The sequence below is a fragment of the Panicum virgatum genome, chromosome 3K (assembly GCF_016808335.1).
Source record: "Panicum virgatum strain AP13 chromosome 3K, P.virgatum_v5, whole genome shotgun sequence".
Classification (NCBI taxonomy): domain Eukaryota; kingdom Viridiplantae; phylum Streptophyta; class Magnoliopsida; order Poales; family Poaceae; genus Panicum; species Panicum virgatum.
The window spans coordinates 38,661,009-38,733,097 of record NC_053138.1 but is presented as its reverse complement, the minus strand read 5'-3'; the positions used below and the strand labels follow the sequence as shown (position 1 = coordinate 38,733,097).

Below are 72,089 nucleotides of genomic sequence, written 5' to 3'. Positions count from 1 at the left end.
CACTTGAATCATGGCGATGCTTACTCTTGTTGTCCTTCTTTCTCTTGTCCGGCTTGGGGCAATCGGGAGAGATGTGACCTATTTCTCCACAATTGTAGCATGTTTTGTTCTTGACATGTTCCCTTGGCCGGAACATTCTTCTTTTAGGGTCAAAGTTGTACCCCTTCTTGTTGATCTTGTCACTCAAGCGTGTGAACTTTCTCATCATGAGAGCAAGTTCTCCATCATCTTAATCATCGGATGAGCTTTCATGATGATCTTCTTCTTCATTGCTTGAGCTTGATTCTTGCTTAATCATCTTGAGCTTGCGGGGCTTGTTGGCCTTGGTTTTGAGAGAGATTGATTTGCTTGTAGTTGGCTCTTCGGACATACCAAGAATACCATTTCATGAGCGCGAATTTCGCCCACAAGCTCTCCCACTTCCATCGTATCAAGATTCTCCTTTTGAAGCATTGCATTGATGATATTGTACTTGGGCTTCGGAAGGAGCATGAGTATCTTGCGGTTGATGGAGCCATTGTCAATTTTAGATATTTCAAGTGCATTAATGTTCTTGACAATGACATTCAAGCGAGAATACATATCATTACAATTTTCATGAGCTAGCATTTTAAAAGAATCATACTTAGCTATAAACAAGTGATATTTTTGCTCACGAACTTTTGTGGAGCCTTCATGAATTTCAATTAGCTCTTTCCAAATATCACTTGCCAAGTCCATGCCATTAACTCTAGCAAAGACTTCCTCACTAATAGCTTCGAAAATTGCATTTCTAGCCTTAGCATTCCACTTTAATTGTCCGGGGCTGGGATTTCTGGTGAATCCGGTCTTAGTCGCCAACCACACTTCAGGGGCAATCGCATCAAGATATGCGGCCATGCGAACTTTCCAATAAGCAAAGTTCTTGCCCTCGAAGTGAGGCGGCGAACCACCCATCTTGACCATAGCTCTAGGCGGTGAAGCCTAATGATCCAAATGAGCAACGGGGCTTTGATACCAATTGTAAGGATCGATGGACCAAGAGGGGGGGGTGAATTGGGCCTTTTTCAAATTTCTAAAACAAAGTAAAGCAACCTTAACCTATACAATACTAGTAAGGCTCAATTCACCAACCGGCTAACTAAAAAAACTACACAAGCTATAAAGGATATAACAAGATATGAAACTAAGCAAGGTAGAGCTAAGTTATGATCTCTAAGGTCAAGCACATGAATAATTGCATGAAAGTAAGTGCTTGAAAGTAAAGAGTGGGCAAGAGACAACCGGATTTTTTTCCCGTGGTGTCGATGTGTTGGCACACACCCCTAATCCACGTTGTGACACTCACTAAGAGTCTTGTCACCTCCCAAGTCACCGAGACGAGGGCGCTCACTAAGAGTCTCTGTTCACCATCCTGGCGTGGTGGAGCTCAAGCCACGTACAAACTTCTTCGGGCTCCCACAATCAACTTGGCAATCTCCGGAAGAAACACCTCAATCACCAAGATCGCCTAGGTGCTGCCAATCACCAAGAGTAACAAGCTAGGGCCTTCACTTAAGCAAGAACCGATCACCAAGAACGGATGCACACAAGCTTCTCTCTACTCAAGTCCTTAGTCTTGCTTCTTGGACGACTGAATGATCAAATGTGTCGAAGATGAAGCTCAAGGTGGCTCTCAACAATAGTATGAGTGTATGAATGTTGCCTGGTGTCAAGAGACTTCAAAATGACCCATTGGAGGGGTATATATAGGCAGCTCACGCGGATAGAGCCGTTGGAGAAAAGCTGCCAGAAAAGTACGCGACGCCGGTTAATCCGACGGCCCTCCAAAAGTCATCGTCGGTTTAACCGATGAATGTAAACTGCCCATTTGGAAAACTAGCCATTACAACTCGGGCAATTTAACCGACGTATCATCGGTTTAACCGGTGAGTGTAGTTGTCCACTGATCAACTGAAAAAACAACTCTATGGACAACTGCACCGACGTTAACTCAAATCCATCGGCGGTTTAACCGGTGAGTATAGCTTCTGAAATCCCTGGAAAAACCAACACTCTGGACTATTACACCGACGTTAACTCAAATCCATCGTCGGTTTAACCGGTGAGTATAACTTCTGGAATCCCTGGAAAGACCAACTCTCTGGACAATTGCACCGACGTTAATTTCAAACATCGTCGGTTTAACCGGTGAATATAACCTTGAAACACCCTGCAAAACCAACGTTCTGGACAACTGCACCGACGTTAATTTCAAATATCGTTAGTTTAACCGGTGTATGTACTTGTCCAGACTCTGATAACTGTGTTTAACCGACGTATAGAAAATTAGAGCCGTCGGTTAAACCGGTGTATAGACTTTTTCTGATTTTGTTTTTTCTGATTTGAGTCTTGAATGAAATCCAAATATTATTGAGATATAAGTTGAAAACCACTTATTTGAACTTCTAACAACCTGAGTGACCATAGTATACATCCATTTTTGATTGACCATGTCCATGCTCAAGTTACTTGGCCTTAACCCCTCTTAATAGTGCGATCTCTATAAAACTATAAAACCTATACTAACCTAAATGTCCTTCTCAACCTTGCGACACTTAGGACTAGAAAGATCCTTAGTCTTGTTACATACTTGAGTTGAATACGGAGATCGCCTTTTTGAATAATGAAATTGAGGGGCCTCTTTAACATATGACCAAAAGAGCAATAATATTTCGTTAAGCTGCACAAACTCAATAGTCACAATAATAATTGTCATTAATCACCGAAACATACCTAGAGGGCCTAGATGCTTACAGAGGCGTCTCCTACCCACTCCTATTGTGCCTAATGGGAAGTCATCCATTGCATTGCAAAATGGGTTCACCATTGCCGTGGAATCTTTGTGTAGGGTGGTGCGGAATCTTTGTGTAGGGTGAACCCGAAAAAAAATCTTTGTGTGGTGCAGCGCAATTCTCGATGTGCTATGTACTTATTACTTTTTGCTTGCTTTCAGACTTTATATTATGTGCATTTTGATGATCACCCAATGCTTGTATCTGCTTAGGTGTCATATTTGCATGCCTTACCTTATCTTCTGCGCATCTTATTTTGAATTGCTCATCCATTAGTCCTTGTCTTCCCTCTGCTGTTGTGGCTAGGATAACGTACTGCCGTAGGACCAGAAACTGTTCCTAAAAAATGACCAATTTCTATAAAAATATATTAGTTATTGAGGAAAGTAAGATAAAATGGCAATAGACATTCGAAATAGCTTGCAATTAAAAAGGGAATTTTGTTTCCTCAATACAAATTGCCTTGGCTATTCAGAACAATACAAAAAAATAAGTGCGTGCCAAAAAGAGGGGGAAAAGGAGTTAGAATACTGTACAAATACGATGGATAGATTCTTTTATATACCCTACAAAAAAATCAGTGATCCACTGCAAGTGCCCTCACAAACAACAGAGAACACATGTGCCTCAGGCTTACAAAGGACTATGTGACGGGATCACATCAAAATGCATGTAATTGCAGCCATCGTAGCCTGAAAAAGAAAAAAAATGCAAAACATAGATAGTTAGATAACATGCAGTGAGCTGAAGAAATTGTTTCAGATTCTGAGACGTTTGTGCATTATTGTTGGTTTCTGCTACAGACAAGATGGCTTTACATCCAGACGTTCAAAATTTACAAACTGACATCATGCTCTTCTACACTGTAGCACAATTATCATATCCAGTTAATGAAATTCTTACCAGGGTAATGCAGCAATAGTTAACGCATGAACCTCAATTAGAAGGAACAAATAAAATAAAATATTAAATGACTGGCTATTTACTACTTAACTGCATGCATATATAAATAAATATACAGGGCTTATGCCAACACGGCACAGTTCATAATACCATGCTCATCCATGCATTTGTAAGGTTAATTGCGTCCTTGCATTTTCATCACAATTCTTAATGTATGGACATATGACTTTTAAGAATCATAATAATTCACAGCTAAAAGATTTCTGAAAGACGTAGTTGAAGTGCTGTATAATCTGCAGAACCAAATGAGCAAGGGAAATCAATGGAGCTCAATACAGAACCATATGTACCATATGGCTGGCTTTTCACTGTACTTAAAACTGAAATAATTCATCAGATTGCATCTATTATGCATATTTTAGAACCGAAGCATGCAAGTAGCCAAGCATGCGGGACTCACAGAAATTCTTTTATCCATGTTGAACATGCGGCCCATGTCCACCAATGATATCCGGTCCTGTGCGGCAACGACGCCCTTGCAGATGCAGCCGCTGCAGACCTGCAGTCGCGGATGCTGCAGTGGCGCATCCACCAGCGATCGATCACCTAGCACCGCTTCAACTGGCTGAAGGCACACTATCGTCAACAAGCACAAGGGCAGCGATCTGCTTGACGTATCTCCCGATGCATACCATATAGGCAGATGGCATCCGGTGGAGGATCGTGGCTTGGCATCCGATTTGGATCACAAGCGTGGTTCTCGTGAAGGATCGCTGCCAGATATGGAGATGGAGTGAGGATGGCAGTGCCGGAGGATCACCTGGCGCCGGGATTATAGGGGCTGACGGGCGACGATCTCCGGGAGGCGGCGAGCAGTTCCGTGAGTCTGCCAGGTTTTCCTTCTCGATACACCGTGTTTGCAGATTGCGGTGATTGCGGAGACGATTGTGCTCGGTTGGGGATGCAGGCCCACCTGCCGGCGCCGGGATTCGCAGAGGGGCGACGCGAAGTGGACGCGGGCTAGATTGAATCGGAGGACAGGCAGGTGAGTTCAAACGGATGAATCACGACCGTCGGAGGCTTAACCAAAGTTGGAGAGACAAAGATGTACACCAAAAAACATCACCCTTAGCCCCTTTTTAGTAGTAGAGATAGAGATAAAGATTGACAACCACAAGCGGCATAGACTTTCACATAATAGTGTCAGTGCACTATCAATGCATATAAAGGCCCACATGATATTCAAATCAAAGCAAGTTTACTTATATCTTTCATGACGCCAGGCGTCTCCTACCCACTCCTATTGTGTCTAATGGGAAGTCATCCATTGCATTGCAAAATGGGTTCACCATTGCCGTGCAATCTTTGTGTAGGGTGGTGCGGAATCTTTGTGTAGGGTGAACCCGAAAAAAAATCTTTGTGTACGATGGTGCAGCGCAATTCTCGATGTGCTATGTACTTATTACTTTTTGCTTGCTTTCAGACTTTATATTATGTGCATTTTGATGATCACCCAATGCTTGTATCTGCTTAGGTGTCATATTTGCATACTTTACCTTATCTTCTGCACATCTTATTTTGAATTGCTCTTCCATTAGTCCTTGTCTTCCCTCTGCTGATGTGGTTAGGATAACGCACTGCCACAGGATCAAAAACTGTTCCTAAAAAATGACCAATTTACATAAAAATATATCAGTTATTGAGGAAAGTAAGATAAAATGGGAATAGATATTCGAAATAGCTTGCAATTGTTGGGATCTTCGGCCCGATCACCAGACAGAGAAAGTACACTTCAGACGAAGGTTAGAACACTAGAACACGAATTGCACAATAGAAATTGCACTATAGTTCGTACGAAATGTTCCCCACCCGTACAACTTTTGGTGGGAGGGGGTATTTATACCCCTAACCTTATTACATCTTTCCAGAAATGCCCCTCCGGTCCCCACGAAGGTCAAGAGGTTACAATAGGGGTATTTGGTAATTTCCCTAGGTTGGACAGTCCGACTTGGATACTCCTACCCGGATCACATGTTTTTTGCCCTTCGGGAACCTTCGGTAGCGGTGTTTGACAAGCTTCGTGTGGCGTCGCCTTCATCGTTCGCCACTGTTGAGTCGCCCGCCGCACCCGAAGGTTCTTGTCATAACCTTCGAGAGTGTGGCTTCGAACGGTCCTCAGAACCTCTGGGTTCCGTGATGTTCGACGACCCTTAGCGACAACCTTCGACAAGCTTCGAGGGAATTCACCTTCATCATCTTTCGCCTCCGCGCTGCCCGAAGCATCCCGGCGATTCAGGGCACCACCTTCTGGCACCGGACCTCGACGAACTCTTCGATGCTTCGTCATCTTCGAAGAACCTTTGGGTTGATGCTTCGTCATCTTCGCTGAACCTTCGGCATACCCTTAGGGGACCTTCGGGTACCTTCGGCAATCCTTCGGGTCACGCCACCTTCGGGAGGGGGCGATCCCCAAGAGTAGCCCCTCGCGGGCGAGGTCCGACTCCGGCCGGCCGAACCCTCGAAAAAACAAAGATCGGTCAAGACATTTATGTGAAAGCGTCTGCCCCGAAGGTCGGAGGTGGGCGAGACCCGAAGGTATGTTGTTACACGTGTCGCGGTATGATTTGCCGTCGTTCTGACTTCTCCTCATTTTTACCGTTGTGTGAACAGTGCGAAGTTACCCCCCTATAAAAGGGATCGGGGAGGAAAGGTCACTTTCACGCTCTCCTTCCTTACGAACTTTCGCCCGCTTGTCGAATTTTGACATGCGGCGCTCTCATTCTTCGGGTTGTGAAAGCGACCTGTTCCGTCCCTTTCTTTGTGGCGGTTGTGGAAAGGGAAGGATTGTTCTGCTAAGTCTTTGTGAGTTTTCGCTTCAACTTTTTTGCTGGGGTCTTCGAGCTTTGTTCATTATGATTCTGAACATTTGGTTTGTTTAGGGATGGCTCGGTTGAAGGTTACTGCAAGGCCCATTGGATCCGAGGACATCGAGCCTTTGGAAGAGGAGAGAAGGCAGTTGTTTGAGGGAGAGGAGGATTTGACCAACGTGGACGCTGATCCTTCGGAGCTGATGGGTTCCCGAGAGAAGCCTCCTGCTACTCTCATTTTTGGTCAGTCGTGGGCGACCCGGGAGTTGGTCGAGAGTTATGTGCAGAAAGGGTATTTTGGCCCCGGAGTTTGCCGGGCCCCTGGTGATGAGATTACACCGGACCCTCGTGATGGAGAGTGTGTTGTGTTTCCGGACTTCTTTGCTGCCGGTCTGCGTTTTCCGCTGGACCCTGTTTTTCCGAAGATTCTGGCCCGGTTTGGTCTTCGGATGCACCATCTTACCCCCAACGCCATCGTGCAGCTGTCGAAGTTTTTCTGGGCGGTCAAAACCTTCGATGGGCCGATTAATGTGGATGCTTTCTGTAGACTCTACGATATGCATCCACAGACGCGGAAGGTTTCTTTTGGAGAAGATCCACAAGTATATTCTGCTCAGAGTGGGTGTTGTTCGTTCCACCCAAGGAGGACCAACAAGACAAAAGGAATCGACAGGATAGAGCTATCTTATTGCCAGAAGAACAAGTGGGAAGATGATTGGGAGCAGTACTGGTTTTATGCCAGGAATGGTTTTCCTAGTGTTGATTCTACGGAAGGAGTCTCCTATCCCCTTGCCTCGAAGGTTGCGGAGTTCAAGCACACTACCAAGGCAGACTTCTGGAGGACAGCGGCCGGCTACAAGGAGTGCTGCTCCGCGTTTGCTTCTGCGGCGCGTGTCGTGAGCGGTCAGGATCTGATCGAAGAATATCTGGCCGTGAAGGTCTGGCCGTTGACGAGGGATTGGTTACCAGGGGCCTTTTCGAAGGTTCGAGTTGCCGGCTTGAAAGATAAGCTTCCTTTCCTAGATTTTGGCTTGCGGAAACCCGAAGGTGTTTCTGACAATATGATCGTCGAAGAGATCGAGCAGGAGGCAGTTGCTATTGTCGGTCCTTTTTTGTCGAAGGAGCGTGACTCATTTGAAGCTATTTGCTCCGAGAAGGTTAGGGTGAACCGGAGTTTTCTGAAGATGGGCGTTGTGTATGGCCCCCGCGAGGCTCCTCGTGAGAGGAAAAGGGGGGCAAATACTTCTGTGCCCTCCGCGAGGTTATCCGAAGGTCCGACCGCCAAGAAGGCCAAGAAGGCCAAGCCCGTTGTTGCTCAGTCTGTGAGGGCTCCGAAAGTAGTCGCTGAGAGACCTTCGGGCACCTCCAGGATCAGGCCTGCGGCGGGCGCGGCGAAAGATTCAAGGGGGAAAGGTATCTTTCCTTGCGGTTACTCTTTTCATATTGCTAGGGAGGATTTGGGTAGCGATGCTTTTATGCGGGAGCTTCGCGCTACGGAGAGTAGCGTTCCCTGGCGCTCGCGCACTGGTGAAAGGGTTCACCTTTATCTTGATCAATTTGGTTCGTTCCTTGCAGAGCCAGACACCGTAGGTGCTGTCTTGACGGCAGTGCAAAAGGGGGTCAAATCTTCCCTTCGGGTTGTGAATCTTCTGGACGAGGAAACTGACGAGGAGGCACCTTCGATTCTCGTGAAGGTTCAGCCTAAGAGAGTTGTGGGGCACCCCCCCAGCTCTTGCTTGAAGAGAAGTCATCCCCAGAGAAGGATGATGACATGGAGGGGGGAAGGAGGTTCCCACTGGAGGATCCCAGGGTGCTGACGGGAAGGATGATCTCATGGAAGCCCCGAAGGATTCGATTGCTTTTCAAGCCGACGAAGATGACAAAGCCCAAGGGACCGCGGGGGCTGACGGCCATTAGATTGAAGCGAAAGATCGGTTTTCTGAACTAGGTACCTTCTCGATCTCTAGGCGCCTTGCTTTCCAAGGGCCTGACTTTGACCCTTATCTTCGGTACTCCCTTCAAGTAGATGTTGCAAGCGTGATGAAGGAGCTCGGGGATTTGCTGGAGTTGGAACCTTCGGAGGATGAGGCTGATGGGTTCACGTCGAGGGACCAGCCAGCTCTCCCCGGGGACGTCGAGAATTTTAATGCTGAGGGTACGGCACTCTGGCCTTGTCTTCTTTTAGGTCTTGTGTTTTGTGCAGTTTTGTCATGTGTTTTGGCGTGTGTAGGTTTTATGAAGGGTTTGGGAGTTTACGGGACCGGAAGTCTTGGCCGAATCACGGCGTCATTGTGCGCGAAGGTTTGTGCCGTGTGTTGTTAAGTTTTCTTTGAATGGCGGTGTTGGTTTTAAGCCTGGTTTTATTTCAAGCTTTGCTTGCCAGCCGTGCAGTTGTGGGTAGCGCGAGGAAGGATGAGCATGATTTTCTGGCTCACTCTGCTGAGAAGGCTCGTCTGTTGGAGCGGATTAGCACTTTGGAGAAAAAACGAGGCCTTGGAGAACCTTCGCGGTTCTTTGACGTCAGGAGAATGAGCTCCTGAAGGGGAGGATATCTGAACAAGAAGAGACCATTTCGAAGATGCAGGAGAAAATAAGCGTAGACGAAGGTGTTCTTGAGAATCTTCGAAGTGTGGTAGAGAAAGATGTTGCGAATGTTGTTAACCTTCAAACGGAGGTTCGCCAACTCAAAGCCGATGTCGAGAGAAAGAATGTCAAGATCTCAGAGCTTGAGAAGGAGGTTGAGGAGGACCGCGTGATGTGGGAGTCCGCCTCGCAGGACATCTTAAACAAGAGCCCGGCCATCCGCGAGGAATACCGCAAGGCTTTGGCGTCTTTCGGTGCTGAGCCCTCGCCTTTCCCGGAGGACTCCGAAGGTGGCCATGTCAGGGCTGCTCGATTGGCTGTTGGGTGAGTTTGAGGACTTGGGTTGGATTTTGGCTAGCGTGTCGGACAACACTGCAGTAATGACTTGTGAAAGTGTCATGGCTGTTTTGGCTCGCGAAGGCTGCCGAGAGCTAGAAACAATTGGCCTGCGGGACTATGCCTTTCCAGATTATGCTGAGCTTGAGGAAGAGATTGCAAAGGTTCAGCCTGTTAAAAAGGCTTTCCTTCGTAAATTTTGGAAGCTTTCTGGTCGGCAAGTGATTCAGGAGGCTGCGCGACGGAGACTAGAAGAGGTTTGTTTTACCTTTTCCCTTCTGCCTTCCCTTGGGGAATAAGTTTTTTTTAAAAACTTGGTTATGCTATTGACTGTTTTGATCCTTCTTCGCAGGCAAGACGTGCTCGCGAAGCCGCGAAGGATGATGTGGAGGAAGGTGCTCGTCTTGAGGACATCACGGGAGGGTCCGTGCCTGGCGGAAGCTCCGGGGCTCTAACCGAGAGTAATGCTTCTCAGGTTTAGAGCCGCGACAACATTGGTTCGGGGTTTTTGTGTGGTGGGGAGAGATCCAGCCTTGTATAGTAACTCACTCGTTGTTTCTTGATTAGGCAATCGTGCCTGCCAACCATGCTCTTTATGCTCGACCACTGCGTATCCATGGCGGAGGTGTTATCGTGAGCGGGACGAATTCGGAACGCTTTAGTTTTGCTAATCCAGGTGCTAGTGTCGCTGAATTCTTGAGGTGGTTTGATGGTAGCCTCGTTTAGTACTTGGATTCGTGGATGCCTGACTTTGTATTGGATCTGATTCATCCTTTGAGATGGCTTTAGCTTATATGTGTTCCATCCTTCGTGGTGGCTCTTGTTTTGGAACTGTTCCATCCTTCGAGATGGCTTTAGTTTATATGTGTTCCATCCTTCGTGGTGGCACTTGTTTTGGAACTGTTCCATCCTTCGTGATGGCTTTTGTAGATCTCCGGAGGGATAAGAGCTTTTTATTTCAAAAGCGTCTCCCCCCTCCCAAGCTCTTATTTCTCCGGGGTTTCATTGTTTTGATGTGACGAAGTCTTTGGGAGGAAGGCTGCAATATTGTGCGGAAGCGTCTCCCCCTCCCTTGCAGTCTTGCTCTAAAGACTTTGGTAGTTTGTACTTCGTTTTAGCCGAAGGCTTCTTGGCTTGTTTATTATGCACTTTGATTTTTAGCCGAAGGTTTCTTGGCTTCGGCTCATGTTTCGAGTCGACAGCCCCTTGGCTTTCTTGGTGTATAGCATACACTTTAATTTGTAGCGGAAGGTTTCTCGGCTTCGACTCGTGTTTCGAGTCGACAGCCCCTTGGCTTTCTTAGTGTATAGCATACACTTTGATTTGCAGCCGAAGGTTTCTTGGCTTTGACTCGTGTTTCGAGTCGACAGTCCCTTTGCTTTCTTAGTGTATAGCATACACTTTTGTTTTTGGCCGAAGGTTTCTTGGCTTCGACTCGTGTTTCGAGTCGACAGCCCCTTGGTTTTCTTATTGTGTAGTATACACTTTAATTTTTGGCTGAAGGTTTCTTGGTTTCGACTCGTGTTTCGAGTCGGCATCCCCTTGGCTTTCTTAGTGTGTAGTATACACTTTAATTTTTAGCCGAAGGTTTCTTGGCTTCGACTCGTGTTTCGAGTCGGCAGCCCCTTGGCTTTCTTATTGTGTAGTATACACTTTAATTTTTGGCCGAAGGTTTCTTGGCTTCGACTCGTGTTTCGAGTCGACAGCCCCTTGGCTTTCTTATTGTGTAGTATACACTTTAATTTTTGGCCGAAGGTTTCTTGGTTTCGACTCGTGTTTCGAGTCGACAGCACCTTGGCTTTCTTAGTGTATAGCATACACTTTTAGATAAGTATGTACAGCTTGTTACGGTTACGAGTTGTACTGACTTAGTTATTTTCAGCCTTGGTGCAAATGCGAAGGTCGATGTTTGCGACCCTGTGGTTGCTTCGACGTGAGACATTTTCCTGAAGGGAATTGTTCATATAATTTGGGGAATTTACATAGGAACCGCCTCATTAAAAACCTCACCTTCGAATTAGAGTTCCCTTCTATGAGGAAAAGAGTACGGTCCTAGAGTCAAAAGAAAGGGAAAATGATGCGAAGGTATGAGCGTACTTTCTTGCCGCTCATCCTTTTACAACTTTTACCCTAGACATGATACTTTTTGAGACTGTCAGCATTCCAGGAATGCTGCAGCTCGTTTCCTTCGATGTCCGCCAAGTGGTAAGATCCTGGCCTGTTGGAGTATAACACAATGTATGGTCCATCCCGCTTGGATTGAAGCTTGCCGATGGTTTCGGCATTTGGCTTTCTTCTTAGAACCCAGTCTCCTTCGGCAATTTCTCTTTTGGCTACTTTTTTGTTTCGCCACTTCCTTGTTTCTTCTTGGTATGCTTCTAAATTTTCCGAAGCTTGCAAGATGTCGAGTTCTGTGAGATCTGCTTCTATCGAAGGTTCGATGTTGTTTAGAACTCTGGCACTTTTGTATTTGAGTTCTTCTGGGCTCATAGCCTCGGCTCCATACAGCAATCTGAATGGGGTAAATTTTGTTGCTCTGCATTCAGTTGTGTTGTGGGACCAGATGACGTTCGGTAGTTCGTCTACCCATTTTCCCTTTTTCAGTCCGAACATGCATTTTTTGATGGCGTTGAAAATTAGGCCATTGGCTCTTTCCACGGCACCATTGGACTGAGGGTGATAAACTGATGCGAACATGACCTTTGTTCCTACCGAGTGGCAGAATTCTCTGAACAGTTGAGAATCGAATTGCTTCCCGTTATCAACGGTTAGTTCTTTTGGCACTCCGAACTTGCAGATTATGTTTTGCCAGAAGAATTTTCTGACTGCTTCGGAAGTGATGTTCACTAGTGGTTTTGCCTCTATCCATTTTGTGAAGTACTCCACTGCAACCACAGCGTATTTGTAGTTGCCTTGAGCTATTGGTAGTGGACCGACCAAGTCCATGCCCCATCTTTGGAGTGGCCACGCCGGAGGTATGAGTTGTATTGGTTGCGAAGGTCTGTTTGATTTAGGTGCCATCATTTGGCATCCTTCGCAGGTTTTGACTATCTTCTCAGCATCTTTCAATGCAGATGGCCAAAAGAATCCTTGCCTGAAGGCTTTGGCGACCAGAGGTCTTATGCCAATGTGTGATCCGCAAAGTCCGGAATGTATTTCCTTCAGTAGTTCCTGGCCTTCGGCCATCGTTATGCACTTGAGCCAGGGTGGCAACCACTCCAGACTTGTAGAGTTCACCTTCGGACAAGGTGTAGCTTCTTGCCCTTTGGAATATTCTTTTTCCTTCCTTTTCATCCGCATGCTCGAAGTGTCCCCGAAGGTACGCCATGATTGGTGATCACCAATCTTCACTTGTGATGACGTTGATTTGTTTTGTTTTTTCTTGTTTTGTGGAAGGTTTTGTGATTTTCTCGTAGAAAACGTCCGGAGGTAGTGGTTCTTTGCGAGCAGCAGCTTTTGCTAGCTTGTCAGCTTCATCGTTCTAGCTTCTTGGTATGTGAATGGCAGTGAAGCCTTTGAAATATTTCTCCATAGCTCTTACTGCATCTAAGTACATTTTCATTTCTGGCTTCTTCGCTTCTGACTCTTTTTCCACATGGTCGGTGATGACCTTTGAATCTGATTTGATGACGAAGTTTGGATGACCCAAGGCCTTCATTTTCCTGAGGCCTAGCAGCAGTGCTTCGTACTCTGTGGTGTTGTTTGTGTAGGGGTCTGGATCACTGAATTCGAGGCACGCGACGTATCTTAGCTTCGCACCCGAAGGTGACTGAATGATTGCTGCGACGCCAACTCCTCCGTTACACCATGCACCATCACAGTGTACTATCCAAGGTTTAATTGGTGCTTCTGTATCGAAGGTTGGCAAGGTCCAATCCACCACGAAGTCTGCCCGGACCTAGGATTTAATGGCTGTTCTTTTCTCGAAGTCAATGTAGTGCTCCGAAAGTTCTGAAGCCCACTTGCTTATTCTTGCCGAAGCTTCTCTGTTATGGAAGAGGTCATGCAGTGGTTGGTCAGTAATTGCTACTATTTTATGACCTTCGAAGTAGTGTCTCAATTTTCTTGATGCCATGACAATGGCATAGGCAATTTTCTCTAGCTCAGAATAGAATAACTTTGAACCGGAGAGTGCCTCTGAGGTGAAGTATACAGGCAGTTGTTTTTGCCGACCTTCGATTGTTCTTTCCACCACCAGGGTTGCACTAACGGCTGTTTGTGAAGCGAACGTATAGAGCAGAAGAGTTTCCTCAGGGTTGGGTGAGGTCATCTTGGTCAAGTTTTCTAAGTAGTCCGTTAATTCTCTGAATGCTTTCTTCTGTTCTTCTCCCCACTCAAACTTACTGGAGCTTCGAAGAGTTTTGAAGAATGAAAAGCTTCGGTCTGCTGATCGAGGGATGAATCTGTTCAATGCTGTGATTCTGCCTGTCAGTTTCTGCACATCTCTTACGGATTGTGGCTCTTCCATGTTTTGAAGTGCTCTGACTTTGTCTGGGTTTGCCTCTATGCCTTTTGTTGAAACAAGGCATCCGAGGACTTTGCCTTTGTCTATTCCAAAGACGCATTTTTCAGGATTCAAACTTAGGTTTGCCTTCCGAAGGTTCGCGAAGGTTTCGGCCAGATCTGCCACATGTTTCTTTCTTTCTGCACTAGTGACCACTATGTTGTCGACATAGGTCAACACATTTTTTCTGAGTTGAGGACCCAGAACTTTTGAGGACATTCGTGAGAATGACTGTCCAGCGTTTTTCAAACCTTCGGGCATCCTGACGAAACAGTATGTTCCGAAAGGGGTTGTGAAACTAGTTTTTTCTTCGTCTTCTCTTTTCATCCAGATTTGATGGTATCCGGAGAAGCAGTCTAAGAGTGACATCAGTTGGCTGTTTGATGCATCATCGACAATTTTGTCGATCCTTGGTAAGGGAAAGTCGTCCTTCGGACAGGCTTTGTTTAGATCAGTGAAATCTATGCACATTCTACATTTACCATTTTTCTTTTTTACTGGCACAGTGTTGGCCAGCCAAGTAGGATACTTTACTTCTCTTATGACCTTCGCATCAAGAAGCCTTTGGACTTCTGCTTTAACTGCTGCGACTTTGTTGTCAGACATCTTGCGAAGCTTCTACTTTTTGGGCTTTATCTTCGGGTCAATGTCCAGTTTGTGTTCTACGATGTCTCGGCTGACGCTGTGAAGGTCGTTTGCTGACCAAGCGAAGACATCCTTGTTTTTGTTTAGGAACTCCAAGAGTTCACACTCTTCTTCTGGCTCGAGGGCCGCACTGATTGTTACTTGCCGGTCCGGCAAGAGCTTGTCAAGTGGTACTTTTTTTTACTTTGCACTCTTGTTGGAATGTTTCTTCTTTGTCCCTTTTTGGCTCTTTGAGTGGCGGGGGTTTTTTGTCAGCTTCGACCAAATAGATGTTTCTTTGTCCGGGAGCGACACCCCGCTCGATATCTCTGGCCAATTGTTGGTTGCCTCGGACTGTGATTACTCCTTTGATTGCAGGCATTTTCATGCACAGATAGAGCTAATGGACGATTGCCTCAAATTTGTTGATGAGGCCACGGCCGAAGATTGCATTGTATGGGTAATTCATTTCCATGACATCGAAGGTGATAGATTCGGTCATTGGGTTTGAGAGATCCCCGAAGGATACCGGAAGGGTTATCTTTCCAAGGGCGTTCACTCATTTGCCCCCGAAGTCAATGAGCGGGATGTCCGCTGGCTGCAGAAGGTTGCGGTCGATGTTCATGCGGTCGAAGGTACTTGAAAAGATGATGTCTGCGGAGCTTCCTGTGTCGACCAGAATTTTTCCGATCGTCCAGCCTTGTATATTGGCTTCGATGACTAGTGCATCTGTGTGGGGAAAGCTGAGCAGGTTTACATCTTCTTCAGAAAACACTATGGGCATGTGAGACCATTGCGTTTTCTGGACGGGTCCATCCACCATGATGGAATGAACTTGTCGAAAGTAGTTTCTTCTTTGTTTTTTATTCTCGAATTCTAGGGATGACCCTCCAGATATTGGCATTATCCTGCCGAAGGTTGGTAGTGCTGCAGGCTGGGCATTTTGGTTAGTTTGGTTTTCTTGCTTGAGTGGGGGGCCTAGCGGAGGTGGGGGCAGCTCTTCTTGAGTTGCTTGAGCTGTGGGCGGGGGAGGCAGCCTTGGTTAGTTTTGCTGCGGGGGTTGCCAGTTGAAGGGATATGTTTTATAGCCGAAGGTTGGCACTGTTTGGAAAGGAGGATTAAAAGTTGGTTGCGGAGGTTGGAATTGCAGTGTTTGCTGGGCAGGCCAGCTGGTGTGCGCTACGAGTTTGGCATTCTTTTCAGCTTCCATTCTTTCGAGTGTCCTTTTCTTTTCAGGACACTGATTAGTTCTGTGGCCAGCATCTTCCCCATGAAAGTGACAGAACAATTTCTACGGGCCCTACGAAGGTCCGCAGCCTCGGCCTCTTCCTTTCCCTCGGCCCCTGTTGTACCTACCCCTTTGATGGTGTTCTTTGGAGTTGTTGTTGTCTTGCTCCTTCGGGGGTTGTGTGGGTGGTGGGATTATGTAAGGATCGAATTCTTCTGGTTGATCCATATCTTGCGAAGGCTCAACAGGGAGTATGTACTGATTTTGCTGATTGGTGTTTCTTTGATTGTTTTGTTGCCAGCTCAGTTGTTGCCTCATTAATTTTCTTTGTTCGACCCTTCGCTTGTGGTCTGCTTCGGACTTTGTGTATTTCTCTACCTCCGCATACAATTCTGACAGACTTCTTGGTGGCTCTCTGTCGAGGTGGGATGCCAATTGGCTTGGGAGGAGACCTTCGATGAATTTTGCTATTCCGTCTTTCTCAGAGAAGTTTGGAGTTTGTGCTTTTTTCTGCACAAATCTCCGAAGGTACTCGGGTAGTGGCTCTCTGTCCATCTGTATGCAGCTGAATTGTTGCAAGGTGTTGATGGATAATTTTTTGAAGACTTGAAAGTCTTGCTTGAGTTTTTCCTTGAGCTGCACCCAACTTTGAATTGAGAGGGGTTGAATGTAGGAGTACCAATTTGCGACTGGGCCTTCGCATGCCATGACAAAGGACTTTGCCATGATGGGATCATCTCCGCCAGCTGAGGCGATTGTAGCTTCGTAAGTCATTATGAATTGTGCAGGGTCGACTGATCCATCATATTTTGGGAGTTGAACTGGCTTGTAGCCGTATGGCCAGGATGTTCGCTGCAAGGCAATTGACAGCGGTGATGTTGAGTCGAATGGAGGGCTTGGTTGGAAATGTTGATCTTGATATATTTGAGTTGCCTGGCGAAGGTCTTGACCTTCGTGATGTCTGGAATGTCCAGCAACTGCGTGGGTGTTTGGGGGCTCTTGCGGTTGCCCAACTTCTTCCTGCATTTTCTGGATTTCTGCTTGCATTTCTGCAACTCTGCGTTTTGCTTCAGCCAGCCTCTGAGCTTGCTCGGCTGCTCTCCTTTTGGTCGCCAGTTGACTGGCCAGGTGAGCTTTCTTCGTTTCTAGTGCGCGAAGCTGAAGGTTGAGCTCATGGTGCGCGTTTTGTTCAAGCTGGTAGAGGTTGTTTAGTGTTTCAGTTTCGGTTGTTGTTGTTGTTGTTGCTGCTGCTTTTTTGCCTGCTGCCGCAGCCTTTTTTGCCTCAATAGCACGTTCTGCTTGGACACGCTTTTCTTTCTCAGCCAGCTGGGCGGGGGTTGGTTCGATTGGAGGAGATTGTCCGATGGGGACTTCGTGAAGGTTTGAACCTTCGGCGTTAGAAACGCCCTGGTTGGTGGTTTTCTTTCTTTGTGGGGCCATCGTAAGGTGATTTTCGAGCTAAGAACACGGTGGGCGCGTCTGTTGGGATCTTCGGCCCGATCACCAGACAGAGAAAATACACTTCAGACGAAGGTTAGAACACTAGAACACGAATTGCACAATAGAAATTGCACTATAGTTCGTACGAAATGTTCCCCACCCATACAACGTTTGGTGGGAGGGGGTATTTATTCCCCCAACCTTATTACATCTTTCCAGAAATGCCCCTCCGGTCCCCACTAAAGTCAAGAGGTTACAATAGGGGTATTTGGTAATTTCCCCAGGTTGGACAGTCCGACTTGGATACTCCTACCCAGATCACGTGTTTTTTGCCCTTCGGGAACCTTCGGTAGCGGTCTTTGACAAGCTTCGTGTGGCGTCGCCTTCATCGTTCGCCACTCTTGAGTCGCCCGCCGCACCCGAAGGTTCTTGTCATAACCTTCGAGAGTGTGGCTTCGAACGGTCCTCGGAACCTCCGAGTTCTGTGATGTTCGATGACCCTTAGAGACGACCTTCGACAAGCTTCGAGGGACTTCACCTTCATCATTTTTCGCCTCCGCGCTGCCCGAAGCATCCCGGCGATTTAGGGCACCACCTTCTGGCGCCGAACCTCGACGAACTCTTCGATGCTTCGTCATCTTCGAAGAACCTTTGGGTTTATGCTTCGTCATCTTCGCTGAACCTTCGGCATATCCTTGGGGGATCTTCGGGTACCTTCGGCAATCCTTCGGGTCACGCCACCTTCGGGAGGGGGCGATCCCCAACAGCAATTAAAAAGGGAATTTTGTTTCCTCAATACAAATTGCCTTGGTTATTCAGAACAATACAAAAAAAATAAGTGCGTGCCAAAAAGAGGGGGAAAAGGAGTTAGAATACTGTACAGATACGATGGATAGATTCTTTTATATACCCTACAAAAAAAATCAGTGATCCACTGCAAGTGCCCTCACAAACAACAGAGAACACATGTGCCTCAGGCTTACAAAGGACCATGTGACGGGATCACATCAAAATGCATGTAATTGCAGCCATCGTAGCCTGAAAAAGAGAAAAATGCAAAACATAGATAGTTAGATAACACGCAGTGAGCTGAAGAAATTGTTTCAGATTCTGAGACGTTTGTGCATTATTGTTGGTTTCTGCTACAGACAAGATGGCTTTACATCCAGACGTTCAAAATTTACAAACTGACATCATGCTCTTCTACACTGTAGCACAATTAACATATCCAGTAAATGAAATTCTTACCAGGGTAATGCAGCAATAGTTAACGCATGAACCTCAATTAGAAGGAACAAATAACTATACTATTTAAACAAATCATTTGCTATGTGAGCCATATCAAGGTAATTTTGTATATCTTTCACAATCCAGAGTTTCATTGTTTTGGCTCTTCCATGAGATGGGTTCTGTAAACTCTTTTCTTCTTGGGATTAATAGCTTTTTATTGATTACTAGTTGAAGTTATGCGGTAAAGGGTGGATCGGATTGTCGATTCCATGGTTGCCAAGTGCTATATGAGCTAGCCTTTGGTTAGTTTTCTAGAATCCCGTCAGTATATGAACTTGTCAAGTTGCCCACATATTGAAGTTTAGTCAAAACGTTCAACCTTCTTTTGTCCAGGACACTAGATGCTCGTGGCGCTTGCTCCTTGGAAGCTCAGCCTCAGGAAAGATAGGTGAGCTAACTCCCATCTCTTGGTGATTGGTCACTTTATTATTTGTTGATTGAGTGCGGGAAGCCTACGGCACTGGGTATGTTTTTATTGATTTACACTTTCTGTGGTTTAATATTAAACAAGTCTTTTGTCAGTAGGAAAAATGTATAGTAATAGGATTTATTGTCCTTATGTGTTGAGACTGTCACTGTTTTCTAGTAAAAATCTCTTTCAGAATTCATTATTATGTGCGATATGGAGAAAGAATGTGCAGAAATGATGCACTCTTTTGCAGTGATCATAGCTGTTTACTTTGTGAGTTAGTGTGTTCAGTCCTTTGCTGCTGTGTAGTAAATTTTATTTCTTTTTTGTTTTACCCGAGCAAAATATCTGACCAGCAGTCTCTCGCCTCCTACCTACTACAAATCCATCCATTCATCTTCAGGATCAGGATGCTTTTCAGAACATCTTTCTCTTTGGTTCCTGTTTATGTCCGTTTACTAATCTATTCCTCCCAATTTATTTTGCTTTAATGGCATAACGGCATTGAAACTATCTCTTCCTGTTTAGGTGCAAGTGCTTTGGCAGATGAAGTAAATGTATGTATGAAGTTCCTTTTATCAGTCTTGTAGCAGGGGTTAATAGTTTTTGTCCTGATGTATGATCAGGTCTGTTGATTGTTGAAGGTGATATTAAACTGAACTCTGCTCTCTCCACTGTGATAACTTGCTAGCTCTGCTCTTAGAACCTGATCTCAGACTTAAGTCCAGTGGTCGCTCAAGTTCTAATACTTGAACATGGCTATGCATTCTGTAAATTCTAAAGCACATCAAAAGTGATATAAATTCTTTTTAGGTTTCAATATAGTTATATAAAATCAGCTCCACATTTCTACTGTTTGGATTTTTTTTTCTCTTTCTGAGCTATCCTTTATATGAATTTGGTAAGATTGTGTTCAAGGATCTTATTTACAGGTGGGTGTTTTGATCAAGTTGTGCTGAAGATCTCTGGCCTCAGAAGAAACTAAGGTGGCTGATGATGCCAGAAGATCATAACTGCACTTGCCACACATGTAAAATACACTCGGATGCAGCTATGCATATTTGTGGACTGGAGATGTGCTGAACTTTTACTTTTAGTCGAAGCTATGGAGTCAGTTCCCCCTGATGATATATATCATAGATTTCAAGTGCAAATGCCCAATATTGGACTATAAAAGTAGTTTAATCTTCATAATGTGTAGAAACGTTACTTCAAGAGCACGTGTATAATATCACTTGTACAGCTGACAAGACTTTAAAAGTAGTTTCCGAGCACGTGTATAAAATGTTAAGCTACTCCGAAGACTTGTCAGCTGTACAAATGTCAAGCTGTTTCCGAGCACGTGTTTAAAATCTTATTATTTGTATTTTGGTGACTGTTTTTGTTAAAAATGAAGAACTTTGCTATTGGCCGCGGTTGAGAAACAATACACGGGGACAAGCTGTCAGTTTTATCATTCAAAATATCAGCGTCAGGCCATCATTCATACATGCGGGGTAAAAAAGGCAACTGCATGCCTACCTTAGCTTATGCTCGCACCTTGGAAAAAAACAGAAACCACGCTCGCACCTACGCAGTGAAACTGGACAGGCAGAGAGAAAAAAAAATTGCACCTCCACGCTCACCACTACGCGGTGTCGCGTTGCCACCGGATAGGCGGAGGGAAGAAAAAAACCGAAGCTGGAGGGGAGCTCGGTGCGCGAGCGCATGGGACGTGGGCACGGCGCGTGAGCTGGTTTGTCGGGTACTGATTAATATTTAGTACCCAGGGTACCCATTAGCGGAGTTCTAATTTAGTAGTATTATATTATATTATATTATATTATATTATGAAGTAGCGGGCTATAGCGCTGCTACAGCGGAGCTATAGCGGTTGGAGAAGACCTCCGCCACGATATTGCTTTTATTACCGCTAACGCCGCTACGCACGCTAAAGCGCAAAGTAGCGCCGCTATTTTGGATAGCGTCGCGTAGCATTTAGCGGCGCTATGGAAGTTATGGGCCAAATGTCTAGGCAGACCACAAATCAATGTTTCTTTGGCCCAATATTAGCCCACTGATGCATCTAAACAAGGCGAAACCCTACTCTTCTGTTTTCCCCACTCGACACATCCAAAATCCGGCGGCGGCGGCGAGTCACGAGTGTTCTTGCGGCGGCGGCGGCGACTTCTTCCCCTGAGTGAGGCCAAGCCGTGGACTGAGGCAGCGAGGGGCATCAAGTGGTCGGGCAACAAGCCAACAACTGCTTCACCACGGGTTGCCACTGCGCCGCCGGCTGCTGCTGTTGTGCCGCTGCGCCGCCGGCTGCCTCTGCACCCGCCGGCAACTACAACGATGTCTCAGCCAAGTGAGCCAACATCAGAACCTGATACATCTCAGAGTGAGAGTGCACTTTTGCTCTTTTGCTAATGATCCATCTCACTGTTTGTGTGTTTTTTATTGTCATGAACTCATGATATTTATGAACTTATGCACTTTTGCTCTGAAATATATGCACTTATGAACTAAATGCTGCTGGTTTTTTCATTTCCGCTAAATGTCATAGCTGCCGCTATAGCTGTCATAGCATTTCAGAGGAGGCTCCGCTAAATTTCATAGCCCGCTACTTCCAACATTGATTATATTATATTGTGTTCATCTGTGACTGTATGACCCTTCGATTGCATGCTTCCTGCTGCGAACAGCAGAAGCAGAGCCCTGAGGGCTCGTATCCTTGCTGATGGAAGGATCGGCCCGAGGGCCACAAAACGGGCAGGATGGGAGCAGGGCTTTAATGCTGGAAGGATAGGGCTGGATAGGGTAAAAATATTATTCAAAGGATTGGATAAGGATTAGGGATAATCCCCAAAGTAATAAGGCTGGGTTGGGGTTAGGGCAGGGCTCTGGCGCATTGTCAGACCTGCCTATACTTGCCCGTCAAGAATGTACCATCTACTAGAATCATTGGCCGACAATGCTGGAATCTCTGTTTTCAAGGCTTCGCCTAAGCGACAAGGCGGTGGCGGCTCGCCTTGCTTAAGGTCTCGCCTTAGCCCGCCTAGGCGATAAGGCGGTGGTGGATCGCCTCGCCTCGCCTTACCGCTTTAAAAACATAGGCTGGAATGCAACTGCGCACTGCGGGAAGCACCAAAAGACCCTTTGCAACACATGCTTGTAAACTCCATTCTCGGGGACCATCAATCCTCCAAAGAAAGGGAACAACTTAATTCCAGGGTTGTAATGGGCCATAGCACTAAGTACTCTAGGTACCATGCCGTATGAAGGTTTCTAGTCACCCCAAAGAAATGCAATGGCGTGTAGCTTTGCCCCCACGCTTTCGAGTACTTTACACGGTACGAACTGAAGGCAAAGATGGACTCCAGAAGAGAAGGAACAGAGTGTCGCTATCCATGCGAACAATACCATGGATATGAAGACTTAGATATTTTGTCGTGCATTGTGCGTATACTTGCTTTGGTTTCAATGAGGAACATGTGTGTGGTTGCACAACTCTGCTTACCCTCCACTTTCTTGTGCTCCGTATACGCCGAGACCACACACGCCAAAGGCATCCTTGCTTGCACATAACATCATACCTTAGATTCTTATCCGAGTGAACTAGGGTGATGGCCTATGAAATTTGACTATGTAATCTGCCATAAAAAACTGCAGCTCTTGTCGGGTGTCGAACATCATACCCTTGTGAATTCGCAGATCCTTACTTTCATTTTGGCCTTCCCATAATATGAAAGTAGAATTGCACACGGCATTGTCCACCCTGCTTATGTCCTTATCATTAGGCACCGATGGACGATGAACATCATCTTGTTTCAAAAGGCGCATTTCATTTTGCGTGTAAGAATAAAGACCATCAACATCTGCACGAGGTCTAGAGGGACACTCATAAATGCCATCCTCATCCTCTTCCTCTGACTCATCATCATCCACATCGCCTAGATTACTTACTCTCCTTGCTATCCCGTCCCCTTGGACATCATCTTCATCTTCATCTTCGGACCCTAATGATATCTTGTCATCATCTTGATTACGTTCCTCTTCCTCAAAAACAACATTGTCAAATTGATCAGCAATCACTACCAAATCAAAACTAGGAGCATTCATAGGAGAACTCGGGACAAAAGCATTAACATCATGTGAAATAGATGACTCCTGGGTCAGCTTCTGAGCTACATTCTGCTCTCCGTGTTCAAGTGTCGTTGGCCTCCGAAATATGTCTACGATAACCTCCCAGCATACCACATTTGATCGTTCTACAATCTCCTTGTACTGCTTCCAGTGTGCCTCAGAAGTAAGCTTCATGAGTACATAGTGTGAGCTAGCTTTCCCACAATCAAAACGACCTCTCATTTCAACCTCATCCGCACGACATCCATACTTCAAGGTAACACGGTTAACTAAATGTTCAAAGGATGGAAGTGAAAGTGTCTCTGCCAAATGCATGTTTCTGCCCGCTCGTGTGTCCGCCCCCCTTCCTTTGCGCCCACTCGGTCGTCCTTTCCCCTTGACCGTCCTTTCCCTTGACCACCCAATCCCCACCTCCTCCCCGACGGTTCCACGTCGAGCTCGAGCACCGAGCGCCCACTCCTCCCCCAATGGTTACACGCCGAGCTTGAGTGCCGAACGCTCCGGCCTCCTCTGCGCCTCACTTTAGCTCCGACCTCCTCCGCGTCTCTCCAACTCCGAGCTCCTTCGCGCCTCCCCTCGCGCGCGGTGCCTCTCCACTGCGAGGGAGCCCGAGGTTGAGCTCTGCCCCGCCTCCGGCCTCCCCCGTGTGCCGTGCCTCTCCAGATTTGGCCTCCCCCACGTGCGCCACGAACTGCTCTGCCCAAATCTACCCCCGCCCCGATCTGCTCCGTCAAGGAAGGCAACGTCTTCGTGGTGCCGTCCGAGAGACCGGGATGGTCACCTACCTGGCTGAAGCGTCCCCTCATAAGAAAGAACTTAAATGTGATACAAACATCAGTCCCAGGAGGCTGATGCCACATTTATTACATCAGATGGTCCATTACCATACAAACCTCCGAGGAGGACACTCGATACAGATGATAATAATAAGTAACCAAGCTACGACATAACACCAGAGCGCGGCCCACATGGGATCTAGCTCGGGCTCAGAGTACTGCGTCAGCGAAATCATCTCGAACAGGGCCGGTTCCACAGGCAAGGTTGGGTGTAGAACGATAACCCTACTCGGCATCGTCTAGTACGAAGTCTGGGTCTTCTTCTGTAAAAAGTAAGAATGGGGTGAGTACAACGTACTCAGCAAGTCCAACCACACCCATGGTGGGGGTTATATCAGAATAACATGCTCGGGTAAAACAAGGATAAGGTTACGGTTTAATTTGCAGAAAGCTAAATTTTATGAAGGGGTTCATTTAGCAGAAAACATTTCGAAAACTAGTTTTTGTATTAAAAATCACGGAGTTTAGGTTTTAAACTGCTACCGGACTCCCCGTCCGTCGTAGCACACGGCACAACTGCCGGTCACAAATCCAAAACAACTCACACTAGCCAAACCCAAGACAAACACTAGTTGAGAGACCACACTGTAACTCGCCCAGTACCGTGGGCACGGCTATTCGAATAGATTCTTAACTCTGCAGAGGTGTGCAACTTTACCCACAAGCGGGTACCACAACACGAGCACCGAAGTGTCGGGGTAGATCCCGACATAGCCATTACCCACCTTAGCTAGACCTGATTCGCCATCACGGAATTCACCAAGGGGTCATCGACCTATCTCTGAGGTACGACCAGGATATAAGTCACACTGAACATATCCCTTCTCCTTGGTCACCCGTTGCTCTCAGCCCTTCTGATGGCTATCACATCAACTAGTGGGGTTTATGCTAAGCCATTGCCCATTCAACGGTCGAGTGGTTTGCACGATAGTAGAGTTACGTGAGATGTAACACCAACTCGGTCCTTAGGGGTGACAAGATGGATATCTCCCTTCCTTGCCCTACCACACCGGCACGAGCACACCAACGGCAAATCACACTGAAATGCCATCCATCCCGTCTAAACTCATCTTTCGAAAATCCACTTTTATCCCTTCCCACACACACACCTTTTCTTTATAAAACAAGTTGTATAAAGTAGCAGGTCCTAAGCGTTCTAGTATCGATTAACGTCCAAGCAAAATCAGACATTAATCTAGGTGGTCAAGGAATGATTATCACAAATCAAGGGGTGGCTATCCAACGGTGTTCTACTTCGTTCACACCGTGGTCTACGATACGCACAAACAAACACACAATCAGGAAAAAGAAATAAAAGATTTATCGTTGAGCTCGAATCGGAAGTAAATAAGATATGGAGTTCGGAGTAATATTTTTGGGTGGTTTCCTAATGGCATGGCCGAAACTAGGTTAAGAAAGGCGTGGTAGAGTTTCGGGCCGATCAGAGTTCGTTTGGTGCATGAAATGATAGGTTGTATGAGGTTTTAGGGGTTAAGTAAGAGCCCAGGGACTTGTTTGCAATTACTTTTGGGAAGGAAAGGACTAGATTTTAATTTCCAGAAATGTCTGGGGTATACTAGAAAGGGCAGGGGCTTATTTTTAAGTGTTTTCATAAGGTGGGAGGGTCTGTTTTGTAATATAGTAAGAGAGGGGGGTCTCTTTTGCAAAATAGCTAGAAAGGTGGATGGACTCTTAAGGAATTAGAGAGAAGGACGGGGGTCTAAAGGCAAAACTGCCTTTGTTTCCCCTTTCCTCACGCCGGGAAACAGGGGAGACGGCCATGGGTCATCGGCGGCGCTCGGCCGGCGGCCCTGGGCCTCGGGGACGGTCGGGGTGAGGGGGAATAGGGTCTAGGTGAGGCGGGGGTCCGATCCCCGGCCGCAGCTCGGCCCGAGGTGGCCTGAGATGGCCTGGCCACAGCGGCCGACGGCGGCGGGCGACGGTGGCCCTGGACTGGTGTTCCAGAGGGGCGGTGGCGGTCAAGGAGAGGGGGAGGAGCACCAGTGGGCCTCGGGGGTGCCCAATCCGACCTCGATTCGGGCCGAGGGGCAGTGGAGAGGGGAGCTCCGCGGTGGCCGGCGGCTGCAATGGCGAGCGGCGGCGCTGCAAGCTGGGAGAGGAAGGCTGGAGGTGGTGGAGGTGGCAGTGGGGTGGAGGAGCGGCGCTGGGGGCCCTTTTAAAGCCCAGCCAAGGCGGTGGAGGCTTGGCGGGACGCGGGCGGAGGCCGGCGAGCGGTGCGGCCGAGTTATTGACGTGGCGACGCGGCGGCGCTAGCGGCGAGATGGGATGGGACGTGTCGGGCAGGCTGCGAACGACGTAGACGGTGTTGTGTGGGCGTCAACGGCGAGCTGAGGCGAGGCGAATGCTGGCGACGTGACGCCTCGGGCAAGCGGCGCTGTGCGGCGTCAACGGCGGCAGTGGGCGGGGTCGGGGCAGTGGCGAGCGGGGCCGGGCGGCCGGCATGCGGCGTGGCCACGCGTGTGTGTGTGCGCTAAGGCGGCGAGTGGCCCAGGGAGGCAGTGCTGGCGCGGGCCAGTGGGTGGCGCGAGCACGCGGTGCACACGCTTATCGCGGCTCGGCGCGGCACGTGTGTGCGGGCAGGTGGCGGTGTAGAGCGCCAGCGGCGGCTTGGCGCGGCGGGTGCACGCGAGCGAGGTCGCGGCGTGGCGTGGGCGCGTGAGGCGGGTCACGGCCCGGGGAGACGATGGCGCGCGGGGCAGGCCGGGCTGAGCCACGGTCGGGAACAGGGAGCGGCAGAGGGGAGTGGCCAGGGTGGTGTTCGGAAGGGAGAAGGGAGAGAGAGAAGGAAGGAGGGAGAAAAAGAAAAGAAGAAAGGAAAAATGGAAAAAGAAAAAGAAAAGGAGGGAAGAGAGAGGGAAAAGGAGAGATTCGCGGCGATCCCATCGGCGGTGACAACGACGCCGGTCGGGTACGCGCAGCTGTCGCGGCCGCGTGCCACGGCCGGGCGTGATGCGCGGGTCAGGGCGAACAGGGTGTTGGATTCGGGTGTCGGGGTCGGGTCTTTCGGGGATCGGGAGATCGGGCGGATAAGTTCCGAGCTCAACGATTAAAAAGGGCGGTTTTTAGCAATCGATTTGATTTGGTAAAAATTTGGTATGTTACAAACCTACCCCACTTAAAATGAATTTCGTCCTCGAGATTCGGCTGGCTCCTAAACAAGTGGGGAAACTCCTTCTTCAGGGCGTCTTCGTGTTCCCACGTCGCTTCTTCTATTCCGTGTCTGCTCCACTGCACTCTGCATATCTGTACTTCGGAGTTTCTGGTCCTCCTGGTGACAGTGTCTAGAATCTTATCCGGTACCTCCTGGTATCGCAGGTCTGGCTGCAGATCTATCGTTTCAACTGGCACATGTTCTGCTTCGGGTACCCTCAAACACCTTCTTAATTGTGAGATGTGGAACACCGGGTGTATATCCGACATTTCTTCAGGTAGCTCTAGGCGGTATGCTACTGCTCCAATTTTCTTCAGAACTCGGTACGGTCCAATGTACCGGGGGGCCAATTTCCCTTGTACCTGGAATCTTCGGGTTCCTCGAATGGTCGACACCTTGAGATACACAAAATCTCCTGGGTTGAAGCTTATTTCCCGTCTTTTCCTGTTGGCGTAGCTCTTCTGTCGGGACTGTGCTGCTTTTAGCTTTTCTCTAATCTCAGCAACTCTTTCTTCTGCTTCTTTTATGAGTGCGGGCCCGACTAGGGCATGCTCTCCAACTTCTGACCACATCAGCGGTGTTCTGCACTTCCTCCCATAGAGGGCTTCGAACAGTGACATGCCTAAACTTGCTTGGTACCCATTGTTGTATGAGAACTCGGCATAGGGTAAACTTTGCTCCCAATCTTTGCCATAAGTGAGGACACACGCTCTCAGCATATCTTCCATAATCTGGTTTACCCTTTCTGTCTGGCCATCTGTCTGCGGGTGATAAGCAGAGCTAAAATCTAACCTGGTGCCCATGGCTTTATGCAAACTTTTCCAAAATCTAGAGGTGAACTGGGTCCCTCTATCTGAAACAATTCGGCTGGGCACACCATGCAACTTCACTATGTTTTCCACATAGAGCTTGGCTAGCTTCTCTCCGCAGTAATTGGTTCGTACGGGTATGAAATGAGCTGATTTAGTAAGTCGATCCACTATTACCCATATGGAGTCGTGCCCTTTCTGAGTCCTGGGCAAACCTACTACAAAATCCATTCCTACCTCGTCCCATTTCCAAACCGGGATGGGTAAGGGTTGCAACAACCCTGCTGGTTTCTGATGTTCAGCCTTGATCCTTTGACAAGTATCGCACCGGGCGACAAATCGGGCAATATCTGCCTTCATCCCATTCCACCAATATTTTTGTTTTAAGTCCATATACATTTTGGTGGATCCTGGGTGAATGGAATATGTCGAGTTGTGAGCCTCATCCATGATCATTTGCTTGAAGTCTCCTTATTATCCACTCTAAAATCTGGTGCCTTATTTTCTCCAGTCTACCTCCGGATTTCCATCAGCCCCTTATCCGAACTTTGTGCCTTTCGGATTCTGTCTTCTAGCGTGGATTGAACGTTCAGCACTTGGCTTGAACCTCGAGGGACAATGTGCACATTTAATCGTGCTATTTCCTCTCGCAGATGATCATCCTTGGGTCCATAGGATTTCCGACTCAGGGCATCAGCTACTACGTTTGCTTTCCCTGGGTGGTAATGGATTTCCGAGTTATAATCCTTAACCAATTCCAGCCATCTTCTCTGTCTTAGGTTCAGATCCGGCTGGGTGAATATGTACTTCAGGCTCTTATGGTCAGTATAGATTTCACACTTATTTCCGATCAAATAATGCCTCCAAATTTTAAGAGTGTGCACTACGGCTACAAGTTCCAAATCATGGGTCGGATAGTTCTGCTCATGAGACCTGAGCTGGCGGGAAGCATATGCAACGACCTTCCCGTCTTGCATTAGTACACAACCCAATCCTTGTCGGGATGCATCACAATAGATGACAAAATCCCGATGAATATCTGGTAGGGTCAGTACTGGAGCGGTAGTCAATCTTCGCTTCAGTTCCTGGAAACTCCTTTCACATGACTCTGTCCAGGTGAATTTCTTCTCCTTCTTGAGCAGCTCTGTCATGGGTCGGGCTATCTTAGAAAACCCTTCAATGAATCTCCGATAATACCCAGCTAATCCAAGAAAACTTCTGATCTCACTGACGTTGGTCGGTGGTTGCCAGTTGGAGACTGCTTCGACCTTCTCAAGATCCACTGCTACTCCTTCTGCGGTCAGAATATGACCAAGGAAGGCTACTTTCTCCAGCCAGAACTCATACTTGCTGAATTTGGCGTATAGCCTATGCATCCTCAGCTTTTCCAAAACTACCCTCAGGTGCTGCTCGTGCTCCTGAATGCTCTTCGAGTAAATAAGTATGTCGTCGATGAAGACTACGACAAACTTATCTAACTCGTCCATGAACACCTTGTTCATGAGGTTCATGAAATAAGCAGGTGCATTTGTCAGACCAAAAGACATTACTGTGAACTCAAACTGCCCGTATCGGGTGACAAAGGCTGCCTTCGGAATGTCGCTCTCCCTAATCTTGAGCTGAAAATATCCGAACCTCAGGTCGATCTTGGAGAAGTACTTGGCCCCTTTTAACTGATCAAAAAGGTCATCGATCCTGGGAAGGGGGTACTTGTTCTTGATAGTGACTTCGTTTAGTGCCTGGTAATCTACACACAACCTCATACTTCCGTCCTTCTTCTTGACAAATAGAACCGGGGCTCCCCAAGGAGACGAACTTGGCCTGATGAAGCCAATTCGTTGTAGTTCTTCCAGCTGTTTCTTTAGTTATGCTAACTGAAAGGCTGCCATTCTATAGGGTCTCTTGGCTATAGGGGCAGTTCCAGGGACAAGGTCAATAACAAATTCTACATCCCTATCTGGTGGCATACCGGGAAGTTCTTCGGAGAAAACATCTGGGTACTCATTCACTACTGGGACTTCTTCCAAGGACTTGGCTTCCATGCTAAATATCATTGGGTTTGATCCACTTTCCCGGGTATGACAGGTTACTCGTACTCCTTCTGGGTTTGTTAGGTGTACCACTTTGTCAGTACAGCCTATGAGACCATTGTGTCGGCTTAACCAATTCATTCCAAGGATCACGTCTATCCCTTCTGACTTAAGTACTACTAGGTCCGCTAGAAATTCTACCCCACTTAAATTGATCCTTACCCGTAGACAACCCAGTTGACACCTGATGTCACCTCCGGGTGTCCGGGTTAATAGGCGTGTTTTTAGTAGTACTGTAGGTATTTTATGTTTCTCCACAAAACTTGAGGATATGAATGAGTGTGATGCTCCAGAATCAAACAGTACTGTTGCGAGGGTTGAGCTGACTAGGTACTCACCGAGTACTACGCCCTGAGCTCCTTGAGCTTCCTGTGCGTTGATGTGGTTGACGCGGGCTCGTCCAAACGACTGCTGAGGCTGCCTCATCTGCTGACTATTGTTGTTGGTGTTGTTGTTGCCACGGATGGGTACTCGATTGGCACCCGTGTGGACTGGCTTTGGTCCGTTCACTGTGTTGGAAAAGGCTGACGTAGCCGGCTTGTTTTTTGCATAGGGGCAGTCGGCGATGATGTGCCCCGTCTCTCGGCAGTTGAAGCAGGCCCTCACATTGCTGTTGTTGGTGGTGACCTGGCTTGCATTACATTGCGGGGCCCGTGGTCCTGTCACTTGAGACTGAGTTCTATACTGCATTGGGGCTTGGGACCTTGGTGCGTTGTAGCTGAAGCTTCTGGGCTTCTAGAAACGATCCTGCTGGCGTGACTTGCTCTCCAGGAACTTGCGCTTGTTATCCTTTCTTTCATCAATCTTGGCCTTCTCTGTGAGGATTGCCTTGTTCATCAAGGTGTTGAAATCAGGATAGATCTGAGGGGTGAGCAGGGTCCTGAGTTCTAGGGTTTAGTCCCTTCTTGAACATATCCTGCTTCTTCTCGTCGTCGTTCACTTCTTCTGGTGCATAGCGAGCCAGTTCCATAAATTGGTGAGTATACTCTTCCACCGACATACTCCCCTGCTGAAGTGCGCGGAATTCATCTGCCTTGTGCTTCATGGTGGCCGAGGGGATGTGATAACAGCGGAACTCCTTCACGAATTCATTCCAAGTGATGGTGGAGGCATCTTTGGCAGCAGCGCAGTAATTCTCCCACCAGGCTAAGGAAGACCCGGTGAGTTGATGTGCTAGCCAGCAGAACTTTATCTCGATCCTGGCACTCGAACGGCTCAAGCTTCCTCTGGATCACACGCAGCCAGTCGTCTGCATCCAAAGGGTTGCTGGATCCAGCATAGGTGGGCGGCTTGGTCCTCAGGAAAGCTGTCAGCTTGTCATTCACGGTTTGTCCTCATGGCTGCCTACTGACAAGGGCATTGGCCAGTGTTTCTAGGATGAGGGTCTGATTGTGGATTATTTGTGCCAGGTCCCTGAGGGGTGGTGGTGGTGGCAGTGGCACTTCTTGATTTTCTCCTCGGTTCTGGCTCACTTCTTGTTCATCTTGGGGAGGGCTCTGTCCATTCGGCTGCACTCCCATATCAGCGACTGGAGGGTTCCGAATGCAGGAGGCCCTCGTAACGCATCGGGAAGCCATCTGTAAATTGGGTAGAGTTTTTATGAGATTTAGGATTAAGTGATGTTTAAGTTATTTAAATCGTATTTTTGAAAAGGCAGAATCTACCTTCTGCCGATAAGCACACAACTAACAAGCACACAACATATCAAACAACAAGCACAAACAACTTTATTACTGCAAGGGAGGTACTACACGGGGCAAGGCCAAACGCGTACAACACGTCTGGGTACACATCTTCAAAAGAAAAAGGGGGGCACAGATCTTCTTCGGACCACACGGCTTCATCCCTTGACAGTCGCTAGCACTTTAGATAAACTCATCGGCTTGAGTGGGTTCCTCCCTCGGAAGAGAACTCACGTCTTCTAGGGGAATGAGTGGTCCTTGCTCAACGTCCTCTAGATCTCCGTTTTCCCAGGGTTGCGTAGTGGCTTCTCTTGCGGGGTTCGGGTGGGGCTTGCGGGTTTCCAAAGAGTGGTCCCCATCCTATGACGGGCGTTCCGAGTAGAACATGGTCTTCTCCAATTGCTGGGACTGGGGTTCCACTCCTAGTCCATTCCTGCATACGCCGATCCCGGGCTTGCCTGAGGCTCTCCTGAGCAACTGCTTCACTGCTGACCGCGGTTGCGGCTCTTGCCTCGGCTTGGACTGCTCGGATCTATTGCAGTCTTACCGCGAGCTCTGCTTGCTCGGCTCGATGGGTCTGTTCCCTCAGCAAGTTGGCTTGCTCGTCAAAGAGCTTATCCAAGGAGGCTAGGTAGGTAGCCACTTGGTACAGGAGGCCTTCTTCATGGCGGCGCCGTTCCAGGCTTCTCATTCGAGCTTCCCAAACTAGGGTTCTGATGGCCGGTGGAAAGAACCTCATTGGTGTGGGGGCGAGGTGTCTTTCGAAAATCCAGCACAGGTAATGGAGTGCTTTCCTGACAGCTAAGGGATAGGTGTCCTGGTGCCTAAACCCTTTAGCGGTCACTCGCCATGACTGGATGTCGGGGTAGCGGTCACTTCTGGCGATGACTAGGATCACCCTGCAGCGGAGAGTGCCATGATGCTCGTACTCTCTGCTGTAGTACCTTGGGCGTTCCGTGACGCCAAGGCTTTCCAGGGCGTTGATCAAGAGGCTGGGGAAGCCAGGTGCAGCTTGGCAGTCGCCCTGGGTCCATCCTTCCTCAGCCATCTGAAAACAAAGATAGGGTGAAGAACTTGCACAAATATTTGAGGTACACAAAGGGAGTAGATAATATTTATTATTGCAACATGGTGGGGTACAACTTCATGGTTACATGATTATTAGGGCAAAGGCTATAGCTTGGGGTGCTACTCCTATCATGGAGACTCTTCCTCGATCCTAAGAGGGCGCTTCTTCAGTGGGAGATACTGATCCATCATGTCATCTTCGGTCTGAGTACCTTTATCCCAATGGGTTTCTTCGGGTTCTTCTCCTTCGGTCTGAGTACCAACATCCCAATGGGTTTCCATGGGTTCTTCTTCTTCTTCTTCCTCTATCCATCCACCTATTCCTCTGCGAGCCTCGTACTCTTGCATTTGGGCTTGGAGAGCGGCTAGGGAATCATCGGCGCATGTGGCTCTTGCCTGTTGTTCTTCCAGTTCTGCCTCACGCTCTTGCATTTGGATTTGGAGAGTGGCTAGGGAATACTCGGCGTGTACGGCTCTTGTCCGTTGTTCTTCCAGCTCTTGGGTTGCCTTTTCTGCTCTGTGGACTTGTTGCTTCAGTTGTGCCGCTTGTTCGCGGTAGAGCTCGTCCAGGCCGGTGAGATAGATGGATAGGTGAGAGACCGTGTCTTCTAGGTCTTCTTCTTCTCTTCCAAGTCTTCTCATCCGAGCAATCCATGTGCGTCCTCTTCCTTCAGTCAGCGGGAAAAATCCCATAGGAGTCCGCTGGAAGTGATGCCTATAGATTGCGCGTAGATGTCGCAGGGCTTTGCGGGCAGCCTTTCGATAAGTGTCCGGGAAGCGAAAACTAGTGGTGGAGATGAACCAAGGGTCCACATCTGGGTAGCGGGTGCTCCTTGCCACAAAGATCATCAGGTCGCACCGAAGAGTGCCCTTGGGTCGTACTCCCGGTAGAGAAACTCTGGTGGGTCCACAACTCCGATGCGTTCCAGGCTGAGTATCAACAACTTAGGAAGGCCGGGCTCTGCGTGACAGATTCCGCCCATCCATCCATTGTCAGCCATCTGGAACAGGGCAAGAACCAGTGGTGAGTGTTTGTGTGAAGAAAGGGTTAAGGAAAAATCCTAGTGTGAAATGGCCTACAACAGGGTTTCGCTCCTAGGGTCACGTCCTATGGCCAACCTACGGCTCTGATACCACCTGAAGTGTCCCCTCATAAGAGAGAACTTAAATGTGAAACAAACATCAGTCCCAGGAGGCTGATGCCACATTTATTACATCAGATGGTCCATTACCGTACAAACCTTCGAGGAGGACACTCGATACAGATGATAATAATAAGTACCAAGCTACGACATAACACCAGAGCGCGACCCACATGGGATCTAGCTCGGGCTCAGAGTACTGCGTCAGCAAAATCATCTCAAACAGGGCCGGTTCCACAGGCAAGGTTGGGTGTAGAACGATAACCCTACTTGGCGTCGTCTGGTACGAAGTCTGGGTCTTCTTCTGTAAAAAGTAAGAATGGGGTGAGTACAACGTACTCAGCAAGTCCAACCACACTCACGGTGGGGGTTATATCAGAATAACATGCTCGGGTAAAACAAGGATAAGGTTACGGTTTAATTTGCAGAAAGCTAAATTTTATGCAGGGGTTCATTTAGCAGAAAACATTTCGAAAACTAGTTTTTGTATTAAAAATCACAGAGTTTAGGTTTTAAACTGCTACCGGACTCCCCGTCCGTCGTAGCACACGGCACAACTGCCGGTCACAAATCCAAAACAACTCACACTAGCCAAACCCAAGATAAACACTAGTTGAGAGACCACACCGTAACTCGCCCAGTACCGTGGGCACGGCTATTCGAATAGATTCTTAACTTTGCAGAGGTGTGCAACTTTATCCACAAGCGGGTACCACAACACAAGCACCGAAGTGTCGGTGTAGATCCCGACATAACCATTACCCACCTTAGCTAGACCTGATTCGCCATCACGGAATTCACCAAAGGGTCGTCGACCTATCTCTGAGGTACGACCGGGGTATAAGTCACACTGAACATATCCCTTCTCCTTGGTCACCCGTTGCTCTCAGCCCTTCTGATGGCTATCACATCAACTAGTGGGGTTTATGCTAAGCCGTTGCCCATTCAACGGTCGAGTGGTTTGCACGATAGTGGAGTTAGGTGAGATGTAACACCAACTCGGTCCTTAGGGGTGACAAGATGGATATCTCCCTTCCTTGCCCTGCCACACCGGCACGAGCACACCAACGGCAAATCACACTGAAATGCCATCCATCCCGTCTAAACTCATCTTTCGAAAATCCACTTTTATCCCTTCCCACACACACACCTTTTCTTTATAAAACAAGTTGTATAAAGTAGCAGGTCCTAAGCGTTCTAGTATCGATTAACGTCCAAGCAAAATCAGACATTAATCTAGGTGGTCAAGGAATGGTTATCACAAATCAAGGGGTGGCTATCCAACCGTGTTTTCATGCAGGCAAAACATATGTAATTTTATAAAGCAGGCCAATAGGCTATGTTTATAAAAACTAGGACCAAAACATGCATCAAAGGGCGGGATTGAACTTGCCGTCTTCGAAGCCTTCGGGGAAGTCCTGGTCGAGGCACTGTCCTTCGGGCTCGGGGTCGCGGATCTGGTCCTCGTTCATGGACTCACAGTACTGCTCGTCAACGGGTTCTCCTTCGTTCACACCGTAGTCTACGATACGCACAAACAAACACACAATCAGGAAAAAGAAATAAAAGATTTATCGTTGAGCTCGAATCGGAAGTAAATAAGATATGGAGTTTGGAGTAATATTTTTGGGTGGTTTCCTAATGGCAAGGCCGAAACTAGGTTAAGAAAGGTGTGGTAGAGTTTCGGGCCTATCAGAGTTCGTTTGGTGCATGAAATGATAGGTTGTATGAGGTTTTAGGGGTTAAGTAAGGGCCCAGGGACTTGTTTGCAATTAGTTTTGGGAAGGAAAGGACTAGATTGTAATTTCCAAAAATGTCTGGGGTATACTAGAAAGGGCAGGGGCTTATTTTAAGTGTTTTCATAAGGTGGGAGGGTCTGTTTTGTAATATAGTAAGAGAGGGGGGTCTCTTTTGCAAAATAGCTAGAAAGGTGGACGGACTCTTAAGGAATTAGAGAGAAGGACGGGGGTCTAAAGGCAAAACTGCCTTTCTTTCCCCTTTCCTCACACCGGGAAACAGGGGAGGCAGCCATGGGTCATCGGCGGCGCTCGGCCGGCGGCCCTGGGCCTCGGGGACGGTCGGGGTGAGGGGGAATAGGGTCTAGGCGAGGCGGGGGTCCGATCCCCGGCCGCAGCTCGGTCCGAGGCGGCCTGAGATGGCCTGGCCACAGCGGCCGGCGGCGGCGGGCGACGGTGGCCCTGGACTGGTGTTCCAGAGGGGCTGCGGCGGTCAAGGAGAGGGGGAGGAGCACCAGTGGGCCTCGGGGGTGCCCAATCCTACTTAGATTCAGGCCGAGGGGCAGTGGAGAGGGGAGCTCCGCGGTGGCCGGCGGCTGCAATGGCGAGCGGTGGCGCTGCAAGCTGGGAGAGGAAGGCTGGAGGTGGTGGAGGTGGCAGTGGGGTGGAGGAGCGGCGCTGGGGGCCCTTTTAAAGGCGAGCCAAGGCGGTGGAGGCTTGGCGGGACGCGGGCGGAGGCCGGCGAGCGGTGCGGCCGTGTTATTGACATGGCGACGCGGCGGCGCTAGCGGCGAGGCGGGATGGGACGCGTCGGGCAGGCTGCGAGCGGCGTAGGCGGTGCTGTGCAGGCGTCAACGGCGAGCTGAGGCAAGGCGAGTGCTGGCGACGCGACGCCTCGGGTAGGCGGCGCTGTGCGGCGTCAACGGCGACAGTGGGAGGGGTCGGGGCAGTGGCGAGCGGGGCCGGGCGGCCGGCGAGCGGCGTGGCCACACGTGTGCGTGTGCGCTGAGGCGGCGAGTGGCACAGGGAGGCAGTGCTGGCGCGGGCTGGCGTGCGGCGTGAGCACGCAGGGCGCACGCGTGTCGCGGCTCGGCGCGGCACGTGCGTGCGGGCAGGCGGCAGTGCAGAGCACCAGCGGCGGCTTGGTGCGGCGGGTGCGTGCGAGCGAGGCCGCGGCGTGGTGTGGGCGCGTGAGGCAGGTCACGGCCAGGGGAGACGGTGGCGCGCGGGGCAGGCCGGGCTGAGCCGCGGTCGAGAACAGGGAGCGGCAGAGGGGAGCGGCCGGGGTGGCGTTCGGAAGGGAGAAGGGAGAGAGAGAAGGAAGGAGAGAGACAAGAAAAGAAGAAAGGAAAAATGGAAAAAGAAAAAGAAAAGGAGGGAAGAGAGAGGGAAAAGGAGAGATTCACGGCGATCCCATCGGCGGTGACAACGACGCCGGTCGGGCACGCGCGGCTGTCGAGGCCGCGTGCCGCGGCCGGGAGTGATGCGCGGGTCAGGGCGAACATGGTGTTGGATTTGGGTGTCGGGGTCGGGTCTTTCGGGGATCGGGAGATCGGGCAGATAAGTTCCGAGCTCAACGATTAAAAAGGGCGGTTTTTAGCAATCGATTTGATTTGGTAAAAATTTGGTATGTTACACTGGCCAACACCGACGGCTGGAGGAAGTGCTGACCTTCGTGCTCCAGTGGTGTGGTGGCGACGTCGACTCCGAACCCGACCCAGCATGGCCGAGCCCGCCCGCCCGCCCCTCCCTCCCATCGTCCAACTGCAACGACCGCCCCACGCGGCGCCACGCCATCTCTGCAGCGTCGACCCCCAGTGCCGCCGCGGTGCCACCGTCGTGCCAGCCACCTGGAGACACCCCGCCGTCACTCCATTGGTGACCAGGGCCTCGTCGGTGCACGGGGGTTCCAGGCATGCTGTTCCATTCAAGAGGGCTCACGCCCATTAGCTATTGGCAAAATTAGCCAGCGGACACCGTTCAAATTTGGTTTTTGCCACAAGCCACTAAAAAAATGATGTCTTTGTTGTAAGACATTGCTCAAGAGTGGTAATTTGCTAGAGAATACTGAACCCGTTATAATATTAGATTTTAATAGAAAACTACAGGAATTTCCCTCCTTGTCCTTGCCCGTCTCCAACCTCGCACCGCGCTGGAGCACGGCCGGCCCGTCCGCCCCTCCCTCGCGAGCGGCGCTGAGCCTGCACCGCGTTGGGAGCGCCGCCAGCCCGTCCGCCCCTTCCTCGCGCGCCGCGATGGGAGCGCGGCCGGCCCGTCCGCCCCACCCTCGCTGGGAGCGCCGCCGGGCGGCCGGCCTGTGCGCACCTTCCTCGCCTGCCGCGTTGGGAGCGCGGGCGACTGGCCCGTCCGCGTCCACCCCTCCCTTGCGTGCTGTGCTGGGAGAGCAGGCCGCCGGCCTATCCGCGTCTGCCTTCCCTTGCGCAGGGAGCTCCGGCCAAGACGCACGGCGCACTGCAGCTAGTTTGAGAGGCGCGAGAAAAAACAGTGCTGCATGAGAGGATAACCACTAGGGGTAAATTTGTCTTTCAACATCACTCTGTAATTAAATAGAATAAAATAGTGGGTACAATATCCCTCAGCAAATGTACATAGTTTTTTAGTATCTTTGAGCAAAGACAAACTTTTTTAGTGGTCATGAGCAAAGAGCACTATTTAACGGTGTCCTGCAGCAAATTTTGCCTTACCTATTCAACATATGGCTTCAATCGCGTTCATGAGCTCCTGGTTAGATGCAGTTGACAGTTCCTTGCTACGAAATACACCTGCCAAGTACACTGCGCACCAGATGTTTGATGGAATGCCTCACTATCATTGTTCGAGGGAAGATCAGTCCTGGCATGTTAGTCTATTTCCTTGTCTAATCTCCTTCCTTGAATATTGGGTTCTCTATTCTTTTGATTGTAACTGTATATGACAAACTAATGCTAAAGCTACCACATGTCTCAACTAGATTTTTTTATTTGCAGGTCATTCAATTGCAACCATTTGGCCTGACAGATAGCAGATATTTTGCAGCACTCGTTGACCTTGTATATTTGTATAAGAGCACTTTGACATGTCTAGACAATGTTATCCTGGACTACCATTAACTTGCAATGATAGTATCTAAAACTGTCTCAACTAGATTCTTTTATCTCCATGGCCAATCATGAGTGATTGATTTATGAGTTTTCACCATTTATTTAATAGTTACCACCTTACAAGTTTTGTTTTTTAGGTGGCTAGAGTTTTTTTTAATATCAGCTTGCCATGTTTGAGATGAGAGATAGTGAGGTAGAACTTATATACCTCCATGTCAAGAAAAATAAAGAAAGTGAATTTCAGTTCATAGGATAAAATGTGAAAAACAAATAAGAAAAACTTTGAAAACTACCTCTCCAATTAGCCATCGGAGCATGGAGGTATATAAGTTCTACCTCACTATCTCTCATCTCAAACATGCCAAGCTGATATTAAAAAAAAACTCTAGCCACCTAAAAAACATAACTTGTAAGGTGGTAACTATTAAATAAATGGTGAAAACTCATAAATCAATCACTCATGATTGGCCATGGAGATAAAAGAATCTAGTTGAGACAGTTTTAGATACTATCATAGCAAATTCTGAAATTATCAGTTAATGGTAGTCCAGGATAACATTGTCTTGACATGTCAAAGTGCTCTTATACAAATATACAAGTCAATGAGTGCTGCAAAATATCTGCTATCTGTCAAGCCAAATGGTTGCATTTGAATGTGTGACACCTCAGGTGTCAAAATAGCCAAAGCAAGACAGTTAGCATAAAACACCCTACAGAAATGACCAAGGAAACTTAAATAAATATATCATGTTTTGCTCTTGCAAATATATGTGTACATGTATATGTGTATGTGCATGTACCGTTTGAGTAACATATATTTCTATAGGATTCCAGTATACTATTCACACTCACCACAACATGACCAATAAAATGCATCAATATACATCCTTGGTGGTGTTTTATAAATTTTCAAGAACGATCGCATTCAATTTAAATGAGGTCACATGAAATGACGAATAAATTCGAATCATAGAAAACATGCTTTGAAAATAATTATTAAATCTTTGCTTAAGTAAAGTTTTGCTTAAAACGAAAAATGTTGAGTGGCTAAAGGTTGAACAACTTCATGCCTAAATGATCATGACAAATATAGTATAAAGGCACGCTCATATTTTTGTGGCAGATAGTTTTAATTGAAAGACTTTTTGCAAATTCAGGATTTAAACAAATTAAATAACTAGGAGTTCGAATCCAGGTAGTCATAAATAAATAACTTGCAAACAAAGTCAAATATGTTTATGAAATTTTATAGGCACACCATGTGATGTTAAACAAAAGTCTAGTTGAAGACTAGGAATAAAAGTGACAATATCCACATGAAATGATAAGTCATTTAAATGGTAATTTTTGAAATAATTAAATAACTTTCAAACTATTGCTCAAATGTAAAAGTGCCTGAAATAAAAGTTGTAGATCTCGAAAAATTGAACCAAGATGGTATTCAAAAGTTTTTCATTTGACCTTAAGAACAGAGAGAAAAATTGAGTTTACAAAGGAACACTGCAACTTCAATTTAATTACGAAATTGCCACGACTTCATCTCTCTCCTCCCTCCTCCTCTACTCCCTGCTCCCTACTCCCTGCCTATGGCGCGTCCGTAAGCCGGCGCCAGCCACCAATCCGGGCTACGCGTCGCGCCCCCGGCCGATCCCGCCTCCACGCCCCCGGTTTTCCCCGAAACCGCCCTCCCTGGCAACACCCCGAGCTCGCCACGCCCCTGCCGGTCACCTGCTCGCCACGACGACCGCACGCGCCGGCGACTCGCCTGGACGCCGCGCCCTCCCCAGCTCGAGCACGCCCAGCTCCCCCTCCCCCTCTTCTTTGGCCTATAAAAGGCAATGCTGGCCTCTATTGCGCGCGCACGAACGCGCCAGCTCGCCATTGTCGCCACCGAGCACCACCGCGCGCCACACACCCGCGGAGCTCCTCCCTCCGGCCTCCCACTGTCCAAATCGAACCTTCCATCACCTTCCCCACATCCCACTGGTTCTCTCCGGCCCACCCACCGCCGCCCTCCGTCGCCGGAACATCGCCGCCGGCGGACAGAGCCGCCGCCGCCCCTTCCTTGCCGTGGACGGCCCAACTCCGACCATCCCAACCCTGTCCGAGACCACCTAGAGGTAGCACTCGATCCCCTCTCCCTTTTCCCCCACCTAGTCCACGCCGCCGGCGAGCATCCTTGCCGGAATCCGGCCGCCATCGCCCCCCCCCCTGTTCTATGTCCGGCTAAGGACCCGATGGCTAGAAGATAAAAAAATCCAGGGGCTAGATTGCAATATATACATGAACTAAGAGCGGTGAACTTTGAAAATACATAACAATTCGTAGAAAAATCCTAAAAATGCAAACTCAACTGTTCTGGAATCCTGAGAACAAGAGCTACAACTTTGTCAACATGGCCATGAACAGATTCCTAATATTTTTGGCTCTCGATTGTAAAACTAGATAAAATGAGACTTAATTGTTCTAGGAGTTCCACTCATCAACTATAGGTGATTTTTGGCAGATAGATACTTTGCACCATATATGTCTCTGTGTAATATTTGCAGGCCCAGAAAAATATTTGTAGCTATAGGTTTTACTTAGATCTTGTTCTAGGCTAAAAATAAATGCTACAGTGGATTCCTCTACAGAGGGAGCCCTCAATGTCACAGTGGGTAATGGTGATCACGTGCGCAGCCCTGGACGCTTGGCAGAGGTACGTGGCAGGGTTGGCAGTGATTATTTTTGGTTCGATTCTCATTCCTTGCCAATGGGATCCACGGACATGGTAATTGGAGTTAGTTGGTTGAGTTTATTGGGAGATATTCAGTGGAATTTCAGAGAACAAATGTTTGCGTTGCCCGATAAACACATCATGTGGTGTGGCATCGAGAGGCCCTCGACAGCTTCTTTCCAGGTGATCACGCCAGCCGCCGGGCAACTACTACCTGAGCTGCTCCAGGAATTCGACGCGTTATTCAGGGAGCCACACGGGATGCCTCCTACCCGTGAGCTTGAGCACAGAATCCGGCTCAAGCCGGGCTCGGGCGCCGTGGCAGTCAGGCCATATCGTTATGCTCATCTCCAGAAGGACGAGCTTGAAAAACAGTGTGCAGACCTCCTCCGCGAGGGCATCATCTGACCAAGTTCGTCAGCCTTCTCTTCACCGGCCCTCCTTGTGCGCAAAGCGGATAAATCATGGCACATGTGTATTGATTACAGGGCCCTGAATGCTTGTACAGTCAAGGACAAATTCCCTATTCCCGTCGTTGAAGAATTACTGGATGAACTTAGGGGTGCCAAGTTCTTCACTAAACTGGACCTCCGATCTGGGTATTATCAGGTGCGTATGTGTCATGAGGATGTGGAGAAAACGGCCTTCCGCACTCACCAGGGTCTGTTTGAGTTCTTAGTGATGCCGTTCGGGTTGACGAACGCCCCGGCAACCTTTCAAGCATTGATGAATTCAGTACTGAAGCCTTTTCTCCGCAAGTTTGTCCTGGTATTTTTTGATGACATATTAATTTACAGCACTACATGGGCGGAGCATTTGTTGCATCTCAGGGCTGTGTTCGAGGCGCTGCGCCAACACATCCTTTTCCTAAAGAAATCTAAGTGTTCCTTTGGTAAAGAAGCAGTGGGTTATCTTGGCCATGTGATCTCAGCTCAAGGCGTGGCCATGGATGCAGAAAAAGTGCAAGCAGTCCTCTCTTGGCCTGTCCCAAAAACTGTTCAGGCCGTTCGGGGCTTTCTCGGCCTTGCCGGATATTATCGCCGGTTCATCCAGGATTACAGCCTGATTGCATCACCTTTTACCAAGCTTCTTCGCAAAGATGGCTTTCAGTGGACCGAGGAGGCAGCACAGGCATTCAGTGCGTTGCAGCAAGCATTATCTTCCGTGCCCGTCCTCCATCTCCCTGATTTCTCCATCATGTTTATAGTGGAATGCGATGCATCAGGCTCGGGATTTGGGGCTGTGCTACATCAGGGCACCGGACCAATAGCTTTCTTCAGCAGACCAATCGCTCCACGCCATGCAAAGTTAGCTGCTTATGAACGGGAATTAATCGGGTTAGTGCAAGCTGTCAAACATTGGCGGCCATACCTCTGGGGCCGGGAATTCATTGTGCGCACGGATCATCACAGCCTCAAGTTTCTATTCGACCAACGTCTCTCCACCATACCACAGCATCATTGGGCCACTAAGCTACTGGGTTACGATTTTCGTGTGGAGTATAAACCGGGCGCTGCAAATGTTGTTGCCGACGCCCTGTCCCGGCGCGATGAGGAGGTCAGCACTGCATGCATGCACCTTTCTACACCATCCTTTGAGCTGTTCGATGAGCTACGCAAGCACTTGTCTGCCGATGAATCTTTGCATAGGATCCGAGACCAGGCAGAGAAGGTGGAAGAGGGGTGGTCCATGGCGGATCAGCTCCTGCTGAAAGATGGTAAAATCTTTGTACCAGCTTCCTACAGTTTGGTTCCATCTCTTGTGGGGCTCGCGCATGGCATGGGTCATGAGGGCATTCAGAAAACCCTTCACCGTCTTCGCTCGGACTTTCACATCCCAGGTGACCACAAGCTCGTCATGGATTTTATCCGGAACTGTGAAGTGTGCTAGAGGAACAAGACGGAGCATTTGAGGCCAGGCGGTCTGCTACAGCCGCTAGAAATTCCATCTGCCGTATGGGCAGACATTGCAATGGATTTCATTGAAGCTCTCCCACGTGTCAACGGCAAGACGGTTATTCTCACAGTGGTGGACTGTTTCTCCAAGTTCGCCCATTTTATTCCCTTAAGTCACCCTTATACTACAGCTTCGGTGGCACGGGTTTTCTTTCAAGAAATTGTCCGTCTACATGGCCTTCCATCCTCTATCGTGAGTGACCGTGATCCGGTATTCACCAGTGCATTTTGGAAGGAGTTATTCAGCCTATTCGGTGTCAAATTGCAGTTTACATCAGCATTCCACCCCCAAGCGGATGGACAATCAGAGGCCACTAATAAAATCATTGCTATGTATCTTCGTTGCCTCACTGGTGGTCATCCTCGGAATTTTGCTATAACTCATCCTACCAGGCTTCTTTGCATACCTCGCCGTTCAAGGTGGTGTATGGCCGGGATCCACCAGTCCTCCGAGCTTATGAACCAGTGAAGCGCGGCTGCCAGCAGTAGAGCAGCAGATGCTGGAAAGGGATGAATTCCTTGCAGAGGTTCGTGATCGCTTGGAACAGGCCCAACAATACTCCAAGCATCAATATGATAAGAAACATCGGGAGCTTTCCTTTGCAGTGGGACAATGGGTGTGGCTCTGGCTCCTACACATGCCCATGGCGTCCCTCTCAGTGCAACACAGAGGTAAACTCGGACCTAAATATTTTGGCCCCTACAAGATCCTTGAGAAAATTGGGGATGTGGCTTATCGCTTGGAGTTACCTCCGAGAGCACGGCTTCATGATGTCTTCCATGTTGGTCTCCTCAAGCCCTTCCATGGTACACCGCCAGATGCTCCACCAGTGCTTCCACCAATTCTGAATGGGCGTGCTTGTCCTCGTCCGGCCAAGGTGTTGAGAGGTCGCTTGGCTCGTGGACGCTATGAGCTGCTATAGTTCAATGGGCTGACCAAGCAGCTGCCAACGCAGCATGGGTGGCCCTGGAAGATTTCAAGCATTTGTATCCAGATTTCCAGCTCGAGGACGAGCTGTTGCTCCAGAGGGGAGAGATGTTATGACCGGCAAGACATATCAACGACGCAATCGAAACAAGCAAGCACCGGAACCAGAGGGACGTGGCGGTTAAGGGACGTCCAGGAAGATATGTTGGGGTTCGGCAAGAGTAAAATCAGGAGATTAGTTTCTATGTTTGGCTAGTTATCTTTCCTTTGTTACAGATAGACTTATTTTAGAGGGACTTGTATTATGCGGAAGGATGAAGCAATGACAATTATCTAGTTTCCCCAACCTCCTCTCTTCCTGTTTTCCCCGATCCCATCTGTTATCGGCGACGTCTCGACGGCGCCAAAACGCCGAGGTCCGGGACCTCGACCTCCTACCAGTCACAATTACCACCTACGCCATATTCCCAGTTCCAATCAAGCTCCATCCATCCCACCACATAAGTTTAAATGTAAGAGAGGAGTTCGACAGGGAGACCCCCCTATCCCCTTTACTGTTTGTGTTGGCTGCTGAATTGCTGCAATATATTGTGAATGATGCTTTGCAGAATGGCCTCTTGCATGCCCCAATCCCATATTACAACAATGATTTCCCAGTGGTACAATATGCTGATGACACAATTTTAATCATGCAAGCAGACATCAACCAGGTTGTGCACCTCAAGCAGCTACTTGCACAATTCACTGAGTCTACTGGTTTAAAAGTCAATTATCACAAATCATCTATGATTCCTATTAATGTCTTGAGCAGCAAAATGGATGAACTGGCCTCTGCTTTTGGCTGTCAAGTGGCTACAATTCCCTTCACCTACTTGGGACTGCCCATGGGAACCACAAAACCAAAGATGGAAGACCTCACCCCCTTGATGGATAGAATTGAAAGAAAACTTGTCTCCTGCTCCAACTATCTCTCCTACTCAGGACGTTTGCAAATGATCAACTCAGCCATTTCACCCATCACTACATATGCCACGTGCTCGATCAAGCTGCCAGCAGGAGTTATTGAGAACATTGACAGAATACGAAGGCAATGCCTTTGGAGAGGCAATGATGCAACTAAAAAAGGAGGGAATTTAGCTGCTTGGCATATGGTCCAAAAACCGAAATCCAGAGGTCTGGGTGTCATAAATCTCAGGTTGCAAAATGATGCTCTCCTTATGAAACACCTTCACAAGTTCTATGCCAAGAAAGATATACCCTGGGCGAACATGATTTGGACCAAGTACTATTTGCGGAAAGTCCCCCATGCTTCCAGTGAAGTTGGATCTTTCTGGTGGAAAGATGTACTCAGGCTAAATACTCTATACAGAGGCATAGCTAAATGTACAATTGGAGATGGTTCCACTATTACCTTTTGGGAAGACTTATGGACTGATGACATACTTGCTTCAAAGTATTCTACCATCTTTTCTTTCACTAAGAACAGAAACATTTCTGTCAAAGAGATCATGGGGGCTGAAGATCTGGATTCACTATTTCACCTGCCTTTATCTATTCCAGCCATGGAGGAGCTGATCTATCTACAATATGACCTAGCGTCCTTCCCCTATAATGCAGATTCCATGGATACTTGGACATTAATTTGGGGTAATCAGGTTTATACAACCTGTCGATATTACCACTCTGTCTATCAGAATTTACAAGCTTCACCAATCTATAGGCTTCTGTGGAAATCCAAATGTACTCCAAGAATCAAGTTCTTTGCTTGGCTCATGCTGGTGGATAGACTTGACACAAAGAGCATGCTCGTCAGAAGACATTTTAATGTGCAACCCAATGCTTTTTGTGTCATGTGCACCTCTGCAACCCAGGAAGATGCTGACCACCTTTTCTTCTCATGTTCCTTTGCCACTGCTTGCTGGAATAAACTCGGAATCAATTGGTCAAATACACTTGGAATATGTGACAGGTTGCTAACTGCTAGGCAATCACATGCACTGCCTTTCTTCTTGGAAATATTCTTCATAGCTTCTTGGGAGCTTTGGAATCTACGAAATGCAAAAAAATTTGACAGTGCCAGCCCGACATTACAACAATGGCTTCATAACTTCAAGCACCAAGCTCATCTCCAACTCTTGAGAGTTAGAGAAATAGATAGGCCCACAATTGCACAATGGATAGATTCAATCATGTAATCTCTGTTTCGTAACTTTATTCTCCTCCCCCCCCCCCCCCAACCCCTGCTCCCCCTGTAAGTATCCCGCAAACTTGTACAGCTTTTATTTAATGCAATTGCTGTGGGGAACTCCCCCACAATTTCAGTCAAAAAAAATAAATAAATGCTACATTTTGTTCTTGCTGTTCTAATGGATATTTTTAGATGAAACTTTTTCTGTATGTTTTAGATATTAAAATAACAGTATGGTAAAAATTTGGAAGCCATCACAGCTCTTTAGCTTTGGTTTTTATTTTATCCATGAATAATAGCACTAATTCAAGATATATAATTTGAGTGCTTGGAAAATTATGAAACTTGCACGTTGCACCAGAGGCAAATCTTGTGTAGTTGAACATGCTAACAAAATTTGAGAATCATTTTCTTTGTAGAACATAAGTTATGAATAACTCACTAAGATCCTAGATCTAGATTGTTTATTTTGCACTGGTCATAATACTGAATTTTGTAGATGAAAGTTGCACATAATCATATACTAGTTCTTTAGTTAATACACAAAAAGTTTGGGATGTTTTACTTAACAATAACTAGCTCAAATAGTTATGCTTATGCTAAGTTAAGAAAATGCAATACTAAATATTTCTTAGGAGAAAAATTCTGATATTTTTACTGAAACTTTTTCATGATCAGAGTAGGCTCTGGTAAAATTTTGAAACACATAAACTCTCTGGAACTCTCTGTATAATGTGATCTTGATAAATGTAGATTTAGTTTAGATAAATTGTTGCTTCTGTAACTTGCATAGGAAAAATATGGAAAATTTACAGTAGATTGTTTATGATCTTAGGAACACTCCGTAAAATTTGAGAACCATAACTTACTTTGATCTATAAAAATGAATCTTGATCCTAGCAGTAGCTGTTTAATTCATTTTTCATGTTTAATCTGTTAGATCAAATGAACTGAAATTTATACAGTAAGCATATAACTCAGGGGTGTACCTTGTGAAAAACTTTCAACATCAGAAACCATGTATAACTCTAGTTATATGTATCACATTGTTCTTCTAGTAATTAGTTAGGAAAAATGAAATTTCTGCATATTGATAAAATGAAGAAACATGAACAACCCACGTTTGCATAATGAGTTTAAGTCAAGTTAATTACTACTCGATAAACGATTGCCCAAGAAAATGTAATTAGGAAACTTCATAATAAAACTTGTGCTACAACTTTATTGTGAATGAAAGAAATATAATTTTGTTTTTGTACCATGTTATAACATGAACACTTTGCATTCATATAGACCGCTAAGACTCTCGTCGACGGAACGAACAAGTTGGTGCCGGAGTCCGAGAACGAACTACATGAAGCTCAAGCTAATCTAACTAAATTGCTGAAGATCTGGACTAATGTTCGGAAGAGCCCAAGGCTAATTTTTGCCTAGGAAGGCAAGCCCCGGTGCATCTAATTCCTATTATTTTCAATTATATGCAATCTATGTTGTAATTTATTTATCTGTACATTTAAGTTTTTAGTAGTTGATTGAAACCATAGATGCATGATCCTAGGTACCCATATTGTGAATACTAGAGGTTAAGCTCGACTAGATGCTCTGCTAATTAGGACCGGTAAAAATCGAGTGGTTTCCTGCCTCTCGCGAGATTATAGGTTTTGATTGGTTTACCACATACTGCAATCATAAGGTTTACGGGCGGGGTCATGGGATGGTATTTATGGTTGAAACCCCGTCGGTTTAGTGAAAATGTACTAAGGCCGCAGTGTGTGGTACAAGTTGTTAAGCGTTTGAACGTACTAACCACATGCCGAGAAATATGGTAATCGGTAAGCAGAGTACCTGATTGGACCGGGGAGTGGACTTTACTTTCACCCTCTTTGAACGAAGTTCTCATGCGGCCAACATGCGGGTGCAGAGTAGCCGCACTCTATAGTCGAGGTGGGTGACCTTAATCCACGAGCCAGAAAGAAAGGGAAAATATTGCGCGGGTGACTTCGCTCTCCATGTGTGTGTTATGTTTGCCTTGCAAGGTTAAAAACTCGATTCGAATCGGCCGCCGCTCACAGTCAATGAGACTGCTTAACACTTCTGCTACATAGAGTAACGAGTGGAAGATGATGATGATAATATAGATTTACTTTGAATGCTTTTTCCAACATGCTTGATTAGCAATAGATGCTTACTTAGAATGGTTAATTGAACTAGAATTATGAAAGCTAAAATCGGAAATTAAGGACTTACTATTAGTTGCTTTTTCGGCAAAACAAACCCCTCCATCTAAAAAGCCTTGCATGTCTAGTTAAGTGGATTAAGTTATATCCGTTGGCGGGTAAGTCTTGCTGAGTATTAGTATACTCAGCCTTACTTGTGGCTTTGTTTCCAGGTGTTATCTTCGGGGTTATGGTTGATGTCATGTACGGGCTTCATCGTGACATATTGCTTCGACGCTAGTCTATCATTTTTATTTTCCGCTGCAATAATGAACTCTGATGATATCTTTTATGATTCAAAAGCATTTTCTGAATTTAAACTCAGTTTGTAATAAATTTATGATGTACTCTGTGATGTAAGAAATGATGAAATGTTGTAATTTCTGGACTCGCCTTCGTGTGAGTTTTATGTAAGCTTTGGGTTTGATCGAAGCGTAGGTGGTTTCATCAGGATTTTACCCGACTGAGCTGCCGGATTACTCCGTTTGAAGTACGTGTTAACTCATATGATCTTTAAGGTGATGGTTAGCGCACTTAAACCAGATTAATTCGGGCGGTTCTGCCACAGAATGACCTGCAAATAAAAAAATCTAGTTGAGACATGTGGTAGCTTTAGCATTAGTTTGTCATATACGGTTACAATCAAAAGAATAGAGATCCCAATATTCAAGGAAGGAGATTAGACAAGGAAATAGACTAACATGCCAGGACTGGTCCTCCCTCGAACAATGGAAGTGAGGCATTCCATCAAACATCTGGTGCGCAGTGTACTTGGCAGGTGCATTTCGTAGCAAGGAACTGTCAACTGCATCTAACCAGGAGCTCATGAACGCAATTGAAGCCATATGTTGAATAGCTAATGGGCGTGAGCCCTCTTGAATGGAGTAGCATGCCTGGAACCCCCGTGCATCGACGAGGCCCTGGTCACCAAGGGAGTGACGGCGGGGTGTCTGGATGGAGGTGGCCGGCACGACGGTGGCACTGCGGCGGCGCTGGGGGTCGACGCTGCAGAGATGGCGTGGCGCCGCGTGGAGCGGTCGCTGCAGTCGGACGATGGGAGGGAGGGGCGGGCAGGCGGGCTCGGCCATGCTAGGTCGGGTTCGGAGTCGACGTTGCCACCGCACCACTGGAGCACGAAGGTCAGCGCTTCCTCCGGCCGTCGGTGTTGGCCAGGTAGGTGACCATCCCGGTCTCCCGGCCGGCACCACGAAGACGTCGCCTTCCTTGACGGAGCAGATCGGGGCGGGGGCTGATTAGGGCGGAGCAGTTTGTGGCGCACGAGGGGGAGGCTGGATCTGGAGAGGCACGACACACGGGGGAGGCCGGAGGCGGGGCAGAGCTCGACCTCGGGCTCCCTCGTGGTGGAGAGGCACTGCTCGCGAGGGGAGGCCGGAGGAGCTCGGAGCTAGAGAGACGCGAAGGAGGTCGGAGCTGGAGCGAGGCGCGGAGGAGGCCGGAGCGCTCGGCACTCGAGCTCGGCGTGGAACCATTGGGGGAGGAGTGGGCGCTCGGCGCTCGAGCTCGGCGTGAAACCGTCGGGGAGGAGGTGGGGATTGGGTGGTCAAGGGGAAAGGGCGACCGAGTGGGCGCGGAGGAAGGGGGGCGGACACACGCAAGGTTCACCAAACCGGTGGGAACCGGTCCGGTTTGACCGGTTACCGGTCAAACCGGTCCGGCCCGGTTCCGGTTTGGTCCGGTACCTAACCGGCCAAAATTCAAAATTTAAATTTAAATTCAAAAAATGAAAAATTCCCAAAAAATTCCTAAAAATACTTCAAGGTGCAATGAATCTAATAGTATCAAATTTTCTCAAAAATTCGTTCATTTAGTATAGTTTGCGGGGATTTAAAGTTAAATCAAAAAAGAAAAAAGAAAAAAATGGGCCGGCCCATTAAAGCCCACCGGTCAAACCGGTCAAACCGGCCGGTAAACCGGTAAAACCGGCCGGTAAACTGGTTGCACGGGAGCTATTGAATTTGAATTTGAATTCAAACCGGTCAAACCGGCCGGTAAACCGGTCAAACCGGTCGGAACCGGTTGCACGGGATTTTTTGAATTTATTTGAATTTGGATTTGAATTCAACCGGTTTCCACCGGTTACCGGTCAAACCGATCCGGTAAACCGATACCGGAGGGCGGCGGTTTGACCGGACCGGTCGGTTCGGTTAACCCTGGACACACGAGGGGGCAGAAACACGCATTTGGCAGAGACACTTTCACTTCGTTCTTTTTAGGTAGTAGGATAGGAGATATACATGCAATTAATTCTACACGTCAAATCCGCAACGTCTAAACCGGACATCTCATGTAAACAACACACCTCCTACTCAAACATTTTTCAAAATTTCTATTCTAACCCTAGCTCACCTACACATGCTCAAATCATGCAAATACACCGATAAAAAGAGGATTTTTTGGGGCATTATCTTCGAGGAAGGGGATCGATTCCCTCTACTTTACCCACCCCAAATCGGCTAATTTGGGGGATAGATCTGGGGCCGCCGTGCCCAACTGCGTGGTCGGGCGTGCTAGAGAAGTGAGTGAGGGGGGGGTGGGGGTGAGGGAGAAGACGCCGAGTACTAATCGGCTTGTTGCGGAATCCCGCGCAGCACGACAAGACCTGTCTGTGCATCAAGGCCGGGCCCAAATGCGCCACGCTAGACAATGGTGTAACGTCCCGCCTCCCCAAGATCAGGCCCGCTTACATCTAGCAGCTTTTCAGGACAAACTACTCTCACAGACCAACACAAGTCTTTTTTGCACACTTTTATCCTCACTCGTGCGCGCCCGGGAGAATTTCTCAGTCAGTCACCCATCCCCAAATGACTCCGGACCAAACACACTTAACATCGATATTCTTTGGACATCGGCTTTCAAAAAAATTATAACTTGTTGATATGAGTATCCTATTAATTCTAGTAAGCCCTAGGTCGGATGTCACAAATGGAGGGAGTATCTTCCATCTAAAAATATTTGCCACTCCAAACCATATTCGAATTAAATTTTAGCCAAACATTTATTAGCATGCCTCGAGCGTCCAACTCCAATTTGAGGTAGAAGTATTTATAAAATTAGCATTTCGTGAGAAAGAGACCTGGCTTTCAAACCCAAGAAGGGTTCTGAAAATTCTCCGACAATATTAACCAGCAGGCTAGATCAGCACATACATAAAATTGCAGATAAATCGAACCTGATAGTATTTACTATTTTTGCAAAGGGTGCTACTTTTTTGTATACAGTCGTCAACATTTTCCATGTAACAATGCTTTACAAGTTACACTTTTTTTTACCACTTTCCAGCGACAAGTCAATCCTGCAACAACTTGCAGGCTTCAGTTACACCCAGATAAATCCTCGTGCCAAATTTACCAGCCTTTTACATCGAGCAAGCCGACAGCAGTCGGCCTCAACAGGCCTCCACATTAGGACCGTCCAGCAGAATCATACAGGCTCGAGAAGCAGTTTGCTGGAAGTATTTTGCCTCATCTTGAATCTGAACAGCTCTAAACTATTGCTCTAACATATAAACATCACCATCGTGCTGCCATGTTGACCACGCTGAACCTTCTCACATCAATCTCTACACTGAGGAAGATTCTCTCATGGGTAAAGAAAAATGACCATTTGAATATTCCATATGCAATTGCTTCTCCATTGTTATGTTAGAAATTTGCCATTTCGAGTCTAAAACAACTGGAAGAATAGACTTGTAGAACCATCACCAAATGACCGAATATCAGCAGGTTTTACCAGTGCTCTACACAAGGGGCAAGTCCGTTCTCGCTCAAACCTAGAAGCAGCATAATAACATGCTATCACTCGTGGATAACCAGTAAGGAGAATTACAGGTATATAATTAATGACAACTAAGCATTGAAAATTCACTACTGGAACTAAGACAAATTTAAGGGCATGTTTATTTCCCTTAAACACCCATGCTTCATCTATACTTGTTTGCAGGCAAGGAGGCATGTTATGCTCCCTTGCACATATAAGTATTTCCTTCCTTGTGAGCCACTAAAAAGGGCATGGCTATGGTATCTTGCTTGGGTGTACCAAAAACTGCTTAGGTGTACCAAAAACTGCGTTGTGAAATTGTTGTATATTCTCTGTTGCATCACCATAGCAATGACCCACTTGCAAGGAAGATATTCTAGATACCAAACTCTAATGCAGTGGTCAATAGTCATACTATTTTCCTTTTGTGACAGATGCCTAATCTTGCATAAAGTTAGATTATTACCATTATATTTTAAATAATACCCTTTCCAAGACTCTAAAGGACACACAAGAACTCAGTAAATATATTCAACTAGATGCCTGACTAAGAACGAAGACACTGCATATGATACAGCAAGCAAGGAAGGTTACCATTCTGAAACACAGTCTTCACAGAAAATATGTTTACAGCGAAGGAGAACAGGCACATGCATCTTCTCCTGGCAGATAGCACACATATCACCAGCAGCAAGTACCTGCATCAAGCCCAGAAATAAGCAGACCCATTAACATTTATAAAAAACCTAAATAACAGATCAAACTCAAAATATTCAAGATTCCAAACCAGATCAAGGATATCTAATATTTTGGGAACCAATACAGAGCCCTTCCTCTATGAATAAATAACAATAATCTAGCAAGGTTCCTCAAGGATAGAAGCGATATTTCCATTTGCACCATTGTGCGAGTTCTTGGTGGTGCAAGTGCCACATCCCATTTTTCTAAATACTGAGGATAATTAACAAACATAGACATTACGGCGACAACATAAGGCTCTATTTCAATAAGAATAGACTAGTGACATGACCTAGAAAGGAGATCTTTTTTTTACCTGTTCTGCAGTGGCATAAGACCCATAATGCACATCTTTACGTGACAGTGCTTTCGCTGCCGCCAAGAATGACTGGACCTGGAAGCCACAATGCCAAGAATAGGAAATATGCTTTCAACTGAGAAAATCATATACAGGTGGAACAAGTGAACAAACTATATTACCTTCTCAACTACTGAAGTCAACTTGAAAGTCAGGTACAGCCCGGTGGTTAAAGATGAGAAGAGACTCCCATATTCCTTATTCAGAAAGAACCGGTACCAAACAGGAGTTGGCAACAAGGCACGATAAAGAAGCAGAATGTACTCCACAAGGGTTAGCATTTGGCCCTAACAAAACAGGAAGAATTGGAGAATCATCAGAAACGATTGACAGAAGGACCAAACAATGTTTTCTGTACAAAAGAATCAAGAGAATGTTCAATATGATCTTGGAATAATAGTTTTTTTTAAATAAAGGAATAATAGTTAATGTTGAAGATATTAACTGCAATGACCATTATCATTCTGCGAAGCTAATCAGTTGTGGAATAGTTCTACCCTATACATATTGTACAACAATGCTCCTATGATGGTAAAGCATGGCATGGCAACCCATCCTCTCCAAACACCTAGCTATATGTCCATTATAGGAGCTACAGATACAGTCATATGGACCATAAAGGTATTGATATGTATAGATACTCAATAATGGACACTAATTTCTGCACATTGTTCACTGGTTGGTATTGCCTTTACAAAGTATAACAATCACTTAGTTATGAAGAGTCATTATGCGAATAGCACTGACCATTTTAACACATTTGTGGAAGTTGAGTTATACATTAACCAACACAAAAGATCAATGATCTATAAACATGACTACGAGAATATAAAAAATGACACTATAACAAAACATAAGAATTTGAGAAAGATGGCCACCTGCCTACGGTAGTTACGACCTCTGCAGTTCTTGTAGTACATAAGTAGCATGCACTTGACAGCCATTGCGGCTTGGCGAACCATTGTATCTGGAGGTATCACAGTTATGCATCAATGCGAATATTGCTATCAAGTATGGTAACCTGATGTGCAGCAAACATGAAGGATCTCTTTAACAAAACAGCAGATATTCTAGTGTAACGGACTGAATTAAAGACAATTTCTCAATCTGTTTTATGCCATTGAAGCATTCCCACTTTTCTAGTATGGCTCTGGGTTGGAAATAATATTAGCTCATGATCAAGCGCTGTGATTTGAATAAAACTTCGAAGGATCGCAAGATTTTACAATGTCTCAGAAGGTGAATGTTAAACAGAAAGAAAGTTGATGACGCACAAAAAGGGCTTCAGTAGAAGAGATCAAATAGTAGTCTTTCTGCTGTACCTTATAGAATCTAATAATCTGGTTAATGAATGAAGAACGAAAATTCAATTACATTAGGGCATGTAAGCACTCAGGCAGTGAAGTAAAAAAGTTCATTTGCATTAAAAGCACTAATTGAACCAAATATATAGTAGATCAATATCTAATCTACGGTGAACTCGAGAAAGCTAACTCTATGTAGCTTAAGGAATATTTAGCTGCAGTACAATTGAGAAACTATATGAGCCAATTCAAATATACCATTGACCATGATGATAAAAATTGCATGCCAGAATGGTGGTATATCTTTTGGAGGAAGCATGAACAAAGGTCTGAGAATATCATCATTCCTGTACCACCAATAGACACCAAACACATGAATCGTGAAGATTACTGTAATCCCAATGAGTAAAGATATCTTTCTCTCGCCCTGTAAAACAAAGCAAGAGTTGGAAATAGTAAGACACTGGCAATAGAAAGGTTTTACATTATCAAATAAATCAGTTTAACAAAAGCACAGCAGTTAGGCAGAGCAACATGAAATGAATTGGTGTAATCATATATAAATTAGGACCAACTGATATAGATTGAATTATGTATTTGCAGTGCTACATTCCAAAATGGACAGCAAAGGTTTAAAGCTGGTACGATGATGTCATGAAAAATTTAGCATTTGACTCTGATTTTATCTTTATACAAATGATTCCTGAAACATCTTCGATGCAGATATATGATTTCATTGCCATTTCAAATGATGAGGTAACAAAAAGGAAAAAGGCCAGGTAAGTAACACATCCCGTTTAAACAATTCAACTAAACTAGGCCAGTAATTTTAAATGTAATGCATCAGTGAACCTTCAAAGCAGTTTGCTTCCTCAGTATATCATTTGACTTGAACATTACAGCAGCAATCCAAATTGTGACAAAGAAACCTGCACGCAAACCAATCCCCCATTAGTCTCTTTAGAAAAGGAAATTGTTTCGGCCTTTCCAGCCACACACAACCAATCCTTCCATTAGTAGGCACTCAGACCGTCCACAACAATCCTTGCCCAAATAAAACAAAATAAGTGATGTAAAGGAGAACCAAAATAGAATTACTGTTTCATATCCGTGCACTATAGTTACAGAAACTATACAACAGCACACTCCCCCAAATAAGAGACTAAAATAATTGAAAAGCTAAATAAAATGGTCCATTTTAGGCTATTGAAAGTAAAAGAAACGTTGGCCAATAACATGAAAGATATGATGCTATAACGCTCAATTCACACTCAAATGAAGCAACACATAAAGGTAATAACACTTTATGCCCATAATTTTTGCCATACTGACATGTGCATTAGGCATTCCCATGTAACATGAGCAGCCATCCTGGCTTCCCCACACACTGATGGGGATCTGAACTGTCTGGATGTTGGCAGTTATGAACCATTTTCTGCTGGCTTGGTGCTACTATTTGTTCTATTTTAACTAGAGTTAGATTAGTGCATTCACTGTAGACATTTGAATTGCTTCCTACCATAATGAAATGGCAGAGCACCTGCCACAGTTTTCACAGAAGAAAGATGACCCATAACTCATTAGCTTGTTGCAACAGCCTCCCCTAACAGGCAAATTCAATGCCTGGAAAGATGCACACATCTGAATTATATTGCAAAGCTATAAAGATATGAGCATATACAAGGAATTCTTAATTCCTAATATGGTAAATGTGGATGTGCTCCTTCAAGCCAACACTTCAGACAAGCAGAGCTCCACCAAATAGAGCAGGAGAATCAACAAATGCTAACTATACAGGAGCCTGATTCCAGAAAGTGCAATTAAGCCTAGCACAGTTAACTTTCAATGCCAAGCTTTTTTTTACACCTGTCTACTGGGTACAGTTGTAGCATCAAATCATGTGCAACGCACACACTGACCCTAAACACTCACACCCCATGCACACATCCAGACTTACAACTACAAAAGCAACGAAGATCGCTCCTAGTGAGATAGACGAAACCAACCTAGGCTTCACAGAAGACGGGTACGTCGTAGTCCCATTTTGACACCAAACACGAGAAGCCACGAAATTATTAATGGGAGCAAGCACCAGTAAGGGACACGAGTTTGATTTGAACCTGGATTTGAACCTGCACCTGCTGCTTGGTCACTGCCTTAGCTAGCCACTCGAGCCTCAGCTCGGTTCTCATTTCAACATGAAGCTGTAGTGCTTTTCCAAATTGGATTAATCATTATTAAATGAGGTCAAAGACCACCATAACAAACTACAAAATCTAACTGGCATTAGGAACCCAAACAACATCTGAAGCTGTGAACATAACAGACACAAAATCCACAACCACAGAATAGAATATTGAAACCACGTCATACAAAATAGAAGACATGCCCTACCATGGTAAAGAAACAGAGTAGGACAGGCTAACTTCAAACATTAACACACGTGAACTAAGCAGTTGTAAGCCCCAAACCATATCCTTACATCCACTTCAGAATTCACAACAGAAGGTAGCACAGCCTAATAACAAAGTTCTTGTGGACCAACAAATAAGGCCCTGTTTAGTTCCCACCCCATAAACTCCGTAAACGCAAAAAAAACATCACATCGAATGTTTCGACACATGCATGGAGTACTAAATGAAGTCTATTTACAAAACTTTTTGCATGGATGGGCTGTAAATCGCGAGACGAATCTAATGAGCCTACTTAATCCATGATTTGCAACAGTGATGCTACAGTACCATCCTTTAATTATTAATTAATCATGGATTAATTAGCATGATTAGATTCGTCTCGCGATTTACAACCCATTTGTGCAAAAAGTTTTGTAAATAGACTTCATTTAGTACTTCAAATTAGCAAGATTCCATCGCAAAATTTTTTTGCAAAACATCTAAACACGGCCTAAATTCCTGGATTGTTTAACAACAGCCTTATCACTTGGTAACAACAAACTGTAATCGTCACAACATTAAGGTCACACAAAGTGTACAGTATTCCAGTAGGCTTACATGAAACATCTTTAGGAAACGAGACAAATGTGAAACAAACCTTGGAGATGCTGCCGAATGAAGACGACGAGCAGGAGCAGCGAGAACGGCAATATCTGCTCGATCCACCGCGCCACGTGGTGCACGTCGTACCGCTGGTACGCGCGGTCCCCGCCCCCGTTCCCCGATGCGCCCCCACCGCCGTTAGCCTCCGCGTCCACAGCGTCTGCTCCCCTCCCGGCGGCGGACGCCTGGTCAACCTCCGAGCCGGTTGTCGCCTCGATCGTGTCCTCGGACGAGGTTCCCGCGGCCGCCCCGCCCGCGGCCTCCGAGTCGCCCGGACCGCCCTGGATCCGGATCGAGACCTCCCCGTCTCCGGTGGCCGCGGAGGAGAGGAGACCGTCGACTTCGGACGCCGACGACGGCGAAGAGGGCGCCGCGGACGGGTGGTGCGGCTCCTGCGGGGTGGGGCTGGAAGGGACGACGCCGGAGTACTCGAGGAGCGCCGCGAGGGGGGCGTGGAGGAGGCTGGAAGCGGAGAAGTTGAGGCCGTAGCGGCGAAGCCCGGAGGGTGCGGCGCCAGCGCCCGGTCCGTTGCCCCTGCGATCTGCCCTCGCCGGCGAGTCCATCACCGGTGAGAGCGGCGACGGCGAAACCCTATTTGCCGGCGGCGCACGCGGAGGCGGGCACGACGCGGACACCTCTAGAATGGGAGATTTTCGGGAGATCCCCTTTGCCTTGGCTTGGGTTGGTCTGCTTTGTCTTCTTGGTTTTCGTTCGGCGTCTGTTTGTTCACCGTTGCCGTGACGACGGTGGCCGTTAGGCCAGGTTTTGGCGAGAAAATTGGACTTTTGCCTAGTAGTAGTGGAGATGCACGTGCGTCAGGTACGTATTTAAAGAATAATTATTTAAAATATTACATGTTTAAAATAACTATATTATATTTAAAAATAATATGAGATTCAAAATTGATGTAACAAAAGCAAAGTTGGATCCAAAATTGATTCACACTCACTAAAATTTTAAAAAGAATATATATAGGACTAATCCCATAATAGACATGTCAGAGATCAAGATAAAATAGGTATGTTTACACGCGTACACCTTACATTTATTCAATCAAAGTGCATTAGCCTACCTTCCACACACTTTCAATGGTTCAACAGGAAGAACAATAATAACAAAAGAAAAAAATTTAACTTATGCATATGACTGCCTCCTCTGTCAATTGGGAATGAAAATTAGCCTCCCTATAGGAATAGCTCCAAGATCCCGCAGATCTCCTCACACCTATCATTGCTTTAAAATTACTGAAGGCGAAGATCACATATTCAACTGAGCAGCTTCTTTGACAGCAAGGTTACAATTTCAACAACAACATTTGCTTTATCTGAATTATTGCGTACAACACACGCTGTGATTATTTTGGTCATTACAACTTAGCATAGCAGGTGCCCAGCAGTATCATCTTTTATAGTTAGCTAAGTGAAAAAAATATGGTCAGTTTCTTCCTCTTCCTATCTTCAATCCTTTGACCTTATTTGTTTCTAGTGTTACTAAAAAATGAGCAGATCAAGCAGCTCATTCTTTGGCAGGACTTCTCTACCACTTCCCACCTTACCATTATAATCCATAAACCCTTGAAGATATATTGCCTGACCTGAGAAGTCAGTATATCTAGCACAAATATTTGTAGAGTCCTATGCAATGGAAACAAACAACCCTAATAATTCAATAAAATATCTAGGGAGCATTATATGGTAGCATGGAGCAAGCAGCACCTATTACCCTCTTAGGCGAACTATTTTTCCATGTCATGTTTTGATTTCCAAACAAAATTAAAACAATATATATACAACCAAATAGCGAGATATTTCCCTCTCATGACTGATGACATGGACTGCATATGCCAGTGATCAAAAGAACTTGAGCCCCTCACTTCAATAAATCTACCAGAAATCTGTACTTTCTAAGTCACTTCCCAGCGTGTTGAATGCGGCCTTCTGTTCCTTGGACGCCGATATCATCTGTTCCTTTGTAACCGCCACTATCGATGTGGACCTAAACACCATAATATCATATCAACATTAGAAGAAAAATAACCTAAGCATCACCAATCCAAAATAATGTACAAGATAGTAACCACGCATGCCTTTCCAATCCAAATGCAAGAAGTTTCAGTTCTTTTTACCATTCTGCAATATCTTCCTGAAAGCTTTTTTAGGACAATTGTGTGATGAACTTTACATGCTTTCATGCACTGAATGTGCAAAATTATAGTTCACCAAGTGTTAGGTGGAGAAGAAACAAGTGTAAATTCTAATCTAATACTTGGAAAAGAAAAAAAAATCATTGTCATCCATTCAATTCACTTTTGTATATATTTCTACCCATCACCAAGATTCAAATGTGCCATGTACTTAAACAAAATTACAAACTCATCACTCATGGTAGCATAGAGACACCAGAGTCAACAATGAGCACCAGGTAAGTAATTGAAGCATTTCATCAAATATGTAGATAGCATGTCACCTAAGGTGTGGGAATGTCACCATTATAGTTGGCATATTATAAATAGCAGGAGTTCCAAACATTCAAAAGGAACTATGTGCTAGCTATAGGGAAATACTGATGATAACAGAAGTGCAGAAATTTTGCACTCTGTTTTCTCAGCCACAATTGGAAGTTAAAATTTGCTTGAGTGATTAAACTATTCTTGCAAGGCATGCATCATCTATTTTTTATAATTAAATATTGATTGGAGTGATTAACAAATATTACCTTGTGAGTTAGCTGAGCTTGCTCTTCATTTTACATAATACATGATGTTGCTGACGCAACATGATTTTAGCTGAAAATAAAAGATGTTCAGAGTGCAAAAAAGTAGCTCTAAAATTCTTAAATTGTTAAACTGCTGAGAAGCCTCACACAGTTCTAGCATTATTCTCCCCCACATTCACAAGCCTAGCAGTGTCCCTTGGACTATGAAGAATTTTTCTTGGATGGTCGTTAGAACTGACTAAAAAACATCCTCTTATGCACATATCTATGTGCATCTGGATAAAAATCCACCTTCTAGTGCCCGTGCGGCTTGAAAAGACATTAGTGTTACGGGAACATCCTATTTGTCATTCTTACATAAAAAATACTATAATTATTTTCATCCATACATCGTAGTATATATCTGATAGAGATGTGGATATCACTTGTATATACTATGACAACTTCACCTGCACCAACATAATTGCTAGATTTACAGTTTGTACAACATCCTAGGGCTAAACCATTATGGGTGAAATGAGCAACTAAAGCGTACTGAAAACCTTCCCCCGCTAAGATGCTTGAAAATCCTTGGTGAGACCAGCTCGTGACCATGCACCAGGACTCCAGGAGGTGGTAGATGCATGTCAGTATTGAAATTCCGTTGTTCAGATGATATTCGTCATGCCAGCTGGTGTCGTTACATCAAAAATTCGCATGTCGTTGTCCAAGTAATATGTGAACTCTGCTAGGGCAGCCATCTTGGCTGCATGAGTCAATTGGGTCCCACCAGGTGTCTCATCATACCATCCAAACACCCGACAATCTTTTGGAGCTGTGGACTTTGTCGAATGCCATGCATGTCATGCACCAGTAGTGGTCAGTTATGTGCATAGGCTAAATTCATACTGAAACCAAATGAAACTAATATTGTGGAGTTAAATGATGCTCAGTAAACAGAAAATACAAGGCTGGAACATCCTACTACTTCCAGTGGACCATATATTTATAAATGATTTAAAAGGAATACAAAAGAAACAGATAAACTAATAACAATGTAAACAATAACCAAGCACATAGCATGTTACCACTGCGAGTTCTATAGAAGGCGTTTATCAAAAAGTCTTACCTTGGAGACATGCTCAAGGCCATCTTAAGCTTCATCTCCACGAACACACTGCTACCCTGTATAGCAAAGCACTGGCTAGGCTCCCCGAAGCTCAGCTGAATCATCTTCTGCGGGTAAGCATTACCTTCCCCAGCCCCACTCAAGGTACAACCATGTTTAGGCACATAGTGGCATAGGATTCATTGGATATCTTGAACACCATTTAAGCAGTATAAGTTGAGTTCTGTGAGAGCATCTTGCAATGTATCTTGACACATATTTCCAACCAGCAAATAGCCCGTAGCTCGGCACCTTCTGAGAACCTGTCGCAAAAACAGCTTTAAATTTGCAACAGAACAGAATTCTAAAATCATCATCATCATCATCATGGCAAGGTACACGAAAAGAGTGCAATCAGTTATGTAAAGTGCAGTTCGTATGCTGCATCTATTTTCTTTGACGAGTTATGCTGCATTGATTCATATTATAGAATAAAAGTTAAAAAGGCTTGTAACTTTGCTCTCAAGAGCAAGGATAAGATAATAACATTTGGTCACGTGCACGTGGAATGCAATAATATGGGCTGAGGTACGATTCTGATCTCTAAATTAAATTGATGCAAGCTTAGGACTGTTTAACATCATTGGATCGCTGCAATTGTTCTCAGAATAATAATGCCTTGTACCAACTGAACATTACACAAGTACCAAGCCCTAATAGACTTCAATCTAGGGTGTGTTTAGATCCCCAAACTCCTCCAAACTTTTCAAACTTTCCATCACATCGAAATCACATCGAAACATTAAATATAGCAAATGACCCATGTATGGAGTACTAAATGTAGGTAAATAAAAAAACTAATTGCATAGTTTTGATGTACGTTGCGAGACGAATCTTTTGAGCCTAGTTAGGTCATGGTAGGACAATATTTACCACAAACAAACGAAAAGTGCTACAGTGTGCTACAGTGTCCGATGTGCTCTTTTCTATCCGTTTTTTCGCGGATCTAAATACACCCCTAGTGGCACTGCCAGTGGAACGCGTAAGTGGTAGTACTTCAGTTCACAATCACATCGAAGTTAAAGAGCGAGACATATATGGCAGCGTTTGGTTAGGATTTCATGAAAAAAATTTCACCTTTGACCACTAATTTGGAGTATTAAATAAAGTCTAATTACAAAATCACATTCACAACCCCGTGTAAATCGCGAGACGAATCTAATGAGGCATTTGACCGCATGATTAGAAGATGGTTACTGTAGCATCACTGTAGAAAATCATTAATTAATTACCGTCATTAGATTTGTTTCGAAAAGTTACATCCGTCCCTGAAAAGATTTTGTATATAGACTACATTTAGTACTCAATGCAGAAGTTTATCTTTTTGTGAAATCTTGATTTGACGTTTTACCAAACACTCCCATAGATGGACATTTGATTTGGCGAACCTGGAGTCAGTGAGAGGGATCCAGCACCAGTACACCGTCATGTCGCCCCAGATGATGCACACCGCCCTCGCCGACAGCATGCAGCACTTGGCGCCGGTCTCCCTGTCCAACCACGTGCTCTGCACGCCACCACAACAGATCCATCCATCTACTGAGAACCTTGACCGCACCGGACTACTGGACGTAAACAGAAGCGAAGATCCCCCGTCCCCATACCACAAGGCCGTCGGTGAGGAGGACGGGGCTGTCGTTGAGGCGCATGAACAACGCCTTCTTGGATGGCGGCGGCGCGGGGGAGAGCTCCCCGCCGCTCGGAGGTCACGCGGCACGAAGCGGGCCCATATGGTGTCGGAGTCGGCCGCGGGGCGGAAGGCCGGCGAGACCGGGGTGGCACGGCAGGCGTCCCGCGGTGCGGGGCGATCGACACCGCGAGGAGGTCCTCCGGGAGGCGCGCGATCTCGTAGAGGGGGGGTGCCGCCGCCGCCGTAGGTTCCTCCGCCCGCTTTCGATCGATTCGATTCGGGGGAGCACTGGAGAGGATCCAAGATGGGAAGGGCGGACGCGGAAGAGGAATGAGCGAGGGGAACATGGGACGGGCGGCGTAATTTCTATATAACATTGCGCCGGAGTTTTGGAGGAGAAGGTTACCCACGTCGTCTCGAAATCATATGGCCATTTGATATCGATCCTCCAAGTACAACTAGCGGTGCTGTGGCATTGATGACCTCCGCGCGCCTCCTCCTGCAGCAGTTGCAGCACGCTACTATTATTTCTCCGTTTCACATTCTCCGTCACCTTCAAGTCATCTATTCACACGTATCTTCTTCTTCCTCATTTTCTCCCGTTCACACATTGTCGCGAGCCCAGTATCTTCCGAGAAGCTTCCGTTGCTTTTTCCTTTTTTTCTCTCTCTGCTTAACTCCGGCTGGTTCTCCGCATTTCACTTCCCCCTCCCCCTCCTCCACCCTGCACGGCCGCCGCGGTCCCGCCAGTCCCGTCCCGCGTCGCCGCCGCCGCCCCGCCCCGCCCCGCCCCGCCGCCGCCGCGGCGGATAGAGGGGCGGCGACGTTGCGGAGCACAGTGAGGGGAGACGGTGGCAGAGCTCCCCCTCCCTCCTCCCTGCTCCCTCCCTCGGTGGCCATGGCGGATCCCACCCAGCCGGCAGACGCGTGCCGCGGCGGCGTCTGCTCCCTCTCCCCTCCCCGCCGGTCGACCCGCGACATGGCGGCGGCCCTTCCTTCCTCCGCCGCTCGCCCCATCCCGCGAGGCCGCAGAGGAGGAGCGGGGCGCGACACGACGACGACGGGCTGCGGCGCGGCCATGGAGCTCGCGGCCTAGGCGCGGCGCTGCGGCAGAGGGCGCGTGCGGGCGTGGGGTGCGGCGACACTCCCCTGCTCGGTGCGGGCGTGGGGTGCGGCGGCCCCTTCCCTGCTCGGCGCGGGCATGGGGTGCAACGGCCCCTCCCCTCCCCCTCGAGGCGCCCCCTTGCTGTGCCTCCCTGCCGCGCCCCCTCGCCACGAGACGGAGTGGCTGTGACGGCGAGGCGTCGCGTGGCGGGACGACGCGCACGCGAGGCCGCCACGCGGAGGGACGGTGCCAGGCCAGCCGCGGCGAGGCGGAACGGCGGCGGCGCATGTGCGGGAGGGGGCGTCTGCAACACTAGGACAGAGGCGTGGAGCGGCGGAGGCTGGTCGAGCTCGAGCTCCGTCGAGTCGGGGAGATGGACGCCCCCTTCCCCTCCCTCGCTGGAGCCCCTGCTCCTTGCCTTGCGGCGGCGGGCTGACGGGCCTGCACGAGTGTAGGATCAAGAACACCGACTAGAGGGGGGGTAAATAGGCGGTTTAAAATCTTAAACCAATAATACTAGAGAAATTTAATTAGTAACAAAGGAAAGCCCTATGTCATGCTACTACTATCTTTAGATGGGTTTGCAACCTAGGGTGACAAGCAACAAATCAAGCTCTAGTAAAGTAAATTGCTCAAAGTATAAACAAGAAATAAAGTGAGCAAGAGAAGTAACCAAGCTTGACACAAGAATTTATCCCGTGGTGTCGATGACTTGCCGGTCACCCCTAATCCACGTTGAGGTGGATTCCAAGAATCAACCGCTCCTCTATCAAGAACCTCTTGATCTTGAGCCGGCTTGAATCAAGGAACCGCTCCACACATCGATTCCACTAGAGTTGCTCTTCACCACTCCGGTGAGGTGAGCACAAACCTCTCACAACCGAATTCGGGGCTCCTCAACACTCTCCTTGGAGGAGCTCCACGAAATCCTCTTCTCCAAGCCGTCTAGGGAGCGGCAACTCCCAAGAGTAACAAGTTGATGACGCTTGCTTGAAGTTTCCCTAATGCCACAAAGCTCAAACTCTTGATGCAATGCACTAGGAAGATCTCACACTCTCAAGAATGCAATCTCTAAGCAAGTGTGTGTGAGAGAGGGATGCCTTAGCTCTATGATGTCAAGAATGCTGTCCAAATGACCAAGAGAGGCACCCAAAGGGCGGGCAATGGGTATATATAGACACCCCTTCAAAAACTAGCCGTTACACTCTTTTCTGCGAAGTCGCGGACCGTCCGCGTTTCAAAAACCGGACTGTCCGCCGTTATAAACCAGTGAGTCAGAGTGCATTTAATGCGTGTCAGAACTAGCTGTTAAGCCCCGGTGGACTGTCCGCTCCCCAGTGGCGGACCGTCCGCAGTTATGAGATCTGACTTACCAGAGACAAACAAGTTCTCTGGTACAAAAACGAATTAGCCTGTGGACCGTCCGCGCCCCAAGGGCGGACCGTCCGCAGTTCACTTTAACAGCCCAAACTAGATAAACAACCTCTCCGGTACAAAACTGAGATTAGCCGGCGGACCGTCCGCGCCCCATGGGCGGACTGTCCGCCATTCAACTTTGAAGCCCACCAGAGAGACACCCTCTCTGGTACAAATCTGAGAAGTAGTGGCGGACCGTCCGCCCACTTGGGCCGTACTGTCCGCCAGCCCACCAGAGCCTCTGCAAGCTCTCTGGAACGAACGCGGACTGTCCGCCCCTCTGGTGCGGACTGTCCGCCGTTACTCAGTCAGCTCTCAAACTTAGTCTTTTTCAAATCTTTTCAAAATGTCGTTAGCCCTCATGCATGCAACTAGACATTTTGAGCAAAATGGCACTAAAGACCCGTCAAGCATGAGTACACAATCCCTCTTGATAGTACGGCTATCTATCCAACAAATCCGGTCACTTTTCATCCACTAAACGCCTTGTGACCGGTAAAATACAAAAGCCCTATTTTATACCTTTGCCTTGAGCCCGAGCTTTGCTCATCATCTCCAAAACTCCATTCGTTCACAACCAAATCTCTTTCACCCGTGGATCGACCTATACTCATTATCTCAAATGAAATCGTTAATCCACAAACTGTTGTCATTAATTGCCAAAACTCGAATTAGGGGCCTAGATGCTTTCAATCTCCCCCTTTTTGGTAATTGATGACAACACTAAATTTTGGAGTGATAAAAGTGTTCAAGTCAACTTTATACACTAGGCATAAGGTGGACTTGGAATTGAACTTTGGAAGAACTTACTCATTTTCTTGAAAATTTCAGAATATGGTATGAATAAATTCACCAAGTTCGATGAGTAGAGAGAACTCCCCCTTGATATGTGCATATAAATTTTCATGAATACCAAGTACACATATATATATTTGAAACTTTTGACGGAGTTTTCCCTACAAGTAGAAATCGAGGCATACAAGATACAATATATATATGATATGAATTTTAGCATGGTTAGCACAACCTCACAACCATAAGATGAACATAAATAGATAAGAGTAGCACACACTAACACAGTTCATCACACATTACAAACCAAATGTTCAAATCCAAACACAAGTCTCAAATCGAGTTCATGCAAGACACACATCATGAACATGTAATGCAAAGTTCAACACAAATAAGCACGAGTAGCAAGCGGAAGCCGAAAACAAATGATCTCCATGAGAAGTCCATGAGCTCCCCCTAGATCCAAGCACTCCAAAGCTCCTTCTCCCCCTTTGGCATCAATTGCCAAGAAAGTCAATCCATCGGCGGCGGAGGAGGCGGTGGTGGCTAGAACGTCTGGTGCGGGTATAACTATGGAGGCGGTACTGGAGCCAGAAATACTGAGTAGAAGTGGTCAGAAAATCCGGTGAAGGCTGTGCTGAAGGTATTAAAGCGCTGCTCTAGCTGCTCCTGTCTCTGCTCAAGCTGCTCAAACTGCTCAGAAGAGGGCAAATCCTCAAAACGTGAGTCAAGAGCTGCTATATCTGAATGTAAACTCTCCTGAAACCCCTGCATCTGAGCCATCATGGGCTGGAGCATCTGCTGCTGCATGTTCTGAAAGTTGAGGTTCATCTGATTCTGCATCTGACTAGCCAACCCCGCAATCTGAGAGGACTTGCTCTCCTGCATGGATGCAAAGTATGGGTCAAAGTAGCCAGCTGGAGGGGCCCACTGCTGCTGTGCAGGAGGATACGGTGGTGGCATGGCATGCTGAGCTGCAGCTGCTCCCATGTGAGCATCATCATCACTATCATCATCATTCCCCTATGCATCAGCATCCATATCATTTCCAGGGAAAGGAGTCAGAGGCCTCAAAAGAAAAGCATTGTCATTCTTGAATGGCCTGAAAGGTGTGTGCTTGCATTCACATAACCCTCTGAAGCTAGACTTAACCTTGATGATGGACATAATGTATGGAGCAAAATATAGGTTCATCTCCATGTTAAGCCTCAAATCTGCAAGCTGATCCATGATAAGAGCAATGACATTTATTCTATTTCCGTTCATGATATGAGATATCACATTCCAATAGTGCCCTCTAATCTTGTCCTTGTTGCCACTCTTAGGCATGAATGTGACTCTGACAATCTTATTGATTACTGCGGGATGATGCCTCAGACCCTGAGTGCCCCCAAATGTTCTAGCAATTCCAAGATGTGCAGGCTCATAGAACATGGGGGTAGTCATTCTCATCTAGAGGGTTTTCTAACACAACATTCATACTTTGCTCACTATTGATGAAATTATAATCCAATTGATTTGCCTCAGCAAACTGTGCAAATGTAGCATAATATGTTCTCTTGCCAGTTGTCCACCTAAAAGTTTCCTCAACCATGTTGATCTCTAGAGTGGCATAGAACTGACGTATCACAGTTTCATTCCAATCACACCTATGTTGCAGAAAGTTTGCTAACCCCATTTGCTGAAATCTATCTACTAGATCAGACATGACTTGTTGTTGTCTCATATAGCCTAGGTCAATGGTCTGATGTTTGAATACATTCTTCTTAACTAGATGACCAAAGTAAACATCTTTTTGTACCTCAGTTTTGAAGAAGAGAATGTTGGTGTCACGAGGCAAGCTGAATTGATCCACTGCTCTTGCATTTGCATAGCTTTCTGCAGTCCACTGTCGACTAGGTAGATCTAGCCCCGTCAAATCTGTAACATCATCATCAACCCCCTCAGTCTCTTCCTCTGAAGACTCATCACCTGCATCTCCTACTGAAGAAGCTGCAGCCATCTCACTGACATTTGGAGCATAGTCCACATCATCGGAGTCATCACTGTCTCTTTGTCTTTTGGAAGTCATTGCCTTCTTGATTTTAGAAGCAGTGGCCTTAATGATCTTCCGGGGTGGCCTGAGATCAAGATTTAACCATAAGAACAATTACTAAAGCAATAGAACCAATCCATAATGATATAAGTCAGTTCAGCATTGATCTGAAAAAATCTGACACTGGCAGACCGTCCGCACTTCTGAACGCGGACCGTCCGCGGTTCATGAACTACCACGGCGGACCGTCCGCGTCCAGCAGGTGGACTGTCCGCGACCCATCTGTTCTGCGAAGGAACACAAAATTGCCCTCAACTTTGATTCACCCATATTTTGAGTTTCGATTCAAATCCACCAACCAAACTTTAACTATAGCATCTCCTCATCACTAGGAACAAGATCCCCCAAGTATTTTCATGAAGCCATGGTCCAAAAACAGATCGGAACATCTAACCCTAACTCTTTCCAATAAAGAAAACCAAGAACAAGAGTTAGGGATTCGTCAAAATACCGGGAGGACATGATGCACAAACTTGAGAAGAGTCCGGGGATGTTCTCGGACCGTCCGGGAACCACGCCAAAAAGCCTTGACCTTGTCGTCTCCCCCACGTGCTTGAGAGAGAAAGAGAGAGAGACTTTTTGATGTTGTGTGCGGTTTGGTGGAGGGGAGTGAGAGGGACATCCATTATAAGTCAAGTCTGGCCGACCCCACCATTCTGTCCAGTCGCGGACTGTCCGCGGTATCCTGGCGGACCGTCCGCCATTGAATCTTTACACTGACACCCGACTAAAACTGCCTCTGGCGAATTCTGCCCAGCACAGGCGGACCGTCTGCAGTACCAAATTTCAGACAGTCCAGAAATTTGCCATCTTTCTCAATTCCAACCTCAATTTGGGATCATTGCTCATATAAAAATCCAAAAATCTCATATCTTGCATGAAAACCTTCAAACGACTCATATGAGCAACTTACAACAAAAATTCAAAAATAAATCGAGTAAAATCATGAAAACTCATAAATGGCTCAAAAATACCTCAAAATTCAGAAAAAAGAAACAAAGAGTGCATGAAAGAACCATATGCCACATGTGCTAGTTTTCAAGCCACATTTGAGAAGTCAATGATATTTAACTCATTTCTTAACTTGCAAAACCGAGATTCATCCAAAGGCTTGGTAAATATATCGGCTAATTGATCATCCGTGCCAATACCATCAATCTTGATATCACCCTTGTTCACATGATCTCTAAGAAAATGATGGCGGATATCAATATGCTTGGTTCTTGAATGTTGAACCGGATTAGAAGCAATCTTCACGGCACTTTCATTATCACACAACAAGAGAATTTCATCAAATTTCACACCATAATCGAGAAGAGTTTGCTTCATCCATAACAATTGTGCACAACAACTTCCGGCCGAGATATATTCCGCTTCGGTGGTTGAAAGAGCCACGGAATTTTGCTTCTTTGATGACCATGATACAAGAGATCTTCCAAGAAATTGACAACCACCGGAGGTGCTTTTCCTATCAACCTTGCACCCCGCATAATTCGAATCCAAGAATCCAACCAAATCAAAATGAGCACCCTTGGGATACCATAAACCAATATTAGGAGAATATTTCAAGTATCTCAAGATCCTTTTGACGGCGGTCAAATGACATTCTCTAGGTGCGGCTTGAAATCGTGCACACATGCAAACACTAAACATGATGTCGGGCCTAGATGTGGTCAAATAAAGCAAACTACCAATCATAGAACGATAAAGCTTTTGGTCAACCGGGTTACCTCCCTCATCTAGGTCGAGATGCCCATTGGTGGCCATAGGAGTCTTGATTGGTTTTGCATCTTCCATACCAAATTTCTTCATGATATCCTTCACATATTTTGATTGACACACAAAGGTGCCTTTCTTGAGTTGCTTGATTTGAAGTCCAAGAAAGAAACTCAATTCACCAATCATGGACATCTCAAATTCCCTAGACATCATTTCACCAAATTCCTCACAAAAACTTGGGTTAGTTGAACCAAAAATAATATCATCAACATAAATTTGACAAACAAACAAATCTTTATCAATATCTTTAGTGAACAAGGTAGTATCAACCTTACCAATTTTGAAGCCCTTAGAGATAAGAAAGTCCCTCAATCTTTCATACCAAGCTCGTGGAGCTTGCTTAAGACCATAAAGAGCTTTAGAGAGCTTGTATACATGATTTGGCTTCTTTGGATCTTCAAAACCGGGAGGTTGCTCAACAAAAACAAGTTCACTAATCTTGCCATTCAAGAAAGCACTTTTCACATCCATTTGAAAAAGTTTTATATTGTGAGAGCAAGCATAAGCTAATAAAATTCTAATAGCTTCTAATCTAGCAACGGGAGCGAAAGTTTCACCGAAATCCAAACCTTCGACTTGAGTGAAGCCTTGAGCTACCAATCTTGCCTTGTTTCTCACAACCATTCCATCTTCATTTTGCTTATTTCTAAAGACCTATTTAGTGCCAATAACATTATAATTCTTGGGCCTCTCAACTAAATCCCAAACTTGATTTCGGGTGAAATTATTTAATTCTTCATGCATAGCATTCACCCAATCCGGATCTCTCAATGCTTCATCTACACAGTTAGGTTCAAGAAAAGATACAAAAGAATAATGCTCACAAAATGAAGCAATGTGAGATCGAGTTTGGACACCCTTACTAATATCACCCATGATTTGATCCACCGGATGATCCTTTGCAAGAACATGATGAATTCTTTGAGTAACAATGGGTTCTTGAGTTGATGAAGAAGGTGCACTAGATGAACCAACTTGATCTTGTACTTGAGAATCATCATTACTTGAATCTTGTACAATTGATTGTGCTTGATCATTTGAGATAGAAGTTGAAGGATTAACTCTAATAGAGATAGAAGGACCATCTTCATCGTCATCTTCTTCTCTTGGTCTAACATCATCAATTGACATGTTTTTCATTGCATTTCTCAAACCATCACTTCTCACATCATCAAGATTTTCTTGTTCATTGTGAGACCCATTGGTTTCATCAAACTCAACATCATATGCTTCTTTAACAATGCCATGTGTTTTGTTGTAGACCCGATAAGCCTTGCTATTAGAAGAATATCCAAGAAGAAAACCCTCATCACATTTGCTTTGAAACTTTGATAACCGAGTTCCCTTCTTGAGAATATAGCATTTGCAACCAAACACTCTAAAGTATGATATATTTGGCTTCCTTCCAATGAGCAA

The 72,089-nt window shown here is 46.6% G+C and overlaps 1 protein-coding gene, 1 long non-coding RNA gene and 1 pseudogene across 3 annotated transcripts; 1 reads left to right on the top strand and 2 right to left on the bottom strand.

Moving 5' to 3' along the window:
- The first annotated feature begins 18,588 nt into the window (after window positions 1-18,588).
- LOC120699166 lies at window positions 18,589-20,403 on the top strand. Of its 2 annotated transcripts, XR_005685258.1 has the most exons (3): window positions 18,589-18,830; window positions 18,922-18,976; window positions 19,526-20,403. It is a non-coding gene; the product is annotated as an uncharacterized LOC120699166 (long non-coding RNA). The 2 variants fall into 2 exon arrangements; XR_005685257.1 differs by having other exon boundaries at window positions 18,922-20,403.
- A 31,531-nt stretch (window positions 20,404-51,934) lies between these two features.
- Window positions 51,935-58,714, bottom strand: LOC120699164 (E3 ubiquitin-protein ligase RNFT1-like). Its single transcript, XM_039983049.1, has 8 exons — window positions 57,990-58,714; window positions 55,791-55,867; window positions 55,197-55,365; window positions 54,513-54,601; window positions 53,757-53,921; window positions 53,593-53,670; window positions 53,133-53,236; window positions 51,935-52,551 (listed from the first exon to the last, which is right to left on the bottom strand). The coding sequence occupies exons 1-8, from the start codon at window positions 58,555-58,557 to the stop codon at window positions 52,446-52,448; spliced, it is 1,356 nt and encodes a 451-aa protein (XP_039838983.1). The 5' UTR covers window positions 58,558-58,714; the 3' UTR covers window positions 51,935-52,445.
- A 284-nt stretch (window positions 58,715-58,998) lies between these two features.
- LOC120700905 lies at window positions 58,999-63,833 on the bottom strand (annotated as a pseudogene).
- Window positions 63,834-72,089: the final 8,256 nt, after the last annotated feature.

What these genes read in the sequence shown, in the direction of transcription:
- LOC120699164 (XM_039983049.1), bottom strand. Translation starts at nt 58,557, where the DNA reads ATGGACTCGCCGGCGAGGGCAGATCGCAGGGGCAACGGACCGGGCGCT. An exon ending in GGAAGCAAACTGCTTTGAAG is followed by an intron (nt 55,366 to 55,790) that starts GTTCACTGATGC and finishes TTTGTTTTACAG; the next exon opens with GGCGAGAGAAAGATATCTTT. An exon ending in GAAGACTGTGTTTCAGAATG is followed by an intron (nt 52,552 to 53,132) that starts GTAACCTTCCTT and finishes TGCTGCTTCTAG; the next exon opens with GTTTGAGCGAGAACGGACTT.